The sequence below is a fragment of the Schistocerca nitens genome, chromosome 10 (genome assembly GCF_023898315.1).
Source record: "Schistocerca nitens isolate TAMUIC-IGC-003100 chromosome 10, iqSchNite1.1, whole genome shotgun sequence".
NCBI classification, from domain to species: domain Eukaryota; kingdom Metazoa; phylum Arthropoda; class Insecta; order Orthoptera; family Acrididae; genus Schistocerca; species Schistocerca nitens.
The window spans coordinates 22,919,650-22,991,738 of NC_064623.1; the positions used below are offsets into that span (position 1 = coordinate 22,919,650).

Below are 72,089 nucleotides of genomic sequence, written 5' to 3' on the forward strand. Positions count from 1 at the left end.
GCCAACATATACTGAATTATGTGCAATCTCATAAGAGTCAAGGAATGTAAGTCACTCTATTATAATTTTGTCATTCTGGTACTCCATTTTCATCATTCTAATAGAAAATATTGTTAAAACATACTTCTTGTAACTGCCATGAGACTTCTATTTATCTTTTGAATCTGTATTCGCATGTCTATTTTCCATAAGAAAGCAACATTTAGGGTTTTCGAGTAATAGGAGACAGCAATAAAAACGTCAGCCTGGGGACCTTAACAATTAAATACATTGAATAACAGCTATTGAAATGTATTGGCTCAAGAAACATAGTTCTTCATTGTTGTTACTATATGCCTTTCCAACGCTTTAAATAAAATAGTTTTCAAGGGTAACTAGAAGATGAAAATTTAGGTGAGGTAACATTTGTTCAGTTCCAGCACTTCTCAAAACAAGAATGAAGCTTTGAAGTAAATGTATTTTTTAACAGAACTGGTAATCGGATGGTTTGTCATGGAACAGTCCTCTTAACATTTATAAGGCAGGGTAGGTAGTACTGTACCTTGTTGCTGACAAGTGGTTAAAAAATAGTTTTGCATCAGTCACATATGTTATATAGCACCATTGAAAGTGAATTGCCTTTGAGAATCCCACACTCACATGAGTGAGCCCAGTTAATGTTTAAGTTGTAGGACAGTTCTTTCTACCAATTTAATATTTGCATGTCGTGTGAAGTGTTGAGCATCAAATGTTGACCTGCAATGGATGTAGTGGCAGTAGACTGGCTATGAAGAATGTCACACAAATCTTGGATGGAATGGGTACTATAAATTGAGAGAAAAGTTAATCATTCTCCTACTAACCTCGAGGGAATTACATGGATTGAAAATGTAGTTAAAATGATATATGTGAAAGATTAAGATGTAGGGCTGCTGCACCTTTACAAAACCACCAGGAGGTATTTGCCTTCTATGTATTGTCATCCACATGGAAAGAGTTGCTATTCTGCAGTACCAGGTATGGGTTCACAATCTCAACATCTCAAACATGTACTCATGAGTGCACCACTGTAGTGTATATTTCAGAGTAGATGTGTGAAATTTCGGTACTCGAGCTAATTTTATTGCATCCTGTCTAAGACAAAAATGTAAAATAAGGGAAAAGCAATTGGCTTAAAATACTTCATATAGTTAAATACAGTGCCATCCCTACAGACAACTGACATGACACCGAATGTAGATTTACTTGCAGGAACCAAATGTTTGTATTTAAAGCCGTGTTTGGGCATTTCAGTAGCCTTGGGATTGTACTGGTATGTTAATGCTGAAAATTTACCTACTTCTGTTGTGAGATGTATAAATTTTACAGTAACTTTTCCCTCATGTGTTACTGATTTGTTATTGCACTAAACGTATCAAAAAGATGTAAACCTATTATGATCCCACACACACACACACACACACACACACACACACACACACACACACACATTAATAGATGTCTAACACATTTATATACTTTTGATCTTCTTTACCTGTTTTACAGCTAAGTTCAGAAACGGATACCAGGACTGATTTGGATTAGTACCAATTTGGAGAGTGAATACATTACAATGTTGTAAAATCGAAAATGTGGACCACAGACCAAGAGTCGACTTATCACAAATGTGCTGCTAGTGTCCCTGTGTGCTATGAACAGCTTTGTTGTTATTGTCATTATGCAGAGTAAGCACTGTGAAGCCCAGAAACTGCAACTGGCTATTCATATTCTACTTTAGCAATGAATGTAGCCATGTGGCGAGTTAACAATGACACTTAAGAAAAAATGCAAATCTTACTCTATAATATTAATGTAGATAGTGTCATCTCTAGCCATAAACAAATATGTGAAGCATTCAATAACCATCACTGCAACAGCCCCCTACTCCATTGATCAGACATAAAGTTATCACCAGGGACACTTGCTCGATCCAGTCTCACTAGCTGATATCTTCAGTATTATAAAACTGAAAACAAATTCTCATATGGTTTTGATGGCAAATGATAATCTGTCCAGAGAAGTGGATCAAAACACCAAAATGCTTTGCACATTCACACTCATATTTCATTCAATTTTGAGGCATCTCAGATCAAGAAATGATCTGTATATAAAGAACAGAGCAGTGTAAGGCACATGGTAGTTTTACATAACCAAGTGTCGAAAAACAAGGGGACAGACAAAAATTCAGAGAAAGTAAAAAGCTTCAAGAAATTCTATATAGCTAAATAATTAGTGAATGAGTAAAATGAGTGTCCTGTAAGTGCTTCTTACAGTAGTGTATTATTTATTAACATAAAATTAAGAACGACATTCAGATTCCAACAACTGTGGTACAACAGCTGTTCACTACATTCTTTGTAAAGAAAATCAATGAAAGTGCTTGGGCTTCCGTGGCCAGCCAGTCAACATAAAAGCTTTCTGGGTACGATACGGCGTCATAATGTATAAAATTACTGCTGCTGGAGAATAACCAACGTGTTGGCCATGGTTGCAGCAGCCTTCTTATGATGCTGTACCATATCCAGAAAACTTATGTCTAATACCAATGAAAGTTTACTGAAGCATTTCTTTTCAGGCATTGATAATTTATGAATCACTAAGTTTCATCTGAATGCAAACCCACCAAAATTACGAGTCTTCAGTTATGTAAGCAACAAGCCTTTCTCTAGAGATTGCATCACAATGATGAAGGATTTTACATCGTAATACAATGAATGCTCAACATATACATTCAGATTATATAAGGTTTATTTGCACAAAGACATTACAATTATACAGTGAAATACAGATTAATCTGCCAATGAACTTTACAAACAATGATCAGGATTTCTCATAATACAGTGAAGGACAGCGTAAAATATATAGACATTACAATCACACTGAAATATGAATCTGTCAGACAGTGAATTCCATAAAATACACTTCCTTTACATCATCTGAATTATTTGTACTCTTTACATGATCATCACAACAGCAGTGCATTAAATGATATGAAATTATCTGAATAACGAGTAATTATACTAGTTTATGAAAAAGATGACATTTGTGAAACTGGCAGCAATGCCAATAAATATCGCAGAAAAGTCTGGTACTTATGCACAGTCAGTGCATTTTTTAGTTCTAGTATGACTGTCAAACATCGTTCATGTTTTACAACTGTAGAATGTTTGTGTTCCAAATCAACATTATATAATGGACAGCATAGTATATCAGTTGCATAGTTTCCTTTCCTTTTGGGAATATGAGCGTAATAGCAGTAATGAGTTCTACAGTGCTTGGTGATTGACCATGAAGTCTTCTCGTTCGCTCGGCAAAGATCAGATGTAGAAGGGTAGTTGGTTGCTGTTGTCTTGAATTCGCCTGCCAAAGGTTGATATCAGCAAAATGTTCTTCAGGAATGACCAGCAACATCTTGGAACAGCCCATCTAGTACATGAAACATTTTTAAATATATGAACACCACACAAAATCTGAATATACCTGAAAAATTGATGTCGTTAGTAGAGACAGGGGTACTTTTTTATGAAGTCAATGTTCTAACCAAATTAAAATCCTGCTGGACCAGGAGAGCAGAGGATGGAGGGGGGGGGGGTGATAGGAGATTTGCAGATCACTGTGTGCATATCAACAACTCAACACTTCTGCTTTACAGTATTACTGGTCTTCTTTCATCCTTAAGCGTTTACATTCTACAACAACTTTCCTATGACATTTATATATTCCAGAATTCAAAACCAGAACAGCTGTTGGCATGAGTGACAAAAGTAGATAATTTAAGGTGTTGCGTAACAACTCAAATCACTTAAAGGCAAGTCTTCGGGTCCAGGTGGTATACCAGTCATGTTCCTTTCCGAGTATGCAGATACAATAGCACCTTTCTTAGAAATCATATACAACCTCTCACTTGACGGAAGGTCTGTTCCTAAAGACTGGAAAGCAGCACAGGTCACACCAATATTCAAGAAAGAAAATAGGAGTAACTCATTGAATTACAGACCCATATCACTGAACTAAATTTGCAGTTGGATTTTGGAGCATATACTGTACTATAACATGAATCACCTTGCGGAAAATGACAGATACATAACCAACACGGATTCAGAAAACATTCTTCTGCAACACAGGTAGCTCTTTATTCCCATGAAATAATGAGTGCTCTCAACAAGGGATATCAGATAGGTAGGACAGAATGAAGTCAAGTGCTGAGAGAAATAAAGATTGAAACAAACCTTCAGTTTCAGAAAGAAATCTAACGGCAAAATCCTGCCACATTACAGGAATCAGCATAATTTTTTTTCCACCCAATTTCATCACAGTAAATGTGAAATGCCAGCTATCTTCAGTGCATCAAAATATTCGAGGGCTTAGAAGTAAAATTAATGAACTACTTATGTGCATTGATGGATTAGAGTCATTGAACCTAGTTGATATAAACTACCTCTCTGAACATCATGTGACCACTGGTATAGTAGACATGTGAAACCTTACAGAATTGAAGTTAGCCTCTTACTTCTGTAGACAAAATATGGAGAAAGGAGGAGTTGCGACAGTTTTAAATTTAAGAATCTTGACATTAATAAATTTTTCTTAGAGTAGCACTTAGAAGCATGTGCAACAGAGATACAATTTCGTAGTAGGTCCTTTATAAAGTAACCCTACACAGAGCACCTTCAGGAAATTTCTACCTGTTTTTAAATGGTCTTCAAGCTTTATTATCTCATCTAAAAAAAAAAAAAAAAATAATAATAAAATGAATTTTACGAGCCATATTCAGGCAGAAAATCGTAGGCAAAATTGTCCAAAAATTCAGAGTTTTACTTTTAATAACTCAGCGACTGAAGGTATGATGAATGTGAAACTTGGTATCTCGTAGCCTAACAATGTAAGGTTCTCAAATATACAGTTTCATTTACGTATCATTTTTCCAATGCTGAATAAATTAAGTGAAAAGTTGAAGATTTTGTAAGGTGGTCAGAATGTAATGTTTTGGACCTGAATTTGCAAAAAACTGTGTTCTATAAAACTTATTTCATTATCCAATGTGGGCTATCAATGCTAGATAAATTAAATCAAAGTTGGACACAGGAAATGCAATGTGAAAAAAATGTAAACTTCGGATTCTTATATCTCCGAGTACACACATGTTGAACATGAAAATTAATACACAATATATCACTAGCAACATTTCATTCATCTACTACTTTCCAATGGTCTGAAAATAGGACTCATTTGACACTTCTTTTACCAACACAGTTTTTATTAAAGCTACAAAACTAGTCTCATTCTAGACATGTTTGAAGGAGCCCCCTCCCCTGATTCATGGGTTTAATTTCAAATATGTGATAACAATGCTACACAAATTTGGGGCAAAGTAACTGGAAAAATCGCACTATGAATAAAGTCTTAACTTCGGTTTTTGATATTTTGTTGATTAACGGCTGGATAAACATGAAGCTGCGGACAACAACAACTTGTGAACGTAAAGTTTTCCAATATAAAATGTCATTCATGTAATACTACCCACAATTCTACAAAACCAATTCAAACTTAATTTTTGTAAAAATTACAAAAATATATCACATTCAATTAGCTTCCAGAAAATTTGTTTTCCACACCGGTTTTCGAACTAATCACAGTCAGAAAGAGCATGCTTTCAAGCAGCCAGAAAATCATGCTCGATTTTTCAGTGTATGCTAACAATACCTGAAAATGAGCAACAAATTTGAGAGTTGTACGTCGTTTTTATTTTTAAGTTGATAAGTAACAGCTCACAATATAGCGCTGGTCCATGGTGAGGCTTTCACTACCATTTCAGGAATATGAATCAGCAAACTCATCACCATAGGGGTCAGGCCCAATAGCTGTGCAGTACCAGCCATGGGTGTGTTTCTTCATCCACATTCCCAAGCCTGTAATCTGCTTTCTTAATTTAGGTTCCAAAGCCGTATGGTACCTGCCTATTTACAAAGCCATTTGCTGAGTACCTGAAATCCTCTGTTCATTGTCTCAAGACTACTGATTATTTGCTTCAGCCATTTCCATGCTAGACAGCATGTGAGATATGATCACGGCATTATCTCTAAACAATGTCATCACGGACCAATGCAATACAGTGAGATATCACTCGTCAATGAGACACAGCAGAACATGGTCAACAGGTTGTTGAAATCTAGCCTGTTATTTGGGTTCATTCCCTCAAATTTGTCCAGAATTTTCTAAAAGCAAGTTGAATGTGACTTATTTTAATTTTTAGAAAAATTAAGTTTGAACTATAGTCATGGGTGATTGGAATTCGAGAGTAGGAAAAGGGAGAGAAGGAAACATAGTACGTGAATATGGATTGGGGCTAAGAATTGAAAGAGGAAGCCGCCTGGTAGAATTTTGCGCAGAGCATAACTTAATCACAGCTAACACTTGGTTCAAAATTCATGAAAGAAGGTTGTATACATGGAAGAACCCTGGAGATACTAGAAGATATCAGATAGATTATATAATGGTAAGACAGAGATTTAGGAACCAGGTTTTAAATTGTAAGACATTTCCAGGGGCAGATGTGGACTCTTAATCTACAGTTCATAACCAATAGATTGTGGTCAAACTCAAGAAACTACAAAAAGGTGGGATTTGAGGAGATGGGACCTGGATAAACCGACTAAACCAGAGGTTGTAGAGAGTTTCAGGAAGAGCATAAAGGAACAATTGACAATAATGGGGGAAAGATAAACGGTACAAGAAGAATGGATAGCTTTGAGGGATGAAGTGGTGAAGGCAGCAGAGGATCAAATAGGTAAAAAGACGAGGGCTAGTAGAAATCCTCGGGTGACAGAAGAAATATTGAATTTCATTGATGAAAGGAGAAAATATAAAAATGCAGTAAATGAAGCAGGCAAAAAGGAATACAAACGTCTCAAAAATGAGATCGACAGGTAACATAGCTACTGCCTACAGGAAAATTAAGGAGACCTTTGGAGAAAAGAGAACCACTTGTATGAATATCAAGGGCTCAGATGAAAACCCAGTTCTAAGCAAAGAAGGGAAAGCAGAAAGGTGGAAGGACTATATAGAGGGACTATACAAGGGCGATGTTGAGGACAATATTATGGAAAAAGAAGAGGATGTAGATGAAGATGAAATGGGAGATAAGATACTGCGTCAAGACATTGACAGAGCACTGAAAGACCTAAGTCGAAACAAGGCCCCGGGAGTAGACAACATTCCATTAGCACTACTGACAGGCTTGGGAGAGCCAGTCCTGACAAAACTCTACCATCTGGTGAACAAAATGTATGAGACAGGCAAAATACCCTCAGACGTCTAGAAGAATATAATAATTCCCATCCCAAAGAAATCAGGTGTTGACAGATGTGAAAATTACCAAACTGTCAGTTTAATAAGTCACGGCTGCAAAATACTGACACGAATTCTGTACAGACGACAAATGGAAAAACTGGTAAGGAAGATCAGTTTGGATTCTGTAGAAATATGGGAACACGTGAGGCAATACTGACCCTATGACTTATCTTAGAAGCTAGATTAAAAAAAGCCAAACCTACGTTCCTAGCATTTGTAGACAGAGAAAGGTTTTGACAATGTTGACTGGAATAATCTCTTTCAAATTGTGAAGGTGGCAGGGGTAAAATACAGGGAGCGAAAGGCTTTTTACAATTTGTAAAGAAACCAGGTGGAAGTTATGAGGCGAGGGACATGAAAGGGAAGCAGTGGTTGGGAAGGGAGTGAGACAGGGTTGTAGCCTCTCCCCGTGTTATTCAATCTGTATATTGAGGAAGCAGTAAAGGAAACAAAATAAAAATTCGGAGTAGGTATTAAAATCCATGGAGAAGAAATAAAAACTTTAAGGTTCGCCGATGACATTGTAGTTCTGTCAGAGACAGCAAAGGACTTGGAAGAGCAGCTGAACGGAATGGACAGTGTCTTGAAAGGAGGGTATAAGATGAACATCAACAAAAGCAAAACGAGGATAATGGAATGTAGTCTAATTAAGTCAGGCGATGCTGAGGGAATTAGATTAGGAAATGAGACACTTAAAGTAGTAAAGGAGTTTTGCTATTTGGGGAGCAAAATAACTGATGATGGTCGAAGTAGAGAGGATATAAAATGTAGACTGGCAATGGCAAGGAAAGCGTTTCTGAAGAAGAGAAATTTGTTAACATCGAGTATAGATTTAAATGTCAGGAAGTCGTTTCTGAAAGTATTTGTATGGAGTGTAGCCATGTATGGAAGTGAAACATGGAGGATGTGGGCTGCAGTACGTATTGGGAGATGAAGAAGCTTGCACAGGGTAGAGTAGCATGGAGAGCTGCATCAAACCCTTCTCTGGACTGAAGACCACAACATCAAGTTTGAACTGATGTTTTAGAAATTTCGAAAGAAGTATGTGAATGATATTTTATACTGGGTAACCTTATATTGCAAAGTTGTTGAGTCTAAAGTTTCATGTTTTATGATTACTTTAATCAGTAAGCTATAAGAAGCCAAAGATAAAACTTTATTCGCAGCATGGTTTTTCTGGCTACTTTGCCTCAATTTACGGAGCAGTATTAGGCCTGGATGAAAATTAATCCCACTGTCTGGGGGCAGGGGGAGCTTAAAAGACATTGGTTAGAAGGACATTAGTTATGACACTTTAATAGAAAATTGTATTTATAAATGAAGTGTGGAATGTATCCCATTTTAATCATTTCATAAAGATCATCATCTTGTGGATGAATTTGTACATCATTAGACAAAAGTAACTGAAATTTTGTATCCCAAATCATCCTGATTCTGATCTATTGGATGTTAAGTTTCATGATCAGCACGTGTTTACTCTATGAGATGTAAAAATTCAAAGTTTATATTTCTTCCGTGCCACAATTTGCATGTCCATGATTCAAATTATTTAGCATTGATAGCTCACATTGGGTAAGCAAAAACTTTTTTGGTCTTTTTTTTGTTAAAACAATGGTGTTTTAATGAGTCCAGTTTGGAAAGAGTAATAGAACAGTTCTTTTGCAAAATCAGGTCAAAAAGACCACATTTTTCACCTACTTACCAAATCTACTTTCCATTTAATTTATTCCATACTGGAAAGTGGTACAAAAACAAAACTTTATACCTGACAACCTTGTGTTATTGGATTACATACCAAGTTTCATGTTCATCATACCATTAGTCCCTGAGATATATATATATATAAAGCCAAACTCTGAAATTTTCTGGGCAATTTTGTGGCTGAATATGATTTGTAAAATTCTTTTCATTATTGTTCTTATGAGAATGCATAAAGTGGTACAAGATGGCCTAATTTCATTTCATCAACAAAATTTTGCCCAAGGTAACATCTCAAATTCACCATAAATTTACATTCACTCTGCACATGGAGTAAAGCGAGCGGCTGTATCTCTGCCACTATTGCTGCAACAAATGTTAAACTTTATCAGTGTTCATGGGAGACGTGTGAATGTTCAATAAAATTTCAGTGAAATCTGTGATAGACAAGCAGGAAAAGTTTCTGAAATTAATGGACTGACCTACTATATAGTAGTTTATTGTAAAGTTGAAGCAGAGACAGACATTGTTCTTATTACTGACAGTTAATGTGCACATCCAAACGCAACATCATTTGCTCTTTCCCTTGCAAACTGCCCGAGTCACCTATACTTCTGGACCTCAGCATAATTCACCCCATGAAAGCAAGAGTATGGCTGCTGTGCAGAGATCCATTTCATTCCTCAAAAGACAGACAGACCTGAAAAATTAACATTATACAGACCACACACGTTACTGCGTGGAATGCTTTGACTCAACAAAGACTACATGTCCAATAAGTTCTGCTGTAACCGTGCATGGACTTGATACTGTTACCAGCTATTTTTACTTATTTCAGTCAGTTTTTTCAGCATTACGTGAGTACATAGACTATAGCTCTGAAAAATGATTTGTCCAAAAGCCAGAAAAGTTCTCTTGTTAATATGCTTTACATGTCTCAGCATGTGTAATACTATGACTTACCTTGACTCCTTAATTCATTTTCATTCAAGTGCGAATGTCATTTAGCAGGTGTGGTATCTAGAGTTTGGTTTGGTACAAGTTGCTGTCTGATCAGTTACACTCCTTGTATGGTCCAAACAAGTTGCACACTACTTTTGAGAAAATGTTTAACTGATTGTCAAACCAGGAAAACAAATGCAAATAGGCATTTAACATTGATTTGTAAAATATACTGATTATAAGCATAAAATGAGGTCACTGAGTGGTGGTAAATGACAGGAATTAAAAAAGCTGAGTCATTTTTTTAACACTTTAATTGTTCCAATATTATAAATAAGCATACAAAGGGTATTGGAACAACTGCCATGGACTTAGGGACCCATCCTGGCATTCGCCTGACACTATCTGGGGAAACCATGGAAGACCCAGATCAGGATGGCAGAGGAGGGTGGGATGTTACAATATACAATTAAAATTTATAATATACTCAAATGCACAGTTCACAATTACAATTTAACTACAAACACAAAGACAAGTCACAATTACACTGAAACTATTATCACCAAATGCACAGTTCAAAATTACAGTTTATAATCACTACTCCTCCGTTGCCCTTCACAGATGCGACATCTGATGCCCTCAGCTTCAACCTGTAAAAACAATGAGCCAACACCCTAACATTTGCATGACAAGATGTTGAGCTCATAAGGACTTTAGTAAGGAAACAGGACAAAGCATGCAATTTGAAGAAATGATTAACACAATACGGCATATGTGGTTCGTAAAATCATTTATAATAAACTCAAACAACTACTGCATCAACTAATTTTGGTGTGAGTAAATGTAAATCCATAACATTGTGTAATTACGTCATGTAAGTTAGTTTATGGGTGACATGTCCTAGTGTGAGACCCAGGCACTCTTCCTAACATTGTAGCTAATGATCACACATCTAAAAAAAAACTCACAAAGAACTAGTGGTTGCTGGTGATTTTAATATACATGTCCTGAAAAACACTGAAATCAGTTACATTGACATTCAATTTAATTTCTACTGTAAATTTCCCAACTAGGGTATACAAATGTGCTAAGACAGCCACTGACAATATATTTATAGCCAATTCTAGGCAAGTAAGCCACATTACAAAACCAGTAGTAAATGGGTTATTAGCCTTACAGCTCATTACAATATTTACTGCAAAACATTGAAGAAGGTTATCCAGAAATCTAAACACCAGCATTAAGAAAAGAAGATAAATACATTCAGCAATAAAATAAAAACAATATGGGATACAGTTAAATCAGAGACAGGTAGGACGAGAAGTGGAGGAGGAACAAGTAGCTCAAAAAGTAAATGAAACCCTGATAAACAATGGAATATCCGAGACCAGTGTACACAAGCAATCTCAGTGAAATGAAATTTACACTTCACCCAAAGAAATAGAATCAACGTCCTTGAAATCAAACCATTCTAGTGCTTACAATAACACATCAACAAAGTTAATAAACGAGTGTTCATGTGAGCTTAGTCATATCTAAAGTTATTTGTGTAATCAATCACTTATTACAGGAACATTCCCGGGCTGGCTTAAATATGCTGAAGTTATACCTCTCCACAAGAAACAGAAATGCTGTCAAATTACCGACCAATCTCACTTGGTAAGAAACAAATGCAATTAAAGCTCAAAAACTAATATGGTCTATATTAAAAATAAAAAACTTCCCTTTATATGCCTCAGCTGTTGATTATTCTTGGACAGCCCTTTATTCTTCCTCCATGGCCTGCAGTTGACTTCCTTCACCTTGATCTCCTGCTTGTAGTCCGTGACAATACATCCTAACATCCACATCACTGGTATGATCTGGAGGGGAAAAGTAATAAACATCAAATGTACTGCTACCTCAGTAAAGTATGTGTTATGCTTTTGTCAGTCAGGGAACTGATGAGTATAAATATCCTAACATCAGTTTACCATGCTCTTGCACTAAATCCTAACATATGGCCTCATATTCTGTGGCCACAGTTCTGAGTCCAATAAAATATTTAAGCTCCAAAATAAAGCTGTCAGGATGGTGTTATTTAAAAAGCAGGGAGACTCATGTAAACAAGTATTCCAAAAACTAGATATTCTTATACTTCCATGCCAGTATAGATTGGAGATACTAAGCTTTACCAAGCTAAATATTGGCAGCCTGAAGCAGAATCTGGACTACCACCAGCAAGACACTAGAGGGAAATACTTGCTGACACAGTTTACCCTTTCCTTTCAGCATATAGCTGATAGTGTAAAATGTATGGGGATTAAACTTTATTATCATCTACCACTAAACACAAAAACCCAGCACATTTTAAAATAAGGCTTGTCAGTATTATTAAAATACTGTTTTTGTAACATGACTATTTTGAATGCTATTTTTTTATGTAATGTATTTGCACACTTATCTTTCTCTACTATAATTTACCTTCAAAATGTAAATTTCAATATGGCCTAAACAACTGTCAAAGTTCATCTATTTGTATGTACTTATATTTATCCAGCAAATCATAACTACTGTATACATTGTGTAATGCTTATCTGTACTGAATTTGATTTTAAATTTATACACAAATTTTAATTAGGCCTTTTTGACCTTAATTTCAAACAACTTTTGAATGTACTAATACTGTATCCTGTAATCTATAATTCTCATACAATTGTGTAAGTGTGGGTGTATTTCTTTGGTGTTGTGTATTTTTTAAATGCTTCAGAAGTATGACTTGTGCCATATCATGTAGTACTCTCTGAACACAACATTTGTTGATCAATAAAGAATGAATGAATGACATTCTTAGACACTGAACATCAAACCGTCAAATTTGTAGTAACTAAAGCTGTTAATCAGAAGATATAATTTTATCCGATATGGTTTCACTTACATTTGTTGTAGTATGTTGGTGATGGGGCATCTGGTGCTGCTTTTACATTTGCAACTGTGCTGCAATCATATTTCTCTTTGCAATGCCACTTCTGTCATCCCTGTTGTAGAAGCCGACTACTCGTTCTTCAGCCGGTGCATCATCTTCTTCACCTGTGAGGATCATATATGTAAATACACACAAAAGAATTAGAAGTTATTTGTATATTCAGCTTATGTCGGTAGCGTTTACAAAATTATTGAAAATGTAGTAAAACAATGAAATGATACAGTTATTGCTGTATGGACCTTCGTTATCTTCTAACTCCAAGTTATCTTCCACGGCGAGATTGTGTAGCACACAGCACGCTCGGATGAAGTGCGCCATCTCTCTAGCACTCCTCAATTTCAGATGATACAACTGTCTGAAACGCTGCTTCAGCAGGCCAAAGCAATGTTCCACAACGCACCTGTTTTTTGAGAGTGCCCTATTGAATTCACATTGCACTCTGGACATATTCCCTGTATTTCTAAAGGGTGTTAACAAATTTCTGGTGCAGGGATAGGCACTGTCACCCAGAATATGAAAATCTCCACACTTTTCTTCGATTGTGTGGTAGAGTGTGGACGTCCTGAAAACCCTCCCGTCGTGTACAGAGCCCGGATAGCCGACGAATAAGTCCCTAATCCGTCGATTTTGATCACAAACTACTTGAAGCTGAATAGAAAAATAATTCTTCCTATTCATATAGGACTGGGGATCTTTCCGAGGTCTATCAATCCTAATGTGGGAACCGTCGATTGCCCCAATCGCACCAGGCAATCCATTTCCCCGGAAATGGGCCTCAATCGCTCCTCTTTCTTCGGCGGACGGCCACTTTATAACCTCTCTTCCCAAATCACTAATAAAGTTTGTAACTCTCCGAATAACGCATCGCAGAGAAGAAATACAAATGTTAAATCTATCTGCTACATCCCTGAAACCTGCAGCTTTGTGGCCAGCGAACCACAAAAAGATCAATATATGCTGCAGTGGGAGCAGTTTCCCATTTCCCCCTGCCCGATAATTGTAGAATCTGGAATTCCTAAACCTTTCGCAAAGGTCATCTGCCACGTGACGCCGCACCCGAAAATGCTCTACAAATTCCCTGTCATTATATTGTGGCACCACATCCTCCACATAATTTTCAATCCTCTGTCTTTTTTGAGGTTGTAACATTTCCAGCTCCTCGTCGCTCCACAGAAAATCTGTCTCAGATTCGCTGGACATCTGGAATAAACAGTATCAATAAATTTCACGTTCAGTCAAGTCCTTCACACTCCTAATAAAGGTGACTTCATATGAGAATAAATAAATAAAATGCTTACCTTACAATTCACGACGATGAAGTGCAAACAGCAAGAGAGCAGACCTGTCGCCACAACAGCATGCAAGGGAATGGACAGTGAACACGCACGCACGTGGAGTCTGCCCCCACTCCAACTCACACAGCTCTGCGCATGCGCGAATCTGGCAGCTTGGCTGCGCCAGAAACATTTTTCCGGGTAGCGTCTGGCAGCTTGCTGCTACTGCTCGTACACCAAACAGCCCTACTTCGAGTAGCCAGAAAGCGGGAGAAAGCGCTGCTCATACACGAATTCAGCTCTGCGCATGCGCACGAGTCCGCTGGCAACTGCTCATACGAACCTATTGGCTCTTACCGCCAACCAATGAGATATCGGTGCCAGTTGCAATAGCTGCGTATAATAGTGATGGGCTAAACTGCGATTTTCCGATATCAGTGATTTCTGTGAATGCTACTTTTCTGTATCTGTTATTCTTAACTGTGATTTGTCGCAGTTAAGGAACATAGGTAGTGTATCCCTCCGCCACTGCTATTTCTGTGATTTCTGCTACTTCCGCGATTTCTGCTACTTCTGCGATTTCTGTGACTTCTGCTACTTCTGCGATTTCTGTGATTCCTGCGATTCCTGCGACTTAACACCGTATGAAAAAGTTACATCAGTCAACACAGAAAATTGCATCTCAACAAACCTGTCATTGGCAAGTGTGTTTTACGTTTTTTCTTCTGTTGGCTTTAATTTTGTATTAAAGAAACAACTGTGAAAATATTAATAGTGTAATTAATATGTAAGTAGCCGTACAGTACCGTAATAGTTCGTATTTACAAAATGAATTCTAACATATTGTTATGTTCACAGGTACCTGAACTACATTTCAGTCACTCAGACAAGTGATAACTCAAAATATCATTGTCAACAGATCTGAAGAAATTGCCACTGCGTCTTTAGACCGTTTTAGTCAGACAAGAGGTTAGTTTCTAAGCGTTTCGATGGACTTAATTACTTCAGTGAGATCGTTCTTGTGAATGTGATATTCATTATAGCAAATATTAGCAATCTACTCTGTCAATTATATTGCTAGTAATTAATGACAGCAAAAATTGTTTAATAATCCTTGTGTTTTTGCAGACACAGTTCTGACTATGATTACTGGTTGCTGTACGTATCTATCCACATCAAGGCTGTTGAGAGAGACTCGTGAAGATTCAAGACAGCAGTTTAAAAGTGAAATAATTGTGAAATAAGTGTGTGAATGATTAAACTGTGTTTTATTGAAGTTGTTGTGCGATTTTAAAGGAATAATAAATGTCAAATACAGTGAGTGAATAATAAAAATCTCATTTTCCACATGTTTAAGCCGTCCTATACCCATAATTTTCCGCCACTTACTTATTGGTAAACACTTGTTGGAGAGTGACATGCCGCGCGCCCCCCCCCCCCCCCCCCCCCCTTTCTCCACAATCTTGGTGTGACACTGACCTGTAACATATCCCGAAGTCTACAATATGCATTTTGAGGCTGTTGATATGAAAGTGGGAAGTACAGATCTTCCAGTTAAATCAGGAATAGCTGAAGTGCATTACTTGAAAGTAACACAGGAAAAGCTTACTTATGTAGGTGGTAGTAGTGTCGGCAAAAAGTTCTTGTGTGTGAAGTTGCCATGTAGAACACCAGGTGTAAAACTTTTCTCCCGAGTCTTGAACTGTGTCGGAACAAAAGTGAGGCATTCATATGACTGTTTTCATTTCTCTACACTTATACAGATGTCTGAGTTCTGCTGTGTTAACATTGCAAAGTCCTGTAGGCATGTGGAGTATTAACCAAAACTGTCATATTGGAAGCAGAATCAAACACATTTGTTACGTTACTTGATATTTTCAGGAGAAAAAGGCAATGTTGCTTGTTATTAATATAATACATTCAGAGTCACAGCAGTATTTGACCAACCATAACTGATGCTGAATGTGCATGTCGTACAACTATTGAAATAAGCCCTTCATATTATATGACAAGTCCATTACCTACACTTTTCTGTCTATAATGCTTCTGAAATTAGTGATCCAAACAAACATAAATAAAGGTTCATCTCTAGCAAGAAGCCATATGCTTGAATATTTCTGGTATCTCAACTGCAGATTTTTCAGCGCTCATTTAACTTTACGACTCTGTATCTCAAAATGAACAAAAATGGACTTGTACCACTATTGAAATAAGCCCTTCATATGCACACACAGCACATTGATCTCGTGAGGCACAAGGCTCTCATAACGAAGTACGTACGTCGGTCAACAGATGACACTAGGAAAAGTATGTTAACTGCGCTTTTTAGTTGCTACTTGCGACTAAAGATTCTCAAAGGATTTATTTATGAATCTTGCTGACAGGACAAAAATTTATGGGTTGCACGTAATGATACACCCATTTCTTAAATGTGATTTGAGACTTTCTCGGCGTATTCCATTCGTGAAATCTTCTCGGGTGATCATTTCTTATTAAGTTAAAGTTCGCCAACTTCGCGAGGTGAGTGTATTGGTACCCCTTATCACACCAAAGACGAATACTTTCCGTAGTTGCACGATATTTGAAATTGTTATTCAGTTACCCAAGTGTGAAGTGAGCAATTAGCCAATTATCACCTGAGTGACAGTGGCACGGATTGTGGTGAAGGTTAGAAGCGTCTCGCGGGCCCCGAGGAATCATGACGTCACATCAAGACATGACGTCGTTTCTCACGCTAGCCAATATCGCTGGTAGTTTTCGAAACGCGGATATTCTTTGAACATGACATGCTAATGCATTGTGGGTGTGTGTGTGTGTTTATAATGGCGGGTTTTGTGATTTGTGTGCATTAAAGCTTTTCAATCACGGAAAAAAATTGATAATACTTGTGTGTGTGTATATAATGGCGGGTTTTGTGATTTGTGTGCGTTAAAGCTTTTCAATGACGGAAAAAAATTGATAATACTTTCTGCAAAAGCAGATGTTTGCAGAGGAGAAAGGATAGTTTATATTCCAGATAATGGACAGTAAGTAACTTCCGTTAGTAATCTTATAATGCTCAAGAAAAGTAAAGTGTATGGTAAATCTACAGAAATTTCATTCTTTGTGCCTATAGTATTCTGATGCGCATTATGTTACCCAGTAAAGTTTCTTTCAATGCATCTATGTGGATTATTTGTGGTAATGGCGTATTATCATAACAAATGGCTTCGGTATTTAAGTTACAATCATCGTAACTTTTTCCTGATCAAAAAGTGTGTAGTAAGTGTATTCTAACGTCAGAAACCTGCACATTTGAAAACTTTTGAATGTTCTAAATTACATCATTCATCATAGTCAGTATTTTTTTACAGTAAAATAGGTATGAATTGCAAAGACTGAATCCAGATTTGTGAGTGATGTAATCTGTTTTTGTAATGGATGTTTCAGTTTCTGAAGTGAAAATCCAAAGAAGAGAAGACAGCGAGAAGTAGCCTTTTGTCTGTTTCATGGTTTATAGGCCTACTGGGGAAACTCGCCATGTAAAAAAACGAGTAACGCATCAAGCTTGGTACCTCTATGGTGATGTGGAAATCCGAGCGTTGTTAATAAAGAAATTAATTCAGTGTGTGTGTGTGTGTGTTTCTTTTGATTCCTTTATCATGTTGCTTATAGTAGACCAAATTTAATTAAAATACCCAGGTGATAATTTCAACATAAATTGGACTATGTGCATAGCTGTTTCTAATGGCTTTGCTGCTTGTCAGAGGCAAAGTATGAATATTTACCATCCTCTGGCATGTGCGTTCACTAGTCATTTATGGCAAAAGAAATCACTGACTGAAAGCATAATTTGCTTGGTAGACATAATTGAAAATGACCTTTTTAGTTATAATTTTACGTTTCTAGATTATAGTACTCCCTGAGAGATTATCTTCTGCATTTCTTGACCCTGACATGACTAGTAATGGATGTTTCACCACCAGGTTAGGCATACAGCATTAAGGGGTCGACAGAAGCGTCCGATCCCACGCGTCGGCTTTGACCCGTGACGTAAGGGTGTTGTATGTGACGTCATGACGGCGCGGAGTTAGGTTTGAGTGTGGCTGTCTCCAGTTCTGTTTTATTTTATCTTATTTTATTTACTTTTCTGATCTGTTCGTTCTATCTCGTAAGACCTTTTTTTTAATTTAAAAACACTTATTACTTATTTTAATTATGTTTCCTCCAATTTCTGTTTTAGTTTATTATATTTATATTTCTGATCTGTTTGTTCTATCCCGTGAGATTTTTTTTTTTTTAAAGACAAAAAATACTAATCAGCTACTGAAGCATCTTTATCTTCAATGGGTTGCAGGGGTTCCGACCCCTGGGGAGGTGGGTGGGTATTCATGCATGGCTGTCTTCACTTACACGTTGTAGCTACGCAAGGCGTCTAAATTTGTTTACATTTAGTTTGCCCCCCACCCAAAACACCCCATTTCCCACGCTTGTCCCGTTAGTTTCATTAGGCTTCTTGTGGAAAGTGTGTGTGTGTGTGTTTTTGTTTCCGCCATATTTGTGACGTCATGGGTCAAAGCAGACGGGCGGGATCGGACGCTTCCGTATTTCCGCATTAAGTGTCCTGCTCTGCTGTGAGCAGCATGGTAGTCAATGTGTTAAGCAGGCATTTAGGAACTTTGAATGTGAAGTATATGCATCTGTACAGTTGTGGCTAAAAGAACAGCTAGAATGCTGATTACTGTTTCAGGAATTATCCTTTACACAGTTAAATATGTGTCTAAAAATGAATTCATGAATAACTTTGTAGTCATTTAATCGTTTGGTTTTGTAAGACATTTAAATAAAAATACTGCACACCCAAAAATAGTCTGGAAATGGCAAATATAAGTAAATATTTTTCCTCAGTAAGATAAAAGTGTAAAATTGCTGATACCTGTTTGTTACCATATCCGCTGGCTCCAGCAGAGCAGTCTGCTGTGACCACCGGCACATTCATGCCAGCCAACGGGTTAATACACAAAACAGGGCAGTACAAGACTTGGTCCGTAATTCTCATTGGTTGAAGCAACTAAAATCAAATTTCTGAGGTGTGCTGGAACTGTGTTATTGGTATATTCCCCAGCATGATTCAAAATTTTTGCATTGAAATGGCACTGACAGTGCGTAATATATTTTGCAACTGAGAATAGACACTAAAAAAATTATGTGGGAATATATTTCAAGAAACCCTTTCATACCAAACCTGACAATTATATTGACACACAAGTAAACCACCTGAATGGCACACTGGGTTATACAAACATTAGCTGTAGGTGTAGGTGTAGAATAGGTAATTTACACAGAAAACTTTTCATACAAATTTTATTGTAAAGCACACTAAAGTTAAGGGAAAGGTGCTATGCCTAGATGAGATAAACTTGGACACACAAGAACTGGTTTTGCTCAGATATATGGAAAATTAACTGTAGTATTATATGACATACAACACATCTGAAGTGAAAATTTGTGGAGAGGAGAGATTGCATTTAACCTGTTGTGTATGGTGCACATTTTGTTACAGTGCTGGGATGATGTCATCCAGATTTCAAAATTAGTGGTCTAGTAATGAAACTCTCATCAGTTTTAATATTTAAAATAAACATGCCTGAAAAAGGAAGCTGAATTAGGACTTTCAATTAAATTGCAAAAATGTTCTTGTTTTGCACATTCACTGTGGATGATACTTAAAAGCATGGTGTTAGTAGCTCTTATTGACCTTTGTGTCAGCCACAGTGAACATGTTGAAGGTTTTAAAGTAACAAAGTAGTTGTTGACATTGAGGTATTAATGGATGATGGGGCCGGCTGGAGTGGCCGCGCGGTTAAGGGCGCTACAGTCTGGAACCGCACGACCGCTACGGCCGCAGGTTCGAATCCTGCCTCGGGCATGGATGTGTGTGATGTCCTTAGGTTAGTTAGTTCTAAGTTCTAGGGGACTTATGACCACAGCAGTTGAGTCCCATAGTGCTCAGAGCCATTTGAACCATATTAATGGATGACAGCAGGAAACAGCAATGAAATAATGTGAATTACTTAAACCAGGAATTAAACAAGTCTACATGGCTTTGAACACAGCCAAAAAATGGTTGGTTCAAATGGCTCTGAGCACTACGGGATTTAACTTCTGAGGTCACGTCCCCTAGAACTTAGAACTACGTAAACCTAACTAACCTAAGGACATCACACACATCCGTGCCCAAGTCGGGATTCGAACCTGTGACCGTAGTGGTCGCGCGGTTCCAGACTGTAGCGCCTAGAACTGCTCGGCCACCCCGGCCGGCGAACACAGTCATTTCACACTTCTTATTCACTGCATATTTGTGTGCTATAACTAATACAGCAACCTTTTATTTTCTCATCTTTGATCTGGAACACGTGTCACATCTTACTTGTTTTCCTAGAGCAACTCTAGGTTTACAAGATCCACATTTCAGAATTCTGGTAATTGCTAGTCCTACCTCATGCTGAAAGTGTGGGATGATAGCTGTCTCTTCAGATATGATCTCATCAACTGCCATTTCAGAAACTTGAAGCAAAAATGTGATTATTCAATTTTCTGTCAGTGATGAATATATCACTAATGTATAAGTATATTCATGATGGTATAGAACAGTGCAGGGCCATCTTCTGCTGGGTAGACTAAACTGTGCACTTCACATCCAGTGCATGAATTTCTTCACAGGTAGTATCATAGTACACTACTATCTCAGACTTGATTGTTGTGATGCTCAATGAAACAGCATTATGCCTTGAAGACACTAAACTAACAGCCTTCTTAAGTTTTTGAATGAAGGATATAAGAAGTAATATATCCAAAAACAATTACGTTTTACATTTTGCTGTCAGGAACTCTTGGAATCTTTCCTTTTATTATTATTTTGTACATGTGTTGGCTTTTTGTTCACAGTTTAATAAAACCTTATCTAACACAAATCAGTTTTCACTCATAAGGATGGCGAGTGGCACACACAGATCTAACATTACTGATAGGTAATACAGGGTACCCAGGACTTTGTACTGGGATACTTTCTTTTGTTGATTTGTGTAAATGACAAAATACTGCTCCTCAAATTCAAGGATAGTTCTGTATGCTGATGCTACACCCGTTGCATGGAAGTGTAAGGATCGTGAGCAACTACAAAAACTATGAAACTGTATTACAAATGAAATAACTCAGTATTTCTATGAAAGTCATCTCATTGTCAGCACAAGATAGCAGCAGTAATGGATTTTCACCCCACAAGACAGATTTTTAAATTCAGTTGTGCACTGGAACTGATATTGGCACCAAAGAAAACTACTGCTTGGTTACAGTTAAACTTTATATATTTAACATGTTATAACATGGAAATAAACAGTCCTTATCAGAGCCAACTTTAACTATCATATCTATAAATATTGAAGGCATATCATCAGCCAAAGAACATCTGTTATCCAACCTATGCCGTGACAAAATATGCAACGTCCTCTGTATACAAGAGACGCATAGAGATGAGCGACAGAGACGACCAAAACTACCGGGCATGAAACTAGCTGCGGAAACACCGCACTCTCAGTATGGAAGTGCTATATTTGTAAGACCAGGACTTCAGATAATCAGTGCTCACTGCACCGTAGAAAATAACATCGAAGTCATTTCAGTGGAGCTGAGTAACTGCTTGGCTACCTCTGTGTATAAGCCCCGTTTGGCTGCATTTTCCTTCACACCACCCAGGAACTTCCATAACAGCAAGACGTCTGTAGTAATCGGTGACTTTAACAGCCATAGTCATTTGTGGGGATACTCTGAAGATGACGAAAATGGGGAGGCAGTCCTCTCCTGGGCTGAATTCTGCCAGTTGTCTCTTATTCATGACAGCAAGCTACCCCCCTTCCTTCAACAGTGGCAGGCGGCAACGTGGATTTAACCCTGACCTCCTCTTTGTGAGTGAAGACATCACACAGCTTTGCTCCAAATCAGTGTGCTCGCCCATACCAAAGACGCAACACAGGCCACTACTATGTCAAGTTCTTCCAGCAATAAGGCCACAGGAGGTGAATTTCAAACGGAGATACAATTTCAAGAAAGCTGATTGGAAAAAATTTGCTAAGATGTTGGACAAGGAGATTAAGTCTGTGTGACCTATTCCTGAAGAGTATGACAGCTTTGTTCAAACTGTCAAACATTGCTCCCGGGCATCAATTCCAAGAGGGTGTAGGACAATGTATCTGCAGGGTGTGACACCTGAAACAGCTGCTCTGCTGGACGGATACTATCGACTATATGAAGAAAACCCTTATAGCGAGGAGACTTATCTGGCTGCGCAAAATACTCTCTCCTCAATCTCTGAGGCGAAGAGAGAGCAGTGGATTAAACTGATGACAGAATGTGAGATGAGTAGAGGTAGTCAAAAGGCCTGGAGATTGTTACGACACCTTAACAATGATCCCTCCCAACCAAATACGCATACAAATGTGGAGGCAGACCAGATCGCATACCAGCTGTTGAAAAATGGTAAACCTGATCATACCTGTAAAATCGGGAGACAAACCCTGGAAAGGGAGCCTGAACAAGAGGGAAACACTCTGTCTCGACCACTCAGTTTGAATGAGCTCGACTCAGCTCTAAATAAGTGCAAAGTCAGAAAAGCAGCAGGGGTAGATGACATAAGAAGTGAACAGATCAAGAACTTTGGTCCAGGCGCAAAGTGCTGGCTACTCGAGCTAATGAATAATTGTGTCAAGAGCGGCAAGATACCAAAATCTTGGCGGAAAGCAAAAATTATAGCTATACATAAACCAGGGAAAGACCGGGTTGACCCCAAAAGCTATGCCACCTGTATAAGGTATTGGAAAGGTTGATCCTCCAAAGAATTACAGATATGATAGAACCATTACTGATCCCTCAACAGGCAGGATTCAGACAAGGGAAGAGCTGTACAGCACAGGTGTTGAATTTGACACAGCATATAGAGGACGGCTTCCAAAGGTGGCAGATAACAGGAGCGGTGTTTATAGATCTTTCAGCCGCCTACAACACTGTCAACCACAGACTCTTGTTGTTGAAGCTATACAACCTCACCAAGGACTACAAACTAACCTGTCTAATTAGAAATCTTATGCAGAACCGAAGATATTTTGTGGAATATCAAGGACAAAGAAGCAGATGGAGGCAGCAGAAAAATGGGTTGCCACAGGGCAGTGTACTGGCACCCACCCTCTTCAATATATACACTAATGACCAGCCGTTACCAGAAGGAACACAAAGCTTCATATATGCAGATGACCGAGCAATCACAGGACAAGATCACAACTTTGAGAGGGTGGAGCGGAAGCTAACTGATGCTCTGAAAGAATTAACTGCCTATTACAGGGACAATCAATTGAAACCAAATCCTTCTAAGACCCAGACCTGTGCTTTCCACCTCCAAAACAGACAGGCTAGTAGAACCTTGCAGATAGATTGGGAAGGAACCTCTTTAGAACACTGCAAGACTCCAAAATACCTCGGAGTCACTCTGGACCGTGCTCTTACATATAAGGAACACTGGTTAAAAACAAAGCAAAAAGTGGCTGCCAGGAACAATGTGGTTAGGAAGCTGACTGGAACAACATAGGGAGCACAGCCAGACACAGTGCGCACATCCGCATTAGCCCTCTGCTACTCTGCAGCTGAGTATGCTTGCCCAGTATGGTGCAGATCTACACATACAAAGAAAGTTGATGTTGCTCTGAATGAGACATGTATCACTACGGGTTGTCTAAGAGCCACACCTGTGGAAAAACTGTACTGCTTATCCGGCATAGCCCCCCCGGACATCCGAAGAGATACAGCAGCACGGAGTGAAATGAAGAAGGCATTAACATCCAAAGCCCACCCACTACATGGCCACCAATTGGCACAGCAAAGACTTGTGACTAGAAAGAGCTTCCTTCACAGTACAGAACCACTCGCTGACACTCCACATCAACACCGGGAGAAGAGATGGCAGGTCAGATGCCAGCATCTGGAGGAGTGGCTGATCCTGCAAGAAGTATTTCCCCCAGGCCACACAGAGAAATGGTCCACTTGGAAATCACTCAACCGCCTGCGTTCTTCTGTCACAAGATCCAAGAGTAATCTGGAGGGGTGGGGCTTCCAGGTGGACTCTCTCCAGTGTGACTGCGGAGCTGCCGTGCAGACATCAACACATCTACTACAATGCACATTACCTCCAACTGTGTGCACCATGGAGGACCTCGTAAACGCTACACAAAGTGCACTGGACGTTGCAAATTTTTGGGCATCCACTGTATAGATTAAAATTACCTTATGTTTGACAACACAATCTGTGTCTAATCATTTATTTCATTCTTAACTAGTTTAATTTATAAACCATAACGTATGTATGTAGTAAGGTATCTAATATTGTTTTTGTTTTAGTTTACTTCTGACACGATAAATAAATAAAATAACATGGAAACTAATTACGGAAATACGGAAGCGTCCGATCCCGCCCGTCTGCTTTGACCCATGACGTCACAAATATGGCGGAAACAAAAACAAACACACACACTTTCCACAAGAAGCCTAATGACACTAACGGGACAAGCGCGGGAAATGGGGTGTTTTGGGCGGGGGGGGGGGGGGGCAAACTAAATATAAACAAATTTAGATGCCTTGTGTAGCTACAACGTGTAAGTGAAGACAGCCATGCATGAATACCCACCCACCTCCCCAGGGGTCGTAACCCCTGCAACCCATAGAAGATAAAGATGCTTCAGCAGCTGATCAGTGTTTTTTGTCTTTTTTTAAAAAAAAATCTCACGGGATAGAACGAACAGATCAGAAAGATAAATATAATGAACTAAAACAGAAACTGGAGGAAACAGATAATTAAAATAAATAATAAGTGTTTTTAAATTTAAAAAAAAATTTCACGAGATAGAACGAACAGATCAGAAAAGTAAATAAAATAAGATAAAACAGAACTGGAGACAGCCACACTCAAACCAAACTCCGCGCCGTCATGACGTCACACACGACAACGACAACACCCTTACGTCACAGGTCAAAGCCGACGCGTGGGATCGGACGCTTCTGTCGACCCACTAATTACCGTACAGGAACATAACTTGGTAGCATTAATGTCAAGGACATGGGGAAGAGAGATAATGCAGAATCAATTCAATTGAAACACTTTTAATGTGCTGCTACAGTACACCATACCATTACATACCACACCTGTCACTGGTGACGGTGATGGAGGCTGTTATGAAAAGCTTGCGATATTATTCAAATCTGATATGGCAAGTTAACAGAACTTTTGATCCATGTGAGTAAAATTATTGTGTAAAATCGATAGTGCAGCTTCTTACAGAAGTCTCTTCAGGGCCTTCGGAGTCTTTCACTTACATGTCAACATATTTACTCCCTAATAGTATTTGTTGTCCATAATAGGGGTAATTTTACTCTGTTCAGTGAAACGAGCTTGCAAAATACTGGAAGGAAATGGAATTTCACATTCTGATTGAAAGTCTTTAAGAGGTTGCTGCAAGACATCAGGCAGAAAACTGAAAATCTTAAGATATAAATAAAATACAAAGTAAAAAAAAAATATTTTATTAGCCTCTCCTTCTATAATTATAATTAAATGTAATGTTCTTACTCAAGGATGCATATGATAGTTAACACTAAGGTTCAAATTAACAGGGTTTTAATGTTACCATTATATGTAGGGCTGCCAGTACGCATTGTAAAATTCTGAAATGCTTTGTACAAAGTATGAGAGAAACAGCACTTGAATAAAAAACCATTTCTAGCTTTCAGGGTCATTACTTCCTTCCTCTGGGAAGTTGAATATGTTTTGTGACTGGAAATGAGGGGAAGATCACTTAGACCACCTGTATCGAACACTTATGTGACACATTCATGAGTACTGCTCCAAAGTTTGAGATCCATGTCAGATTTAAGCAACACATTGAAGCAACTCAAAGGCTGGATGCTATATAGGTTACCAGTAGTTTCAAACTATGTGCGAGTATTATTTTGTATAACACTATTGAGAAAATTTAGAAGGCATGAGAAATCAGGGCTCGGGTGATAGACAGCCTTTCTTCCCTCTCTCTATTTGCGAATGGAACGATACCATTTGGTTGCTTGTGTAGTATGTATATACATAAAAATACGGAAGAAAATTGTGACTGCCTACTACATTAAGAAGTAATAGTTCAACTAACCTAAAGCTTCGTGATTTACTTGAAATGTTTTGTCCCACTGACACACTCTGACAATCAGTGACTTCCATCTATAGCAGTCTTACAATTTGGAGATGTCAGTATTGCTTCGATCTATTAATATTCCCTCATTGAGCTCTTTTTATTTTAAGATCACATAAACTGGATTTTTGAGAAACTACATACAGGAAGATGTGATTGGCATATAGCTGTTTGTTTACAGAAAATCAACGATCAAAATTTAAGCATATCGGTAACACACACAGGGCAAGAGCACATATCTGGGCAAGAGCACTATACTGGATTTCGCCCCCTTTTCCCCAGAAACCTTGACTGGAGTAATAACTTTATTTGTAGCATAGTCTGAGGTCTACATTAGGTTGAAAAGCGATAATTTCGTTGACAGTTGTGGAACACAGCGAATGAGAAATAAAGGTTGTGGTAACAGACAGATGTGTGGCTTTGCCTAATATTTGTTTGCGGCGTATTTAAATGCACTTTCCCACATTTAACGCATTTCTCATAATAAAAAAAAACCTACTAGGTCATCCCCAAAAAACATATATTAGAAAATGAACAAGCATCCGACGTGTTTTGATGCATATTACGTACAGATATCGTACACAAACTGGAAAAATGCAATGGGCGGTCCACTACGCATCCTTTACCATATTTGATTCGTTTTTCCGCATTTGCTACTGCTGGTATGGGTGCTGCAAACGTCTCAGTGGTAGTTAGCCTACATTAGTAAGCAGCAGTTAATGCGTTAAAAACATTTAGACACACTGTCCGCAATGCGTAATATGTGTTATGCTATAAATCACTCTGCCTTTCGACCTATAATTTGTAATGAGTTGGTTTCAATCAATCACGTACGGCTCTAATATGTAACCTTGACTACGCTGCGGATTTATCATGTCACCCTAATACAGATTATTCGCATTGAAACCTTCTTTCTACATTTTATTCTGTTAAGGGAAGCTTCATTCAAACAATCTGGCTTGATTTGACATTCCAAAACAACAGCTGAAGGCGAGTCTGTATAAACACTGTAGCCAACGTGTGACGTCACATACGTCAACAGAGTCTAGTCACCAGGCAGCGCTGTCACGCTTTCAGCCTTTTTGATGACGTCATGAAGCGATTCCTCGGGGCCCGCGAGACGCACGTGTGAAGGTTTATTTGTATTTCTATATAACTTAGATTTATATTGACTGTTTGAAATGTATTGGTAAAATTAAAATGGGAGTACAGATTTCTGTTGTATGACATTATAAGACTTTATTGCTGCGCATCATGTTTTCAATGTTAGAAATTGATCTGCAATTCGCATTTCAAAAAAAAAAAAAGTGGACCTTTGGTTACCAACTGACCATCTCCAGCCACGATGAAATTTTGCACAATGCCCTTTACGGAATAAAATCAACCTGGCAAAAGACAGAAAAAAAAAGCAATGGAACAGGGCTGTAAAATATTCTGTAAGCGAGTGGTTGGAAGCGTGTGATTCCACCTGTATGCTTTGACCCGTGATGTAATGGTGTGATGCCACTGTGGTACAGTGTTTTAGTGTTTGTTCGTGTTTGTAGATGTGTTTTATGGCACTCCCTGGTGGTGGATGTTGACTTGCTGAGTCTGTGTACTCTTGGGTTCATTTGAGTGTTGGTTACTTACTACTTGGTGTTACAGCCCATGTAGGGCCTTGGCCTCTCTGATGATCACAGCCCAAACATGCTTGTTTCCTTCATCTCCTGACTCCAATTTTTCTCAAATCATTGTTCACATCCTGCAGCCATCGTTTCTGCTCCTTTTGCCACCTAGATAAACCTTTTCAACAGCTCGATCCTCAGACATTCGCTCTACATGGCCCAGCCGTCTCAATCTGTTGTACACTTAATTTCAGTCACCAAGTCAGGATTTCTATACAGTTCTTCCAATTCCTTCTTTCTCCTTATCCTCCACTGCCCCACCTCATACATGGTTCCAAAAATCTTTCTCAATATTTCCCTCTCCCATCTTCTCAAGAGCTGCCCTTCTGCTTCACTCATTTTCCATGTTTCTGACCATATATTACCACCTGTCTTATGACTGTTGGATAGACAGTCACCGATTTTCTGCTCAGGCTTTGTGACTGAAGGATCTTGATCAGGGCCCAGTAAGCCCTGTTTCCTGCAGCAATCCTAGATTTTATTTCTTCTCTTAATCTGCTATCCTCCATAACTAGCACTCCCAGGTATTGGAACTTCTCACATCTCTCATAATTGCCTCTGTTCAATGTAATATATTTCTCTTTAACAATAGCATTTTTCCTGGAAGCAAAGAGATACTGTGTTTTCGTGTTGTTTACTGTAAGTCCCAACTATTCTGCCTCCTTTTCCAGTCTGCCAAATCCTTCTTCCATTTCTTTCAAACTTCTATACAGCATACGCACATCATCGGCATAAGCTAGATTTTGGTGCGTACGGTTAAACAGAGTGCCACCTTGGCTATCAGTCTCTACCCTTCGCATCACTCTCTCTAACACTATGTTGAAGAGTAGTGTGGATAATACATCACCCTGTCTTAACCCTTGGTTGACATAAAATTGTTTAGAAAGTTTTCTTTCTTCTTTTACCTGGCATTTTGTGCTGGTGCCATTTGTACCAGCCTGATAAGTTTACTTGGGAATTCAGTCTCCATTAAGGTGTCATATAGCCTTTTCCTTTTTATCATAGGCCTGTTTAAAGTCTACAAAAAGCTGGTGTACATCCACATTATATTCATAACACTTTTCTATTACTTGCCTAATAATGAAGATCTGGTCAGTTGTTGATCTGCCCTGTCAAAAACCACACTGTTAGTCTCTGAGTATTCCTTCTATAATTGGTGCAAGTCTCATAGCAATGACTTCGGCCAATACTTTGTACACCACGCTGACTAAAGCAATACTGCAATAATTTTCACAGTTTGCTTTGTCCTACCTATAAATTGTGCATCTAATGGCCATGTTCCACTGGTCTGGCATCTCTTCCTTTTCCCAAATTTCCCCTATAAGCTGATGTGCCAATCTTGTTAGCTGTTCACCTCCACCCTTAATCATCACTGCAGAAATGCTGCCGTTACCTGGAGCCTTATTATTCCTTAGGCTTTTAATTACCTTTGTAATTTCCTCTAGTATTGGTATAGGTACAGCTCTTTCATCCTGACTAACATTCGGCCACAGTTGGTCACCTTCTGTTTCAATTTCTTCTAGAACTTCTCTTTGTATAGTGACATTCAGCACTTCACTGAAATATTTAGCCCATTGACCTAGAACCTGTTCTTCTCTCCTCCTATAAAATTTCCTTCGTTACCTCTGCAGAATACCATACATGGTTGGAAGCCTTTCTTCAGTTCCTGAACTTTTACAGTTTTCTTACTTCTTGGTCATTACACTCTTCTTCTAGCTCTATAATCCATTTCCTCTCTAATTCTCTCTTTCTTCTTTTCTTCATGAATTCTTCTGTATTAGATCTTGTTGTCCTGTTTATCATTTTCTTCCTTGCCTCATTTCTCTCTTCCACTGCCTTTTTACAATCTTCATTGTTCCATCTTGCCCTTTTCACCCTTTCTTCTAAACCTAAAACTACTTCTGCAGTTTCTTGCAGAGCCTCTTTAATCACACTCCACTTCCCTTCATTGCTTTTCAGAGCTTGGCTTTGTTTAGCCTCTCACTTCTTCTGCAGTTCTGTTTCATACTTTTCGGATACTCCCTTCTCTTTCAATTTAGAAAAATTTTATCTTTGTGGAGCTTTTCTCTTCCCTCTGGATCTATAGACGGCTAAGTGTTGTCTGTATTTCTCTCTTACCATATAATGATCCGAATTGCAGGCAGCCCCCCAGCAGCTATCAACTTCAAGGATAGTAGTGTCATCTGACGAGAGACATGTGGTTTCCCTTATGTTCTTTCTCTGGAGCCATGCACTCTTCACTATCATTGCATTGCCCATGGCAAAGTCTTAAAGTCTTTGTCCATTTTGTATTCATCATCTCATGCAGGCTTTCATTTTCTACTGTTTCTCTAAAGGCTTCTTCTTTTCCCACTTTCACATTGAAGTCACCCATCAGTATCTTTACATCATTCCTTGATATGCCTTCTAATTCCTGTTCTATACGACCATAAAACTCATCTTTCACTTCGTCCTCATCATCTTCTGTGTGTGCATTCACACATACTAGTGTGGTGATGAAGAAGTGGGCTGTCATTCTCAAAGTACACCTCCTTTCATTTAAAGGGTTAAAATTTATGACTGCTGCTTTATACTTATTGTCTACAAGAAAGCCAGTACCGCCTACTATACCACTGTCTCCTCCACTATACATAATTGTGTAATTACCGCTTCTTATGATACCATCTCCTTTCCATCTGACCTCTTGAATTGCTGCTGCTACTCCTCTACGGTATTTCTCCATCTCTTGTTGGAGTCCATGTAGAGCCCCTGGTTTGTTCAAAGTTCTTACATTCCAAGTAGCAAAGTATGTATAAATTTTCTGTTTATGACATCCTTTTCCTTGCATGGGTCGTTCATCAATCCGGCTGTTCCTATTTTTTAGTTTCGTAACAATATGTTTTTCCGATATGGGGTTATTAGCACCACGATCGACCCCCAACCTGGAGGGCCTGGATTTGTCGGGTTTACCCCCTTAGGGAGACTGGCTTCACCACACCTCTAGAGCCCTCCCTGCCCTGTGTTATAGGAAATTGAAAATGATAAGGAAAATGGAGGGCTAGGGAGAGGACAGGAGACAGGTTATCGATAGAACACTGTGGGACACACTCCTCCCCGTTGGCCTGTCCGGCATGGGTGACCCTGCTGGTAGCTACGCTACCGGCTGCATAGCCCTCGTGTTTTGATTGATGTAATAAGTATGGGGGATTTTGGATTTTTGATTGTTGTTTTGTTTCTGTGGTGTTTTGGGAGTTATGTAGGTGTGTGAAGTTTGTGGTTTGCCAGTAGGTGTTAAGAGCTGCATTTGAGCTATATAGGCCAAGAGAAATGTTTGACACCTACAATTCCGGAAAGTGGAATCTGTTTTCTGGTATTGTGGGCTCCGTTTGAACTATATAGGTCAAGGGAAATGCCCGATTCCACTTCTTGAAATTGCAGGTTTTGGTTTTTTGGTGTCATGGGCTTCATTTGAGTTATGTAGGTGGGGTGAAGTGAGAGATTCCTGTTGGTTCTGTGGCTGTAGCATAATGCTGTAAGTTAAGGGATTTTTTATGTGTTTTGGGATGGTGCAGTGTTTTGTATTGTTATATAATTAGCTGATCCCCACCCTAAACCCCCTATTTCCTGTGGTTGTCTCATTAATTTAATTTGATTGTTAGAATGAGATATTCTTGTCGTGTCTTTTTGTTTGCATTTGTTGGCATAAGTATGTAGTGACATCACCATTTCCTATCAGCTAGAAGTAGGTGTTTCCGTCATGTTGATTACATCGTGGGCCAAAGCAGAAGGGTGGAATGGAAAAATTCCCTAATACCCTGTAAACTGAAACTAGTAGTAATTCAAAGGAGGTGTTTGGATAACATGTAAGACAATTTTTGATGAATACACTATTGAAATTTCAAAGCTGAGTCATTCACCATTTTTATGCTGCATGAAGTCATATTTGTTAAAAAATCAGCAGGAGAGTTTTCAACCTTTTGTTATTGCAATAATGTTTTAATGATAAATGTGCCCTGAGTGATCTTTAGAAACTATGTAGAAGTTACGTGTCATTTCTACCAAAATACTGCAGTTACTTGCTTTATGAAAGTTACTGATATGTGAACAAGCACTTACCTGCAGAAGGTGAAATGTTCAGTACTGGTGATACACATGTGTACTATCCTAGCTTTCAGAATTGTTAGTTCATTCCTTAGGAAGGATAGGGGTAAGTTGTGGGAGGTTAAAGAAGGAAGGGCAGGTCACTCAGACCCTAGAATTTAATTGACCCATCCGTGTAAGGATGAGAGCAGACAAAAAACTTGTGTTTATTATAGGCTTAACAGCTGTGCTGACACAGTTGCTGAGTGTGTCCTTGGACCCAAATGACCTTTTTTCCCATTAATCATTACTGAGAAAAAGCTGATGCACATGCACTAACTTACTTCTAAACACATACAGTCATTTCCAGTAGCACACTGGCTGAGACTTGCTGTGCCCTTCTTGGTGACAGCCACCAACAATTAAAACACAGTGTGCACTAACAAGTGTGTATCTACATGCCTTGTAGTTGAATTGTACTACCCTCTGTAAGTAATTGGGGACTACTGGAGACTGGGAGACCACCGTTCTCCTTTGACCAAGGATGTAATCACCATGCTGGAAACCTGTATTGCGAGCTTACCCAACATGCCACCAAAACATCAGGTATAATACCCATAATACCCGCAAAAATACAAATAACATGTGAACCAATTCAGTGATTAAACAGAGTGGCATAATCTGTATCACTTTAGGCAGGTGGGTTACCTTCAGTCTCGGATGTTATTGAATTAAGCATATGTTAAAATTCAGAAGTAAGACACTCATATATTTTTGTTTTCTCCAAAAAAATTCCTCCCCCAATATACAGGCCTCCAAAGATGACACTGCAAATACTATTTTGAAGATGTGAATTTCAAAAAAAAAAAAAATTTAAAATGCTGCATGTCTTTAACAGTTCTAGATATCAAGGTTTTTTTTTTTTATTTCAAAGATAATTGCTTTGTGATTACAGTGGTATCCTCTGTTTGGACATATTTGTCAAAGTTCTTTACTGCTGCCTTTTGAATTTTTTTATAGTTTACAGAATTTTTTTTCCAAAAATGTCAATCCAAAAAAATTAGATTTTTTTCTGCTGATTAGTACCATGTAGTACTATATTCACTGTAAAAGAGAGCTTCCACTTTTAAGTTGGACTGGTTTTATTTTAAAAAATCATTTTTTGTAACTTTCAAGAGTAGTGTATGTCTTCACTGAAGCTGTTTCTTACTAATTTATTAGTTCCAATGGTCATTTCTATTGTCTTTGTTGCAGTTACTTCGTATCATTTTCTTTGTTGCAGTTATTTCTTACATTTTGTCGTCAGTTTTGTTGTTGTTTGCAGGTTTCTGTATTGTAGTTGTTCAGTGCAATTTTGTTTACTGAACAGGCTTCTAAGAAATTTGAGACCATCCAGTTAGTTCTGTGTTTTTTTTGTGAGGAATTAGCCAATCTACACAGCTGCAGTACAGTTTTGTGAAAAGGACTGTTTGAAATTTCTTCTGACTGGGGCCATAAGAGAGTGAAGTGTGCTAACTATTTGCATATCCATAAGAGAGTGATATATAAGACAATAAACAAACTTTGTTCAGGTTGGGAATAAGTGTTCTAATTTGAAGACTGTTTCAAAGTGAAGATGTTTCCAGTGACGACTATTTGTGTTCTAAATGTTTTGACAGAATAACAACGATAGTATCTGAACAAGGTGAAGCCTCCCATGGTGCAGATGATGCAGATTTTGCATCAATATAGAAAGAATTAAACAACCTGAATCAGTCAACTACGGAGGTAGGTATTAGTCCTGTTAAGAAACCGTGGTCAGTGAAGTCGAGTCATAAGCTCAGTGCATCAAGAAAGTGCAGAGAAATTACTAAAGCTATGTATGTATAAGCTGCAGCAAAACTGACCACATTCTTCAGAGTAGGAATTCCATCTTCAGAAGAAAATGAACCAAAGCGCTCTTGCACCTCTTGCAAGGAATTTTTCATAAATATAAATTCAGCTGTTCTATATTGTGCATCCTACAGTGAAAAGGTGCTAGTTGTAACTATTATTCCAGAGACATTTTCAAAGAAAACAATTTTGAATCGCGTTCCATCACCAAAAGTACATGATAGACAAATCAAGAAATGTGAGGTCTGTGAAAGGAGTCTTCAGAAGACCAGATCCCTATTGTGGTTATCCTGTAGAAGCAGCTAAAGTTCAAATAGTGCAGTCATTTTATCTGGAAGATAAATGGGACAGTTCTTGCCAGAGTGTCAACAAAAAAGACACTAAGACTGTAACAGTTGAAGGTCAAAAAGTTGTGAAAGTGAAAAGGTACATGACTTAGAGTATTAAAGAAACTTTTGCAGTTTAGAGCAACTATACAATTTCACATATTTAAAGATGAAAATTTTATTTACTAAACCTTAGTGGGTAGTTCCACACCCACCTAGAGATGACTGTTTATGTGTGTACTGCATGAATTTTGAACTTTGTGTGGTAACTTTGTCATTGAAGAACTTAATGGAGCACGTGACATGACACCTTGGTTGGATGTGTGAAGTCATTAGTATTCTGTGACGTAAAGCGAGAGACTTGTTTGTTTCAAGAATTTGATGACTACACTGTAAAGGGAGGACGGTCTTAACAGACACTTGGCCTGGAAGGCGTAGCAGATAACTCTGCAGAAATTACATATGCAACATGGGAGAAAAATAAGCTAATTAAGAAAACAATTGCCTTTGAAAGCTTCATTGATGAACTTGGTAAATGGTCAGTGAAAGCAGTAACACACCCGCATCTGAAGAAATTGTACCAACACCACATTGCAGAAGTGGAAGGGTGTGTACAGGCTGAAGAACTGTGTTTAGTGCTTCGCTGTGATTTTGCTGAGAACTGGTGTGGAATTCTCCCACAAGAAGGACAAGGGTATCATTGGAGTAATGACCAGGTTTCAATTTTTGCAGGAGAGACATATTTTCAAAACGGGACCACAGGTGTTGCAGTTATAAGTGATGACACAGAACATGCCTCAGCACATGCTTTGCTACCGATGCTCAAAATTCAACGGCAAACAGGGGCAGAGAAGATCATTATTATTTCTGATAGTGCTCCTAGTCATTTTTAAAATCTTTACCAGCTGTTTGAATTAAGTGAGCCTAAGTCACTTGTGTCAGCTGACTGGCCACACACTGCTACTGGTTATGGGAAGGGACCATGTGATGGTGTAGGAGGCCTGCTGAAGCACCATGCTACAAAACATGAGCTTTCCAGACCAAATACAGCTGCAATTCAGAATGGTGAGGATTTTAATAGAGTCGTGAAATCTTACACATTCACAGCCCTCATTCTTTTGTCCAAAGAGGAAGTCAAAGAATTCCGTGAGCAGAAAAAAGAATGGTCCAAACTAACTACTCCTGTGAAAGGAATTCAGAAGATACATTTTTGGACTCAGTGATGGGCGAACTCATATTGCACTGACATCTGTAAGTGCTCCAGTTCCTATTGGTTGAAGAGGAAGGCTTCACTCTATATCAAAGGAAGATACTAAAGCAGCGGGACACATTTTTAGTTCATTGACTGGCTAATTTCAGTACAAAACAGAGTGAACAGAATTTGTATAAATTGAAACCTGTAAATCTTCGGACCTTTCACATACGTTTCAGAACCATTTAAAATGCTTGAAAAATGAGTCTTTCCATGGAATGTAGAACTATGTGGTACTAATTAACAGAAAAAAAATCCAAATTTTATGGATGGGCTTTCTGGAAAAAAATTATAAAAAAGTTCAGAATACTATAGTAAAAGAACTTTGACAGTCCAAATGGAGGATTTCCTTGTAATCATAAAGCAATTATCTTTCAAATAAAAAAACAAGGAAATACCTAGAACTGTTCCAGGGATACAGCATTTTAAAATTTTTTCCAAAATTTGCATCTTCGAAATGGTATGTGCAGTATCTTCTTTGGAGGGCTGTATCTCAGATCAGAAATTTTTTTGGAGAAAACAAAAAAAAAAAGGTCCTTACTTAGTCCTTCACGCCATAAGATCACAGTATCCCAAACTGGAGTTAACTTATATAGCTCAACCCTAGACCAGGATACCAGTAACATAAACTGCTAGCACCCACCACCTCTTCATAAACAACGCGCTCTACAACAGCATTTCACTCCCATTCCAAAAACACACACACACACACACACACACACACACACACACACACACACACACACACACACACACACACACACACACACGACCCTGGTGCTTCTGTAATATAGTTTATAAAAGTTAGTGTGGCCCTAGCTTTAAGTGATTTGTCAAGGAACTCTTGCCATCGTAATATATAAATAAAAAAAGTGTGGAAATTGATCCATGGAATGTGGTAAATTTTAACATTCAAAGGATAATTTTCAGACATCTGTTTGCTGGGCTATTTAAAAGACTGATATGAAAACCAACTATGGTGATTTAAGACAAATTTTATGCTGTGAAAATTGTGTTTTTCATTTGAAAATCATGAAACAATGAGCATTTAAATGTATGAACCTGTTAAACAATTAATGGGAACTCCAGGACACAATATCAGTAATATAAGGAAAAGGGTTGCAACTAATTGTAAAGATGACATGTTGAGTTCCAGACAGGCACAACGAAAATACTGTTACACATTTAGTTTTTGGCCAAAGCCTTCTTCACAAAAGGAGACATACATTCCCTCACACAAGCAAGCACACCTCACCTGCAAGACCACCATCTCCTGCAGTTTGGAGCAGAATGCAATTGCAAGGGATACAGCAGTCTGAAAGGGCAGGGAAGGGGAAGGGATAGCAAGGTATGGGTTGGAAGAGAAGAGTACTGTCTGATGGAGTGTGCAGGGACCAGGAGGCGTGATAAGACTATCAAAGGGTGCAACATCAGGAGGCTGTGGGGCATGAAGGTGGGGAGGAGATTATAGAAAACGGGGAGTGCAAAAGGTGAAGAGCAGGGAAGGGGGGAAATCTGGGCATGTGTGATGGCATAGGGCGGCATATGGAGGGAGAGGGAACGTGAATAGAGAGGAGATGACAGGACGAGGGGTGGGGGGCTGAAAACTGGGCTGTGCAATTCATCAAAGCTGGTGTTGAAGGGGAGGATCCAGATGGGGTGGGTTGTGAAGCAGCCATTGAAATCGAGCATGTTATGTTCACCTGCATGTTGTGCCAGAAGGTGGTCTACTTTGCTCTTGGCCACAGTTTGGCTGTGGCTGTTCATTCTGGTGAACTGCTGATCCATAGTCATACCAGAATAAAAAGCTGTGCAATGATTGCAACAGAGCTGGTATATGATACGTTTGCTTTCCAAGGTGGCCCATCCCTGATGGGGGAGGATATATCTGTGACAGAAGAGGAATAGTTTTATTACATTTTCTGAACCACTCCTGCTGTGAGCATAAAAGGAAAATCATGTATTTTGGAATACATGAAAGTGCTCGAGGAAGATTGCTGTAACAAAAAAGTTGTGCATCAGTCACTACATTTGGATCTGTGTTTTTAGTGTTCATATTTACGAGGGCGGTTCAGAAAGTAACCTCCGATCGGTCACAGTGCGGGTTGTGGGGGGAGTAGTGACGCCATCTGTGCGTTCACGCACTCAACAGGTCAGTCGGCATCAAGCCGTGGTCAAGTGAACGTCGTACCTGCGCTAGTTTAGTTTTTGTGGCAGTTTGAAATGTGTGCTGCAATAGAAAACCCCGCCAAACGTGAAGTGCGTGCTGTCTTAAGGTTTTTTACAGCCAAAGGATATTCTGCAGCAGCTATTCATTGTGAGCTTTGTGCCGTGTACGGACCAAGAGTTATGAGTGAAGGAGTTGTCCATGAATGGGTACGTTTATTTAAAAGTGGACGAGAAAACGTTCATGATGAAGAGAGGAGTGGTAGACCATCATTGGTGACTGACGAACTCGTTCAGACAGTTGATGCAAAAGTTCGTGAAAATCGACGTTTCTCAATGTCGGATTTGTCTACTGGTTTTCCACAGATTTCTAAGACTCTCTTGTACGAGATAGTGACAGCAAGATTGGGTTACCGTAAGTTCTGTGCACGATGGGTGCCCAAAATTCTTACCGACCACCACAAAACTCAAAGAATGGCCTCTGCATTAGACTTTCTGTCACGTTATGAGGACGAAGGAGAACCATTGTTAAACAGAATCGTGACCGGTGACGAAACCTGGATTAAGTACGTGTACCCTGAGACAAAAGAAGAATCAAAGATGTGGGCACATTCAAATTCGCCTACCAAACCAAGAAAAGCCTCGCAAGATTTTTCTGCCAGAAAACTGTTGGCAACAGTGTTTTGGGATGCCAAAGGGGTGTTGTTTGGTTGAATTCATGGAACGTGGTACGACCATTAATCAAGACGTGTACTGTGAAACAATAAAAAAGTTACGACGGGCTATACAGAACAAACGCCGTGGTATGCTGACTTCCGGTATCGTTTTTTTTTGCACGATAACGCCCGTCCTCACTCTGCTCGCAGAACAATGGCCCTTCTTGAGTCCTTAAAGTGGGACGTTATCAACCATCCACCTTACAGCCCAGACCTGGCGCCAAGTGATTATCACCTCTTCATGCATTTGAAGAAATGGCTCGGGTCACAGCGGTTTGATGACGACGAAGAGCTCAAAGATGCGGTCACAGGCTGGCTCCAGGCACAAGTGGGTGATTTTTATGCAGAAGGAATTTCAAAGCTTGTGAAGAGATACGATAAGTGCCTCAATCGCTATGGAGACTATGTAGAAAAATAGTGCAAAGATGTAGTTTTAAGATGTATATATTAAAATATTTTTATTTAACTTTGTGTATTTTTTTAAATCAACCGGAGGTTACTTTCTGAACGGCCCTCGTATTTAAGCATACAACGTACAGTGTATTGCACTTTGCACATCTTTCTGCATCATGTTGTTAAGGGGGTTATTCCATCCAAGTCATGCAATCTGAAGTGCTCCAAGCACAACCAACTTGAATTTTACACCTTAGGAACCCGTATGAACTTCTTCCAGTGTGCAGCTTTGTCCATAACTTGATGTCTGTACTACTTCAATTTTGGCAATAATAGAACTAGGATTCTCCAACTTCCCATTGTGAGGTAACCTTTATTGTGGAACACAGTAATAACACAAATGAAAATTGGAAATTAATACCCATGACACAGTCTTGCTTATGACATGAAGTATCATGAGAAACTTTTACCGATTTTAACAAGGGCATTAAAAAGATGACCATTTGTCAGTGAATTGTCTGTGTGTATGTTAGGAATTTAGTGGATTATAAACTTTTGTGTCCCCGTATTCACTATGTTGTCAGCCTCTGAAGTTCCAAAAACACTAAATGTACCAAATTTTGCTTATATTTGATACCACAGATCTTAAAATAGACAACTGCGTTTATGATCTTTCACACTACAGAAAAGACTGCTTCTAAGTGCAGCAGAAACATCTGCTTTCATTCTGATGCATTTTCAGTGAATGTGCAAACATTTTGCTTGCGGTTGGAAGGAAATGGGAAGGCAAAGAAGTTAATCTGTGGGTTGGCTGTATAGCAAAATTACTGGGATCTCATTGCCAGTGGGCCATGCCTAAAAGTGAAGCTAGGTCAGACACAGGTATATATCTTTACTACAAGTTCTAAAGCCTGCATATTAGGTTCCTAATGACTTCTGAAGCCATAAGTCTCTAATTCAGTCCAGTGCTCGAAATTTGTTGCGTTTATCAGTGTTTGTTACTGGCATGTTGTACTGTCACTCCAGTCAGTGTTGCTCTTGGAATTGGAATTACTGTAATATCTTGCTGTTCTGCAAGCCAGCAAACATCTCGTTGCAGGCCAGGATGAGGGTCGAGCACCTCCATGGAGGTGCATGAAATTGATTAGTGCCTTCAATTGAAACTCAAACAGATTTCCAATCCACCAATTCCTACCACACACACAGGAAATGTACTGGTCCAGTAAGGGTTCAACAATGTTGATATATTTGTACGTTGCTTTATTACGCTTATCAACATTGGGCACAAGGAATAGTTAATCATTTGACATCCTGCTAATCTGAAATCATCTTTCATCTGTTAGCACAAAATGATGATCCCTTGTACCAGACACTGTGCATCCATTTTTCTGACTGCTTTTCCTGACTAACTTGTGCTTGTTTAATTATTTTATTTCAAAATGGTACTTACTTAAGACACGCCTCGTAAATGATAAATTAAAGCAATGTTGGTCGACTATTTTCCCAGTGAAATCCTTGAACTGCATGTTGGACAATGAACGGGAGGTTTCTGGTGAAGTCCATCGATATGATCAACAGATCTGGTTTGAGAACTTTGTTAGTCACTTACTAGTGCTTACTTTGATGTTGGCGAAGTAGTGCTAGCTAGGAAGCCAAAATTTTCATTAGTTCTTTAATGAAGTCTTCCACTGTCAGTTTTGTGTTTTAGTGTGTCCAGGCTAGTGTGAATCCATCTCTGAAAATATTGATGCTTTGGATAGAATTCGGTTTAAAATTCATCCACAAGATTTATTTTTCTCTAGAACCTCTGTTCTTAAACATTCTTCACATTGAGGAAGAATACAGCCTTTGATTTCAAAGTATGGGCAGTTTTTGTAAGAAACACTTGCCAATCTTTTAACAACAGGCTGTGTGCCTACATTAGTTTTACACTCTGATACGAGGGCTATCCACAAAGTACATTATGTTTTCGTTTGTGTCCGTTAGGGGCGGGGCTAGCGCGGCCATCTTGGTGTCATGGCATTCCGCTGCTCAGTCGGCATACTGCCGTGCTAGTGAGAGGTGCGTGCTGTACTCCGTTGAGTTACTGTGACAGTTTGAAATGTCAGCGTTAATTGAAAATGCTGCGAAGTGTGAAGTGCATGCTGTAATAAGGTTTCTGACTGCAAAAAACTGTACACCGATAGAAATCTATCGGCAGCTTTGTGAAGTGTATGGGGACAACATAATTACTGAAGGTGGAGTGTGTCAATGGGTCATAAAATTTAAAAATGGCCGAACTAACATTCACGACGAAGAGCGAAGTGGAAGACCCAGCATAGTGACTGCCGAACTTGTGGAAAAAGTCGATGCCGCGGTCCGTGAAAACCGTAATTTCACAATAACGGAACTCTCTATGAGTTTTCCACAAATTTCACGAAATTTGTTGCACGAAATCATTACCGAAAAGCTTGGTTACCACAAGTTTTGTGCAAGATTGATACCAAAAATCTTGATAGAGATTCACAAAAATCAGCGAATGGCTGCAGCGTTAATGTTTTCGGACGCTTATGAGAAAGATGGCGACTCATTACTCGATCGCATCGTTACTGGTGACGAAACATGGGTTGAAAGAGGCACCACAATAAACTCTCAAAGGTATTGCCAAACTGTGCACAACCTCAGAAGAGCAATACAAAACAAGCGCAGGGGAAAGTTGGGTTCAAAGATCTTGCTGACTCACGACAACGCCTGGGCCCACACGACAAATGCCAATCGTGAAGTTCTCGAATCTTTTAAGTGGGAGTTGTTTCCTCATCCGCCGTATAGTCCCGACCTGGCACCGAGCGACTTCCACTTATTCCCAGCAATGAAGAAGTGGTTGGCTATGCAGCGTTTTGATGATGATGCACAGCTTCAAGAAGAGGTAACCACGTGGTTGAAGGCACAGGCGACCAATTTTTACGACGAAGGAATTTCCAAGCTCATCCATCACTATGATAAGTGCCTTAATTTAAATGGCAACTATGTGGAAAAGTAGTATTTAAGTGTGGCATTCATCTGTATATAATAAAAAAAATTTCCAATACTTTAAGTTTTGGAATTAAAAATAAATAATGTACTATGTGGATAGCCCTCGTATATTGTGTATTTACAGCCTGAGTGTGATAATCACATCCAGTGATACAGCATTTGAGTGTTTGCGAGATACTTTGAGTTAGACTTAGTATCAAGGGGAGGCGAATACAAACTTACAATTGCATCCTTCTATCGAACCCCAGATAAAACTAAGAGGGTTGAATGAAAAGTAATGCCTCCACATTCGTTAATTGGGTTTGGATGGGAATATTGTAATAAATCAAACACAGAAATAATCCTTAGAATACTGGCAATTAAAGATCACATTCTTTTTTCCACACAATCACCATCCAACTGGATACATATCTGCCAACAATGAAAAAGTTTTCTGAAGTCAACACTCTGCTTCCGCAACCAGTCTCACAGTTCTCTCAGCGTCTTCGTCAGTAGCATAATGATGTCCCCGCAGATTGTCTTTCGTTATCGGGAACAGATGGAAGTCAGACGGTGGTAAATCTAGACTGTATGGAGGATACCGTACAGTGGTGAGATTCAGTCTCTGAAGTTCTGCTGTGGTGGCACGTGAAGGGTGTGGTTTGGCATTGTCATGCTGCAGAAAAACATTTCCCTTTTCCTTTCGGACCCTTGTTACCTGTCGTTTTAGAGTTTGCATTGTTGTCATGTAACACCACCTGGTGGTCAAGGTTTTTCCAGCTGAGGGTGGCGTCTGGAATTTCTTTTTCTGGGACGAGTCTTTGTGTCGATGTTCCATAGAATGACATTTCGTCTCTGGGTCGTAATGGTGTACCCACATTTTGTCTCCTGTCACAGTTGAATGGAGAAAGGCGTCACCTTCATTCTCGTAATGTAAGAGGAGTTCCTGGCAAAATTCAAGTCTGTGGGCTTTAATTTCAGGAGTCACCATCTGGGGGTACCCTTGTGCACAGGTTTTCCGACTGTCAAGCAAAGCAATAATATGACCCACACATTGTTGTGAAATGCCAATTGTGCTTGCAATTGCTCTGTGAGTGATAAAAGGATCGATGGCTGCTGTCACAGGACGTCCAACTCTGTTTGTTTCACAGGTCAGATGTTCCCACGTCAACATCTTTAAACTTATTTGCCCAATGTCGCACAGTACTCGTATCAACACAATCGCCTTAAACTGCTTTCATTCTCTGATGAATCTCCTTTGGGGTGACACCTTCTGCTGTCAAGAATTCAATGACTGCACATTGCTTAAATTGCATTGACTGACCATCTGCGCAGGGTTCCGCACTTTACACTGTAACAACACAACCGTTCAATACTAAGGCTTCCTGCTAATTGTAGCTGTAGAAAAGAGGCTACGGAACAAGCCAGTACCTGCCGCATACCAATGCTGCCAACTGCTGAAGAGCTATGAAGGTGACTTTTCAGTCAACCCTCATATATTTTGGCCATAAAAGTTGAGTAGATCTCCTGGTGTCAATATATTTGTTGCAATATTGTGGTATATTACTTGTGAATATACAATAAAAATACATGTAACAGACCTCGTTGAAATGTAGCACATTGACATGGTATGTCCCCTAAAAATCTGTCAGTTATTTTCAGTAATTGTGACCACACATTGGAAAATTGAACATGACTTTTTGGATGTTTGAAAACATGCTCTTTCTAACTGTGATTAGTTTGCAAACAATTACTGAAAACATTTTCTAAAAGCAAATGGAATGTGGTCTATTTTTGTTATTTTTATGAACATAAAGTTTTATCTGCTTATTTGTTTATCAAGTCTTTAATCAACAAAATATAAGAAGCCAGTGTTGAAACTGTATCCACAGTGTAATTTTTCCAGCTACTTTGCCCTAGTTTATGTAACGTTCTTAGCTCTGTTGGAAATAACCCACTGTTCACGGGGGGCTTCAAACACGCTTATCCAAATAGTACAGGTTTTGGAGCATCAACAGAAAATGATGCTTGAAAAAGAAGTGTCGAATATACCCTATTTTCATTTTTACTCAAAAATCACCATCTTATTGACAAATTTGTAGGTTACTGGAAAATAGTAGATGAAGGAAATTTTGTATTCCACATCCTCGTGCTGCCAAGCTATTGTGTATTATATTTCACATTCAGCATGCATTTTTGTCTCAATTTTCATGCCAAATTTGGATTCAAATTATCTGCATTAGTATCTTGTGTGGGATATTTTCTTGCAGTTAAAATCATGGACTTTCTAATGAGCCCAGTTTGGAAAGTTTCATAGAATAGTGTTTTGCAAAACCATGTCAAAATGGCACACATTTAACCTTTTTACAAACTCTTCAAATTTTCTCTAATTTATTCAGTATTGGAAAGTGGTAGATGAATGAAGCTGTGTATTCGAGAACTTTGTGTTGTTAAGTTGCAACATACCAAGTTTTACAGTTGTCATATCTTTAGTCCCTGAAATACAAAGACGCCAAATATTGGCAGTCATTAGGGACATTTGGGAATGTTGAGATACAATTCTGTCGAAATCCACAATGATGGAGCAAGAAAATGTTCTGAAATCAGACAATGTGATATGGAATAATCCATTAAGGAATTATGTAATGTGACTGGATACAAAAGAGCTACTCGTCAAGGGGTGGCAGGAGAATGCATGTTTAAAAAAGGTCGAAATTTGCGAGCTTTTGGAGCCAGTGGCTCCTCCTTGTGGCAGAAGGGTTGAAAAGGAAGGAAAAGTGTGGAAGGAAAAGGACTGGTGATGTTTAGGAAATGGATAGAGTTTGGAAAAGTCACTGAGGAACCCAGGTCTGGGGGGAGTTACTGGACTGAGAGCTTAATGCAGAAGATATGGTTATATGCAAGATGGAGATTACTGGCTAAACATGCTGCATAAGTTAATAGCAGTGGAAAGTGTACAAGCCTTCAAAGATTTCCTAAATCCTGCATTGCTTCACAACACTTCCTCCGGTCCCTACAACATGACCCTAACTTCTCTTCTGCAGAACTTGAGGCTCTTCATTCTTTAAAAACTGATGACTCCATCATTATCCTCCCAGCAGACAAGGACTCTACCATGGTGGTACTTGATTGACATGAGTTCGTAAGCAAGGGTCTATGCTAGCTGTCTGACACCTAAGTACAGCATCTGCCATTAAGATCCCATCCTCATGATACAAACTGACCTACAGTTCCTCCTCAAAACCTCTGGCCCCTCACAAGGACAAATGCTTCAATCCATAGAACTTCTTACCCCCATCCAAATCATGCATCCCCACTTTTTACCTTCTTTCCAAGATCTCCAAACCCTGGCCGTCCTATAGTTGCTGACTTCAAAGCACATACTGGAAGTACATCTGCCCTAGTTGATCAACATGTGCATCCTATATTACAAAGACTCCCCTCATTTATTAGAGACACCAACTGTTGCCTACATTGTGTGAAAATGTGCCCATCCTATTCCCACCACACACCTTGCTTGTCACTGTTGATGCCATCTCCCTCTATATCAATGTCCCCATGTACGTGGTCTCTATGCTACTGAACATTACCTTAACAAGTACATACCTGATTCCAAACCTGTGAGGTCATTCTCACCTTAATCAGCTGTGTACTTACCAACAATTACTTTGCCTTTGAGGGGCAGATATAAAAGCAGATCAAGGGCACGGCCATAGAAACCAAAATGGCTCCTTCCTGTGCCAACCTTTCCATGGGTCACTGTGAGAGGGCTTTTCTGGAATCCATGTCGTCAACCTCTGATTTGGTTTAGATACATTGATGAAATCTTTGTCATATGGGCTCCTGGTGAGGCTGACCTGTCAGAATTCTTGGAGTCCCTAAATTTATTCTCCCAGATAAATTCCAAGTGGTCCTGTTTCGAATCCCATGGCAATTTCCTTGACGTTGATCTCATCCTCACCGAGGGTCAGCTCACACACTTCTCTTCGCATTAGACCTGCTAACAAGCAACAGTACTACTCTACCGTATCTTCCTTCGCCGTCGGCGTTGTCGTTGTTACCGTGAGACACCGTTATACCAAGAGGAAAGGCGCGTCGATCTTTGAGCATGAGATATGATGACCTTAAGCCATTGACAACACACAACGGTCACGGTAGCACCTGATTCCAGAATAGCTGCAGTAGTTAAGATCTACGAACTATTCCCTCTTGACCAGGTCCCCAAAACTTAACTCGTAACGAGATCCCTTCAAAGCAAATTGTCATAACGATCGTCTATAAAGGCTTCGTACAACGAGAAGAAATGTTACAGTTTATGGAATAATAACAGATACGACCAAACTGTCTTGTCTCTTCTGCTTTATTTAACATAACTTCATTCACAGTTTCATTTCGCATTCACCACTCATTCACCGAAATCCTTTGATGAACCGTTTTGGTGGCTTAACACCAACAGTCAATGATAATGATACAGCTTTTCTTGTTTTTATAAATTGAATCCCGCTCTCCGCGATATAATTTAAAAAAAAAACCGGTCTCAATACCGCGTCCCTCGTGAGATGCGAATACACTTATCCCGGAATTGACCGCCCTGTAGGTGTACTCAATTTAATGACCACACTTCGCTGTCCGCTATTTCGCGTAACTGAATGTCCATTTGTTAGTCTGATTATACACTGTAGCTATTTAAAATCCGCCCCTATATTTTTCACAACGCACAATTAGCACTTCGTTACTTGTTTTCTTTTTTCTTCTTCTAAGAGTAAACAAAAAAAAAGACGCCGTATCATCGGCTTAGTCGATATAAATCAAAACACCTTAATATGCCCAATTTTACCTCTTCTTATAGGATCGGCTACCTTACTCATTAATTTATTACATATTATTTCCAATAACGCTAAACATGTATCGCCGTTATATTTTAATTGTATTCAAAAGCATGTTACTACTATTATGACCGACCAAATCGTAACAAATCGCGCGGCGTGCGTTTTTAACGATAACTTTACGCTATTCAAGTTCCGTTACAGCTGTCTTGACTCTTAATGTTACACTACCATTTTGACAGTTGCCATCCTTTCCATGTCAAAAGTTCCCTCTGGTACAGCCTTGAGACTTGAGACAAACATATTAGTTCAGATGCAGACGCTTTACATCAATACACCACCATTCTCACCTCAGCCTTCACTGGACGTAATTACCTCACCAGCATGGTTCAAAAGCAGATTTTGCGGGCCATCACATTCAGTCCTGGTACTGCTGACCTCTCTAAAAAACAACTTAGGAGTACACCTCTTGTCATTCAGTATTATCCTCATCTTGAATGCATTAATCACCTACTTCAACAAGGCTATGACTTCTAAAATCATGCCCCAAAAAGATGTCCATTCTGTCAGACATTTTCCCCACCACACCTAGTATAACTTTTTGTCATTCTCCACAATATTCTTGTCAGACCCTACGCTGTTTCTGTGTACATTTTACTACCCTATGGCTCCTACCCCTGTGACCATCCTTTCAGGAAGACATGTCCTATGCACGCTCGTGCCCACAACCTATGCCAGCTCTGTAACTGGCAAATGAGTACTATCAAAAGGCAGAGCCACTTGTGTAACATGTCATATACCAGCAGTTATATGAACATTGTTTGCCCTTTTATGTTGGCATGACTACCGTGAAGTAATCAGTTAGGATGAATGGGCATATACAGGAGTATACTGGCAACACACAATATCCTCTTGCAGAGCACGTTCTACGGCACACCAGTCGTGACTTCGATGCTTGTTTCACCACACGTACCATCTGGATTTTTCGCCCAGACACCAGTTTCTCAGAACTGCGCAGGTGGATGCTGGCATTACAACCCTTGTTTCTTGACACCCTTCTGGTCTTAATTTACATTAATTTCTTCCATCTCAGCATTTCTTCACAGTAACTATTCATTTCTTCTTTCCCTTTTAGTTTTATATAGATTTTATTTTCTGGCCTGTCAATTCCACGCACCCATTCACTTATACCACATAAATGCACTTAGCTTTTCGCTCTTATTAACTCGTGCACAGTGTTTAGTCAGTAATCTGTTTTGCATATTATCCTATCTTCCACCTTTAAGCTCTAAGGTTTTCAAATATCATCCAATGCAGTCCACAACAATCAATTTTTCTTTCTCAACACGTGTGGTAGTTCTCCCCTGACAAGGGGTTCTTGGTGACTTTTCCAAACTCTACTCCTTTGCCTAAACCTCACCAGTCCTTTTATCTTTAGTGAAGCACAGTCTTGGAAAAGCTGCACAACTATTAACTTGGATCATGATGAGATTTCAAAGTGGTGTGTAGACTGTACCTTGTTTTAATTGTTCATAAATGTAAAATCTTGCACTTCGCAAAACTAAAAAGTGTCCTAAGACTACAGTTTGTCACAATAGCAGTCAGTCTACTCATACAAAAATCTGGGTCTACCGTATTTACTCGAATCTAAGCTGCACTTTAATGTAAGCTGCACCTGAAACATGATACTCGAAATCAAGGAAAACAAATTTTCCCAAATCTAAGTCGCACCCGAAATTTGAGACTCAAAATTCGAGGGGAGAGAAAAGTTTTAGACCGCACCTCCAAATCGAAACAAAGTTGGTCCATTGTAAGATGAGAGACAATTTAGGTCGAACGGATGAAGATACAGCTACAGTAGTTTGGTTCGAGTCGCAAGCTTAACAGTTAAGCTTTACCAAGAAGCCATTGCTGTGTGTCAAACACGAAAGAATACAAGGCATAATGTTTACATTCTGCTACCATTTCTTTTAATTTATTTACTGACGCAGAAGTTTTGGCGCCAGTATTTATCTTTGTGCCTGAAAAGCGTGCCTGTGTAGCGCTACATATATTCGACGGCAGAAGTTAGTTGGGGTGGCACCTACCAACATTTTTCAGAACGTCCGCTTACTTTGCACTCTATTTTAAGCCACAGGCGGTTTTTTGGATTACAAAAACCGGGAAAGAAGTGCGGCTTAAATTCGAGTAAATACAGTAGTCATTTGCAGGTATGTGAAATTGTGCGAGGACTGTATGCAGTTTAAAGGAGAAGAAGCCATAATAACTGGTAGTGGGAGGTAGCCTCTGCCATGTACTTCGTTGTTTGTTTGCTGGATATGGATGTAGGTAGTTCACCGACTGTTGCAATATTCTTTGTCTTTGCCCTGGCACATCGTTTTTTCCTTGCATAGCTTTTATCTCTTTAATCATTATTTTGGAATTTTGATGTCGGCATTCCGAGAGCTCTTAAGCTTATCTTCATCAAAACTGATGTAATCTGCGCCATCTGATACAGATGGGCTGAACACATGGATTTTTCTGTAAGGAAAAATCTTTTTTGCGTGATGGCCTATTTTAACCTGGATCTGTATCAGATTTTGTTGTGTATTTTAGCTGATTTGTCATTTCCAATTTAATTAATGGCAATTAGTTTCATTTTTCTAAAATAGTTGCAAAATGTTCTACGTAAAAATGCATACTTGACTGAGGACAGTGCTTGATGATGAAAGCATTGCAAGCAAAGACTACTTGGACCAAACAGCTGTTATTGTAAAGAAAAATATTTTTGAGACTTGGAGCCTTTATGGACAGAATCGTAAACATTTTCAAAGTTGCATGGATTTAAGTGATCTTTTTTCACTTTTGGGCCACACATTTGATCCTGATAAAAGTGGTGAGTGGGGTGCTCAACAATGTGGGGTAATGTATTGTTTGAAATTCTGTGCTCATTGTTTAGTGCAATTCACTACAACCTATAAGTCAGCTATGATTCAGAGACAATTCATAAAGGAAACAAAGAACAAATTTTTGGTCACTAAGTTAAAGCAGTGTTTAAACCTACCAATAAAATAGGAAAATAAACACCAGTGTTTTACACCTTAAATTCAGTACTTGAGAATTACATACTTCAGGATTAAAGGAGATCATTTACCAAAAAGCAGAAGCGTTGGGTTGTCGATAGGCGCACACACAAAAGAAGAAGAAAGAAAAACTTTCTAGATTTGGGAGTTGTCCTTTGATGAGCTACACACACACACACACACACACACACACACACACACACACACACACACACACACACACACACACACTTACCTACCTACCTGTGCCCCTGCTTGGTGTCTGCTAGACTCATGCCCATGCAGTGGCATATATTTTGTGTGTGTGTGTGTGTGTGTGTGTGTGTGTGTGTGTGTGTGTGTGTGTGTGTGTGTGTTTTTCTTACTGTAGCTTGTCAAAGCGTAAACTCCAAAAGCTAACTTCTTTTTACCTATCAACATCTCAATGCTTCCACTTTTTGGTGAGTGGTCTCCTTTAACCCTGAAGTATTTGCATTCTACAGGAATTTTCCTACAACTTTTACACCTTAATTTAACAATATGAATATGAAAGTAGGCAATACACTACATTAAAATACACTGTTTTCAGTGGTTGAACAAAACATCAGGTGTCAAGTATAGGCAACTCATCGGGGCCCACAGCTCATTTGTGAGTGCATGCTCGACTACCACGGGCCGCCAGCCTTTGCAGCACTAGTTCCCTTCCTGTGCTTGTGCTCCAAGTCTGTACTTCCACTATCCATTTCCCCCTCCGTCTTTCCATCGAATTTTGTTTCTGGTGCACGCCATGCTTGGACCTGGTACGTGGTTTAGGACCCTAGTTTTCATTTCACTTTCAGCCTTCTCTACACCTTTTCATTAATAAATACATGGCCCTCATTGTTGTGTTTGACCTGCCACCACTTTTCCAAATCTTTCAAAGTGTACATTGTGCAGGTACCATTGCCCAGTGTGGTGTATGTTCCACCTTTGTGGCTTTCCACCTTAGCAATGTTCCCGTCCAGTAAGGTAGTACGCCCAGAACTCAGCACTGTAGCCATCCTGTTGAGGGGGGTGCGACAGGGACTTAAGCACCTGCAAGATAGTAGCCCCCTGACCAAGCAGAGATTGCCTTGTCTGTGCTTGAGCTAAAACCTCCCCATATATGCCAAGGAGTATGTGCCCATCGTGATTGGGGCACAGGGTCTCCAAATGACGGATAACTGGCTAGATAGCCAATGGTGAGTCGGGTTACACCTGTGGGGAGAGTCCCTCTGGTGTAGTTGACACCTTGGCAGATGAATAACATATGGTGCAGGTGAAGTTTCCTTCTGTTGGTGGTTGTTAGGACCCCACGAGTCTCCTCAGAAGCAAAGAACTCACTCATGTCAGAGAGATGATTAGAGAATGTTTCCTTCCCTGGCAGTATCGTGGGAGGAACGTAAGGCTAAATGACAGTTTCGATTAAAACATCCCGTGCCCAGTCGTGGGCATCGCTTGCTTGTGACAAGCTGGGTGACATTTTGGTGACTATGCTCCCCACGATACTCTAAACAGGGTTCGAGGCATAAGTTTCCATTGTGACCCCTTGCAGTCTGACGATGAACTGCAAGCCGTCTTGGAGCGATGCAGGGTGCATTTCGTCCATTGTGTCCGTAGGGGGCCAAAGGACAATAGGGTCACTACTGGGACCTTCATCTTAATCTTAGAGAGGCTTTGTTGCCTGAAAATGTCAAGGTGACGTTATACTGATGTGACACAAAGCCATAGACAGACTAGTCTGTAGGGATTGCATGCGAATGTTCCTTGTGCTCCACACATCTGCATCAGCTATGGAGAGCGCAATTCTCCTTGCTCTCACCAGGCTGCACAGTCTTTAAAAAAAAAGTGAATGTAAGACTCTTGACTGACATACCGAGAGGCAAGAAAAAGTATCTTGCACGCACGACAGTGTCGTCCACTACAGCCACGATATCGCCCTCTCTGTCAGTGGTACTCTCCCTCACTACACATCCTATAGTGAGCCCTCAGGTTCACTTGACCATGCCTGCCTTATAATTGGAGACTTTCCTCCTGCTGTCCACTTTGGGAGCAATATCTCCTCACCCATCAGCAATGCTGGTCCCCATCCCCCAGCCAGAGAACATAACATTTCACCCATTGGACTACATATGCCTCCTCCTCAGGTTTGGGCAAAGATCGGATGCCTCTGTGGTACCAGTCCTATGCAGGTGCACGTGGCATTTCCTTGTACGGTGCTGTTCTCACTGACCCAGATGCCGTAACCGACACGGTGCTCTGCGTCAGATAATTATCGATGTGGCTTTCGTGTCCCTAAACAGTGGGTGGAGTGATTGCACTTACCTTTCACTATGCGCCTCCTGGAGCCCTATAATGCTCCATTCAATGAGTGGGAATTCTTTGCCCTCATACAGCTCCAGGGCCAGACTGCATCAACAACCAAATTTTCAAACATCTACCGTATTTACTCGAATCTAAGTCGCACTTTTTTTCCAGTTTTTGTAATCCAAAAAACCGCCTGCGGCTTAGAATCGAGTGCAAAGCAAGAGGAAGTTCTGAAAAATGTTGGTAGGTGCCGCCACAACTAACTTCTGCCGTCGAATATGTGGTGTCACCGCCAGACACCACACTTGCTAGGTGGTAGCTTAAATCGGCCGCGGTCCATTAGTACATGTCGGACCCGCGTGTCGCCACTGTCAGGATCGCAGACCGAGCGCCACCACACGGCAGGTCTCGAGAGACTGACTAGCACTCGGCCCAGTTGTACGACGACTTTGCTAGCGACTACACTGACGAAGCCTTTCTCTCATTTGCCAAGAGACAGAATAGCCTTCAGCTAAGTCCATGGTTACGACCTAGCAAGGCGCCATTAGTAACATTGCATGTATCTAAAGAGTCTCACTTGTATCGCCACAATTTCCAGATTTACCACAAGGATGGATTAAAGTTAAGTATTGAAGAAGCTACGTACTTTTCTTTATAGCTTTCATTACATATCCTGTTTCAGACCTCACGCCATCCTGCTTTAGCTTAGCGCGTGCCTTTCGGCTACCTCCGTGTGGCGTAGCTGTCTTGTTACGCCACAACAGAATATATGTAGCGCTACGCAGGCATGCTTTGTAGGCACAAAGATAAATACTGGCGCCAAAACCTCTGCGTCAGTAAATAAATTTTAAAAAAAGGGTGGAAGACGAGCTTTTTTTTCTCCGCCCCGAGTTTAGACCACTGCATTTTCATACATTATCCAACGAAGTAAGTACAAATTCCGTAGTGTTCATCTTCGAATGTAGCAGAATTTCAATGTACTACGAAAATCCGACTGGCAAGACTGTTAGGGATGTTTGTCAATATGGCCAACTCTACGTTCTGAACCTGTGAGAAGATATGGTTACTAATAGGAACCTGATGAAATGTGAATCACATGCAGTATTCTCTTCACCATAAGAATAATATGAATATAAACATTTTGCCATGTATTCTTTCGTGTTTGCTGCTATCTCATTTAAATCCTGTCTGCCCAATAAACTACGAAACCAGAGTGAGACAACAGCAAACGCGGAAGAATATACGTATCGTGTCATGTTTATATTCGTATTATTCTTATGCCTAATAGTGATACAGTCAGAAATGAAGCACGGCAACTGACTAGATTTTTTAAATCTAAGATGACTAATTTCTGTGCAGACTTTGATGTACTAAAGAAGCGGCCGCAAAGATTTTCAAAGGAGAAAAATTTTCGCCTAACTCTCATTCAGAACATGTTTTATCATACACAGTCTATTATTTGGTTCTTGTTTATCATTATCAAAGAAAGCAGCAGTGTAAGTAACAACAATAGCAGTCTCTTGCCATTGTTTCGCTAATGAGACGATTCCTCTCTTTTTTTTTATTTGTAAGCGGCGGTAGTGCGCACAAAAGCAAGCCGTGCCGCGAGCAGCGACAGGCCGTAAACACGCACTATCAGAATGCGACATACAATGCATGACAGTACAGTAATGCATTTTCAGCTTAGAGTGACGTAAACACCTATAACAAAGAGAACGGCAATTATCAGATCAAAGAAAAATAAGCAATAGATTCAAACCAGGCGAAGCACGTGAAAAAGGAAGGATACCCGTATAAATATGGACGGAGCGCCTGACGCATAGCAATGGCTATCTGGTAAAGCTGAACTGATAAGCTTACAACTCGAACCAAACAACTGCAGCTGTATCGTCTTTCATTCGACCTAAATTGTGTCTCCTATTACAATGGACGAACTTTGTTTCGATTTGGAGGTGCGGCCTAAAACTTTTCTCTCCCCTTGAATTTCGAGTCTCAAATTTCGGGTGCGGCTTAGATTCGGGATTTTTTTTTTTTTTTCCCCTCCTTGATTTAGAGTCTCATTTTTCAGGTGCGGCTTAGATCCGAGTAAATACAGTATCTGTGGATTGTCAGCATCATCTCCTTACAATCTTCAACTGTATCTGGAGCAAGAGTGAGTTCCAATCTCAGTGGCGAGGAAGCATCATCAACCCGATACTGAAACTGGTTGGCATTCCAATAGAAGTGGACAGCTTTCATCCAATTACTCTCGATGTTCTCTGGAAGTTGGTAGAATGCCTGGGTAGCGGCAGCTGTATTGGCTCCTTGAGCCTAGAGGCCTTCTCGCTCTGTCCCAAGCATGGGAACGTGTTCACATCGATTTTGCGGGCCCGTTTCTCAATGGCTTTTGGCTCGTTGTCATTGATGCTTATTCCCGATTCCCATATGTGGTTTGCTGCTCCTTCAGAAGTTGCAATCCAGGCACTAGCAAAAATCTTTTCTGTGGAAGGTCTGCCAATCACCCTGGTCTCGGACAATGGACCGCAGTTTATTTCGCAGACCTTCGAGGATTTTTGTAGGCGCTTCGGTATTCAGCACGTTTCCTCTCCCCCCTTCCATCCACAATCGAATGGGGAAGCCGAGGGCATGGTGCACACATTTAAGACACAGATGAGAAATTATGTGCACGATTTTCCTGCGGAGGAAGCATTGACGTTTTTCCTGACGGCATACCGGACCACACCAATGGGAGAACGCAGCCCCGCAAAGCTCCTCCATGGGTGTCAACCTAGGACTCTGCTGCACCTCCTCCGACCTGGTCCTTGCCAGTCTTCGCAAAACGGAGTACCTGGCTTTCCACTGGGTATGTCGGTCTGGGCCCGTGGGTTTGGTCGCAATACACGTTGGATACCGGCGGTGGTCCTGCGCCGAAATGGCCGCCGGCTCTATACCTTGCAGGCGGGGGACCTGGTGGCACGTCGTCACCAAAATCAGCTACGTCCACGTTTGGGCACCCACACTCCGACCTCTCGGGCACCGGCTTCCCCATTGCCGGCACCTGTGTTGGTTTCGCAGGGGACGTTACCACCCCTCCCCGCTGTGACTCTGCCGCACTGCGCTGGTTCTCAGCCTTGGCAGCCTCCAGTAGCTCCAGCACCGGCATCACCATCGTTCGAGATGCCCCAGCGACAGCCGGCCCCCCTCGCAGGCCCGGTTTCTCAGGAGGCTGGTTCACCTGTGGTCGTCCCTTCCCCATCGTCCCCGCCACTGGGTCTTGCCCCTCCTGAGGTGGAACAGGATCCTATCAAAAGTTCTCATGAATAGATTAGAAGAACAAGCTGACCCACAAATAGGAGAATACCAGGCTGGTTTTCGCAAGGGACGATCATACATAGAGCAGATCTGGAATCTGAAAATGATTCTTCAGATGAGAAACACCCGAAACACAGTGGTTACTTTTGTAGATTTTAAAAAGGCCTACGACTCAATAGACAGAGTAGTGCTCTGCAAGACGCTGGAAGAATTCAGCATTGACAGAAAGACAAGAGCAATCATTCAGGAAACATTAACTGACACAGTCTCCAAGGTTAAATTTATGGGGGATATCTCGGAACCATTTGTAATCCAAACTGGAGTGCGACAGGGTGACGGACTTTCACCATTACTCTTTAATATCATTCTTGAAAAAATCATCAGGACATGGGAAAAAGAAGTCAAAGGAATCCAAATTGGCATTAGAAAAGACAATAGATTCAATGTGAAGTGTTTAGCTTTTGCAGATGACCTTGCAATCCTCACAAATAATAGAAAAGAAGCAACTAACGCCATAGAGAAGTTACACGAAATTGCACAAAGAACTGGCCTGCAAATCTCATATGAGAAAACCCAGTACATAGAAAGAGCTTAAACACCACCTCGATCAGCATAGAAGACGCAATAAACTCACGACCCGTCATTCAAGGAGAGAGTGACACTGCACTGACGCCAGCCCACTTTCAAAATGGTGGGAAATTAGTAACAATTCCATGTGGGCCAACTAGAAAGGACCTTGCCAAGGAGTTCCGACTCAGACAAAAGGTCAGTGACGACATCTGGCGCAGGCGGAAGACAGAATATCTCCTGCTGCTAAGACAATATCATGAGGTGAAGGGATACCCTTCGCAGAGGAAACCGAGAATTGGAGAGGTTGTTCTGCTCCAAGAAGACAGCAAACCACGGCACTTGTGGAAGAGGGCTGTGGTAGAAGAAGTGCGGCATGGCAGAGACAGTAAAATACGGTGCATCATCCTCCGCCAGCCAGATGGTATGAAGATCTGTCGACCGGTCCAGCTGGTCATCCCCCTCGAGATGGACCAGGGTGGGGAGGATGTCGGGGAATGAAGACTCCTACGCCATCTGTTGGTGTTCTGTCAAGTCTGTACATTGTGCTGCCCTCTGCAGCGGATATATTTCAACGGTAACTGTAAAATGGACGTGTGAGAATAAAGGTGTGTGTGAGCAGAAGTTTTACTGTGTCCTTGATTTCACTAGTGTGTAGCAACATTTTGGTGCCGAAACCCGGGAGAACATGAAGAGATAGAGTGCTACTACACATTAAAGAGGACTCGACGCCGGCGGAGAAGGTTTTGAGCGACTTCAATCTCAAAATCCGGTCACGTCACGCCACGTTCAGCTCACACAGATAAGTTGCGGTATTGCTCTGAAACTGTAGCAAAGGACACTGCGGGGCGATTGATTTGTATGTGATGTTACTTGGTGCATGTTTGTTGGTGGCAGAGCAATAGAGGGCAGTTGGCGTATTATTTGCAAGGCACAAAGGGGACTTGCTAAAGTATTGGTAGACTGCAGCGCCATCTGTTAGCAACAGCGACCACTACTAAAGGTCGCGGAAGTTGAAAACTGCACGGTCGCGCCATCTGTTGAGAACTACAAACACCACTAGGGGGCTGCTAACGGTTCACACTCCACGACAGCGCCATCCCTTAGCGATAGCATCCAACTGACGTCTTGTCCTTGAACGCACTCTCGCGACAGAAAGCAAAACCACCAACTCACCATGGCAGAAGCAGTAGCTACGAACTTGGGGAGGCTGCGCCGGAAGCGGACGACCTTGCGATCGAATGCGACGCGTTTCGTCAGCCAGATAAACGCCTTCAATGGTTCTACAGCTGCAGAAGAAGTAGAACACTTCCAGGAATGCCTACAAGAAACATTAGAAGAATTGACCCGACTCAACGATACAATTCAGGACTTGCTGGATGACTCTGAATACGAAGCCGACACGGAAGCTTGTGAGGAATATACTGATAAATGCAAACGCGCCCTCCGAAAGGCGAAAGGCCTTCTAGGAGGAGCGCGCTCAGGAGACAGAAACGCGACGTCAGCGGCTCAACAACATGCCTGTATGGACATAAAATTGCCTACTATCACACTGCACGCGTTCTCAGGGGATATAGAAGCTTGGCCTCGATTTTGGGAGCAATTCACAGCTTCCATAGACGAGAATCCGATGGTGTCAACAATGAACAAGCATGTATTCCTCCGTGGTTACCTTGATGGGGAACCTAAGGACTTGGTCGATGGGATTGCTGTTACAGCCGATACATATGAGCAGACTAAGCAAATTTTGAAATCCAAATATGGGGATAAGAACAGAATTATCCAAAGTCACCTGGATTTCTTGGAGAATCTTAACACTTCGACTTCCGGCAGTCCAGAGGCTCTCAATTCCACCTACATTGAGTGCCATAAGCGCATCCAAGCACTACGAGCTCTAGGAGAAAATGTGGACTCTTATGGGAGAGTGCTTGCACCCAAACTTCTTCGAGCCTTTCCTGAAGAAATTTGCAAAAATTTGCTAGCTCATGCCCGAAGGCAAAAGATTGAAGAAGGGAACCTCACCCACCTTATGGAGTTCTTAAATGAAGAGGTGGAAGGAGCTATCAACACACGCAAAATTCGTGGAGATACTGTACCACACGAAAATTACGTACCAACAGCATCTGCCTTCCATGTAAAGGTTAAAACGAAGAGGGACAAGAAGAAACAACAGAATTCAGAGCCCTTCTGTGTGTATTGCGGCGAAAGAGGGCACTGGGGCCAAGACTGCCAAAAGATTGCAAGCTTGCAGGCAAGAATCGACGCCCTCAAGACAATGAACCGTTGCTTTCTATGCCTGAGACGTGGCCACAACAGAAATCAGTGTTTCAAACGGGGAAAGGCGTCCTGTGCGAAATGTAAGGGGGAGCATCACATTTCTATCTGTAGTAGCCATAACACAACAGTAAATAAAATTGAAACTATGACTTCTAACTTCACATACCTGCAGACTGCTCGTGTGAGTATCACAGGACCCACCGGTAAGAGCAAACAGACACGTGCCATCCTGGACACAGGGAGTCAATCGAGTTTCATTCACCATTCACTGATCGAATCTCTCCAACTAAGTGTCATTGGAAGCACTACTCTCGAGATAACTACTTTCGAATCCAGTTACAGTTCATCACTCTCAAGGAAGAAGGTGCAGTTTAATATGATGGGATGCTCCACTAATTCCCGCATATCAGTAACAGCCTTTGAAACCACAAATAATTTTTCACAGCAACCAACAGTGCCACAAGATGTAGGAGATATGGTCTTGAGGGGTGGTACACCACTCGCAGATCCTAAAGGAGACACTGAAGATCTACCTATTGAGATCCTGATTGGAGCTGATTACTACTGGAGAATCGTGACTTTGGAACAACCAATCAAGGTATCACCGTCATTGGTTCTTCTCCCAACAATCTTTGGCTATGTTCTCAGTGGAAACAGATCTAGCACTACCGTCAACAGAGCAACTGTCAACTTTATTCAGGGCAGCTGCAGTGATATATCTGACGAGTCAGTGCGCCGATTTTGGGACCTGGAGACAATCGGGATAACAGGAAATCAAGAGCGAGCATTAAAACCCAAGGACCACCCTATTCATCAGGAATTCCGAGAATCATACAGTGTGGAATATGGTCGCAGAGTTGTATCTCTGCCTCGAAAGAAGGATATGCCTCTCTCCTGCAGCCGCACAACTGCTGAAGCGCGTCTTCGCGCCTTACGACAAGCTGTTAGGAGAGTTCTTCACTCTTGCCTACCGTGCAAGATAATACACAGTCGCCGGTATGAAGAGATGAAGGCCCCACTACCACTGGACAGAGTTCAGCCTTCAAGACCATTTGCAGTAACAGGCATCGATTTTGCCGGACCATTATATGTCAAATCTGGACATCAAACAAAAAAGTCCTATTCACATGTGCAACAACACGGGCCATTCATATTGAACTTGCAACTGACATGTACACTGACAGATTTTTGATGGCCGTGCAACGCTTTGCAGGACGTAGGAGCCTACCAGTCACTGTCTACTCAGACAATGCTACAACATTCCATGCAGCCAACTCAGAACTGGCGGAGCTTTTCAAAACCATGCAGGATACTGACATACAGCTCTACTGTGCCCGCCATGGAATCACTTGGAAATTCATACCACCACGTGCGACTTGGTGGGGAGGCTGGTGGGAACGCATGATAGGCTCAGTCAAGCGCTGCCTGAGGAAAGTTCTTGGTCGCTCCCAGGTGGATGAAGAGAGCTTAAACACCACCTTGATCAGCATAGAAGACTCAATAAACTCACGACCCATCACTCAAGGAGAGAGTGACACTGCACTGACGCCAGCCCACTTTCAAAATGGTGGGAAATTAGTAACAATTCCATGTGGGCCAACTAGAAAGGACCTTGCCAAGGAGTTCCGACTCAGACAAAAGGTCAGTGACGACATCTGGCGCAGGCGGAAGACAGAATATCTCCTGCTGCTAAGACAATATCATGAGGTGAAGGGATACCCTTCGCAGAGGAAACCGAGAATTGGAGAGGTTGTTCTGCTCCAAGAAGACAGCAAACCACGGCACTTGTGGAAGAGGGCTGTGGTAGAAGAAGTGCGGCATGGCAGAGACAGTAAAATACGGTGCATCATCCTCCGCCAGCCAGATGGTATGAAGATCTGTCGACCGGTCCAGCTGGTCATCCCCCTCGAGATGGACCAGGGTGGGGAGGATGTCGGGGAATGAAGACTCCTACGCCATCTGTTGGTGTTCTGTTAAGTCTGTACATTGTGCTGCCCTCTGCAGCGGATATATTTCAACGGTAACTAAAATGGACGTGTGAGAATAAAGGTGTGTGTGAGCAGAAGTTTTACTGTGTCCTTGATTTCACTAGTGTGTAGCAACATTTTGGTGCCGAAACCCGGGAGAACATGAAGAGAGAGTGATAATTTTAATATGGGATTTTTTAGTGGTGTGCTCTGAAAACTCAAGTCAGGGGGCCACGACATGGGCTGTACATTGAATGATTCAAAATCGAAATTTAAATCAGCTGAAGTAGCTTCACTCCACGGTTGTTCATTAAAATCTGTATTTAAATCTCTCTTCGTGAGGTAAAATCCTGGATGGGTTTTAACTTCATCAGAACATTTTCTCTGGGTGATAACTTTATCAAAATGTACTGAAGCTGTTGGTGGATCCACTTTTAAACTATCATAAAATTTTTCAGAGCATGAAGAGCCACTTTTTCTAGGGGTACTGGCAAACGAAAAACTATATTCTTTCAGCTTTGTAGATTTTGTAAAGGAAAATGTAGAATCATTCCCATTGTACCATTCCCTGGTGGTGGTTGTTTTTGTCGTCGTCGGCGTCACCGTGTTCTTGCACATTGAGAAGTCTTTTCTCTTGCCTGGAGGAACAAAATTTTGATTAAACCCATGAGATACAGGTTTTTTAAGGTTAAAATCTGGGGTGGAACAGAAATTCTTAAGTTTTATATCAAATGAAGGTGAAACTGAAGTATTTGACTTAAATACATCATCTGTTAGTACAGAATGTAATGGAGATAGACACAAATCGTTTGTGGAACCCAGTCTAACTCCAGATTTTGGAACTTTCACTCTGGAGGGTAACTTAAATTTATCTTCATAAAGTACATTCTCCTTTCCCTCATTGTTTTTCATATTTTTCAGTACATATGTATCTCTTCGTGGTGTCCTTACACCTGAAAACTGAGGCACTTCAGTAGAGCTGAAATTGAAGCTTTGTGCAGGTTTAAACTTATTTTGTTTCGATGCCGTATTTTGTTCAGATCTTATTTACGTGATCTTCATATCTCCTATGAGTAATGGAAACCCAAGGTTTTTCTACTTTTTTGGATATAACTGTCGACTGGTTATGATCTCTTAATGGTTTGTATGCATTCTTCTTCTGTAAAGATAAATAGTGCTTTCATAGTGAACCATCTTACAGAATAAACTCTACATGCAAAGCAGTGATTCAAATTTAATACCTGTATTTTTGCAGAGCTGCAGACAATTCTAAGGCTGTAGCTGCCGTTTTTGTCAGTTACTACTTTCACTGTGTGATGCCATGAACCATGTTCAATTGGAGCCCAGGAAATATTGACACAGATTTCTTCTCCCTCGCTGGGGGTTGAATTTCCAAAAACACGGAAAAACATTTTATTTCTAATCAAGGAGCCCAAATTCAAATTTTTATAGATTTAACTTTAAAAATGCTTTCATAATGAAAGTTTCATACATCATTTCGAAAAATCCATTCTTAAACACACCTACAGTGTGACATCACCACACTCTGAAAATTTCAAGTTTCTATCTTCAACGTTTCGTTCGGGATGGTCAATGATGAGTGAGTGAGTGAGTGAGTGAGCCAGGACACTGGCGTTTATATATAAGGATAACTGGACAGACAAAAAGAATCTACTCACCAAGTGGCTGAAGGACGAATCGCACATATAGGTTAAGAAAATGTGCAAGGTTTTGGAGGCAGTAGCTTGTTCTGACAGAAGGGCTGAAGGGGAAGGATAATGGATGAAGGAAAGACACGTGAAGTTTAGGAGATGGAAAGAGTTATGGAGAAGTGGCCCGGAGCACGGGTCATGGAGTCTCACAGAACAGTATAAGAAGGAAACTCTTCCCTTTCCTTCTCATTCTATCTGATAAGATTCCCCAGACCAGGAGTTCTGGGTGACTTCTCCATAATTCTCCCCATTTCCTAAACCTCACCAGTCCTTTTCCTTCATCCCTGTTCCTTCCCCTTCAACCCAGGAGAAGGAGCTGTAGGCTCTGAAAGCTTGCACAACTTTTAAGTTACGTATGTGTTTTCTCCTGGTACCGCTTAGTGAGAGACTTTATCAATCTAATTATATTATATTTTCATAAATTATTTAATTATTTTTGTTGATATAAATTTGCACTTTGTTTTAAATTAATAATGAACAGGACTTTCTCAGGCTACGGGACACTATAAAACAGTTTCTTTATTCATTTGAGAAACAACCAGGAGGGTACTCATTCTTTATAAAGTTAAAACTATCACAACTTCAGAATCCCACTGCCAAAGAAGGCACTAAATGGTACGTATAGTCAGATGTATAATAAATTTACTTGTACGACCTCCAAGACAATGGAAGTCACCCACGCTGGCTGGAGATCAGAAATAGGATGTGGATTATTACATCTAAAAAGGGGACCACACAGACATTGGATTTTTGTAATTTTTTTATACTTATGATATGGGAAGCTCAGCCCTCAAATATTGATCACCCAAAGCTGTTTGGTGCAACTCTCGAGAATGGAAGAAAATCAACTTTTGAAGTTTCCCGAGCACCTTCAATTTCCAAAATATAGGACGAGTTATTGGTGGGCCACGTGGCTCTGTGATAGAATGATCGCCTGCCACATGGGTGGCCAATGTTTGGTTCCCAGCTGCTGGAAATTTTTACAAAAGGTGCATATTCTATGAGCATTTGCGTGAAGTCTAAAATACGTTAAGATGAAATAAAACAATTATTAATGTTGTTTTAATTTAGATGGTCTTTATTAACTACCTTTTACAAAAGATAGGCAGTAACAAATTTATATTTAAAACGAAATCTGGAATTTTGTTAGTGATATGTAATCAGAAATAAGATGAGACACAGTTTCCATGGAGAGTAACAATTAGATATGTGTTGATTACAATATATTTGATGAAATTTATATTTAAATGACAGGTACTCAAACTACATCAAAACAAAAAATTAGTGACCAAAACAAGGCTCAAGCTAGCATTTACCATTCTTGAGTGCTACTGTGTCCCACACACCATGCTGCACTCCGGTAACTGTTAGGGATGCTACAGCCCTTGCCCAGTTTCCATAATGGAATTCATATTGCCTTCTTCCAAGGCATGGAGTACTACCCATCAAACAAGATCTGACTGAAATAAGAGAGAAGCTGTCCTTTTGCTTCATGGCACAGATGAAGGAGCATGGCATAATGAACCTCAATCACATCTTGGAGCAGAGTGTCTGGCTCCAGACAGAGCTGATTCCAGTTCCTACATGGAAAATGGAAAGTTGTAGCCTTCCTCATATAGTGAAAGGAAATGGGGCTTCCTCATCTCCATGGTCGTATGCAGGAGCTTTTCTGGATGACACAGTGACTGCAAAAAAGGGTTCAGCTAAAACCTGAGCCATGTCTTTAAACGCATCCATCAAGCCCCATTTCTCGACAGGTCCATAAGGAGATGTGTACTGCCCTTACCTGAAATCCACCCTACTGATTCCCAAACACAAAACTTTTATCACTTGCCTTGAATGTGCTCTTGCAGATATGAAGGCATGTAGGTTTTCTGTAATTGGTTGGTGTTTGAAGTTCCACAGAGCTGTTCGTCTGGCTCTGACTGCCAAGCGACAGTCACCATTCCACCAAGGTACAGGCAGACCAGGGGATGGACTTTTGCAGCAGCCCATTGGATCCCAGAACGATATGGGCCACCGTCTACTGCGCACAATCCTTTTGTTCAGAAATAGTCAGTCGACTGTACTGCAACCAAGTTGCCCTTTGAATCATCCATCTTCTTGGGCTCCTGTCGACCATCACCCAAGTCAGTACACGGGATCCACACTGTGAAGTTGTCACTAGAACGTGAATATCTGTAGCCACTTCCCACTGTACTGAGTCTGCAATAGCCGGGGAGCAAACACTGAGTCAGTTGATAATTGGACTCCTGCAGCAAGTAGTAGCTGAGCCCCATGGCACATTGTGTGCACTGAAGTCCCCCGCAAGGAGGAATGGGTGTGGGAGTGCCTGGAAGAGTTCTGTCAGTGCGTCTGCATACAAAGGACAATGAGTTGGAAGATTTAATTTAACATCACTGTGCTTTCTTTATAAGATCTTACCTTATGTCATAAAAGAAACAAGACATCAAAGGATACTTCAAGAGCATCAGGATTTCGGGAACCATACTAAAATGCATAATTCGGCTTAAAATGCACATCCGTATGTACATTTTCTTGGAGTACCAGTACTCGTGCTTGGTTCTTGATTGTAGCATTATGCCATATGTGCACTTGAAATGCAGTGAACAGTTGAAACTAGCCAATAGCGTGAAATTAAACACTTCGTTTCAAATAAATTGACTGCCTCAGTAGAAAGGATTAATAAAAGCCGAATCTCTTTAGCAAACCGGCAAAAATAACTTCATTGTTCTGTAAGGCGATTAATGCTCGACTGTCAAAGGTGGAAATAAAATCTGAAACTATTAACATATTTTAGCCTGCCGTAATTATGCCAACGTATTTTAATTCATTTGATAGCTCCCGGCCACAAAAATCCGTTTAGTTATCATTTAACATGAGAGCAATAAACAAAGAGGAAACAACAAAATCACTGAACGTAAACACAGGTCACATGGAGACGACCCACCTCCCCACCACAACTCTGACTGCTCTGTGCATCAGCCCCGGATCTACGATATTTCCGAACAGGGGCAATAGTAAGTAGTGGCATGCAGCCACACTTCCTTAACTAGAAGCGGGAGGAGGTACTAGTCATACGCAACTCAACTGCGCATGCGCAAGAGCCTCCCCGCAACCGCTCAAACGAATCTAATTTAAACAGTTGTCACGTCACGCTCATTGGAGGCTATTTGTTGTTATAAAGCATTGTATAGTGTTCCTAAAGATTTTGACACACTTTACTGTTGGCAGACGCTTGTATGAGCACTGTTTTGTTGTATACGGCGCATTTCCTTTACAACTTAAGTTTTATTTCCATTTTATATTCTTTTTTTTTTTCCCGTTCATGTTTTGTTGCTGCAGTATTATTCAGCAGTAGCAGGATACAATAATATCCTTTGTTAGAGTATTGGTTCTCACCAGTCAAAATCACAAAAATTTAACTGAAAACTAGGACAATGAAAAATTCCCAGAATTCTAAACAATTCCCGGGTTTTTCCCGGTTGAAAAAATTCCCGGGTTTTTCCTGGATCTCCCGGTTTGTCCCGGGTCGTATACACCCTGCACGAGATGCTAGGGAAACAGACAGACAGAGCCCTGGATGGCTGAGCAAACCTTTACACCTGCGGCATGGCAGTTGCCCCAGAGACTGTTTATATCAACGGCCATTCACCTTATGTACGCAGCACACTTTGAGGTGTGTACGTTCCTCACGGTCCAGGTAGTGATGCCAAGGCCCCCATTCTCTGAAACACGTAACATTCCACCACTGCGCCACACGGTGGTCACTGAAGTATGACCAGAGGTTACTGTAACAGAAAACTGGCAGCGCTTACCAGTCTCCAGCTCAGAAACCCAGTGCCGCCAAGACCATACCCAACAAACGAATGCTGAGCCCCTGGGGAGAAATGAGAGAAGATGTGATATTTATCTTCTGCTGGACTGGCTCTGGAGTCTAGTGGCAGCCAAGGGGATGCAGCTCACACAAGAATTTGAGCCATAACTCAAAGCAGTGGTCCATAAACAAAATTATCATTACGCTACGAAAATCATTCGGCGATAGGTACTTACTATTGCCCACGCAAAGCCGAGGTGGGTTGTTAACAGAAGTTTTCAGGGAGGTGCTGTCTGGATTTTTTTTAAGGGACTTCCACGAGTACAGCACAAGATAACCGCAAAACTAAATGTATACTGCCAAGTCACTGTATTTGGGTATTTATTTGACAATTATGAAACAATGAGCATTAAAAGGTACAGAGCTTTACGTGTAAGTAATATTTCGTAGCCACAATTTAATGTTTCTAAATTTTAAAGAGCACTGTGATATTTTTGAGATTCATGTAGAGTTGTTTCACAGTACGTGCCAAATTCTATACTGCATTATAGTAATGTCTAGTCATTCTGCTGAGCTCAACATCTCACTCATCCTGGAGAGAGGGGGGATGCTGACTCAATTTCAGGTGGACTGAGTATGAGATGAAGATGTGCACAGGGCATAGTTGCATGTTCACGGGTCTAGTATTGTATTAAGTTTTCTGAACAGAATGGAGTTGGTGCAAGTGGCAATGCATCATGTCCAGGATCCAGGAGCCAACATCAGATGCCCTCAGAGCGTGCATCTATGAATTGTTGAATTATGTTATATATTATTTTGTAATTTTTTTATTTGCAGCAAATTGTGTCTCAATCTAAGAACACTCTACAACATGAGCCAAACAAATGAGGCAGTGCAGTTGTTAAGACACTGATTTCATATTCAGGAGGATGGTAACTGGTCTGTCAAACTATCCTGATTTAAGTTTTCTTATATCATTTCAGGCAAATGGCAAAACCATTCCTTCACTAAGGCCATGGCTGACCACCTGTCCTATTCTCATACAAGCATACTTACATATTTTGTGCCCAAGTGTATTTTGAGTTATTTATTTTCAGCATTTTACCGTCACAAATCATTCATCACTGTGAGGAAATCCCCAGATTCAGTGCATCAAAAGAAAAACTATTTTGAAACAACTTCCACTAGTTCTTTCAACAACACTCAATATATACCCTATCCTTGCCACTTTAAAACATCTCATTTCAACTTAAATCAGATCTTTCACTTGTTTTCAATCTATCTAGGTAGAAACTCATCTCATTAAGATTGGGACATCTTTAATACGAAGTAAGTGTCTCTCTCTCTCTCTCTCTCTCTCTCTCTGCTTTGAATAAATCAAAGTTTATCTTGCAGTATTAACCACAATATGCTGTCTTTAAATTACCCCAAAGCATATGAAAACACTTAGTTTTTCAAAATTCTCTTCTCTGCCACAATAACGTCTGGAAAAGTGATGTAGACTGATAACTCTGCAAGAAAATTATGTACATTTGATGTACTGGTACGCTGAAAAATTAATTTACAATTTGTTGAAATAAAAAGTTTTGGGTTTTTCCTAAACAAATGCTGCTTTAAACATACAGGGTGTTACAAAAAGGTAAGGCCAAACTTTCAAGAAACATTCCTCACACACAAAGAAAAGATGTTAAGTGGACATGTGTCCGGAAACGCTTAATTTCCATGTTAGAGTTCATTTTAGTTTCGTCAGTATGTACTGTACTTCCTTCAATTGGGCCAACTGGCAGTGAATTGAGGAAGGTAATGTTGACTTCGGTGCTTGTGTTGACATGCGACTCATTGCTCTACAGTACTAGCATCAAGCACATCAGTACGTAGCACCAACAGGTTAGTGTTCATCACAAACATGCTTTTGCAGTCAGTACAATGTTTACAAATGCGGAGTTGGCAAATGCCCATTTGATGTATGGATTAGCACGGGGCAATAGCCGTGGTGTGGTACGTTTGTATCAAGACAGATTTCCAGAACGAAGGTGTCCCAAAAGGAAGACGTTCGAAGCAATTGATCGGCATCTTAGGGAGCACGGAACATTCCAGCCTATGACTCGCGACTGGGGAAGACCTAGAACGACGAGGACACCTGCAACGGACGAGGCAATTCTTGGTGCAGTTGACAATAACCCTAATGTCAGCGTCAGAGAAGTTGCTGCTGTACAAGGTAACGTTGACCACGTCACTGTATGGAGAGTGCTACGGGAGAACCAGTTGTTTCCGTACCATGTACAGCTTGTGCAGGCACTATCAGCAGCTGATTGGTCTCCATGGGTACACTTCTGTGAATGGTTCATCCAGCAATGTATCAATTCTCATTTCAGTGCAAATGTTCTCTTTACGGATGAGGATTCATTCCAACATGATCAAATTGTAAATTTTCACAATCAACATGTGTGGGCTGACGAGAATCCGCATGCAATTGTGCAATCACGTCATCAACACGGATTTTCTGTGAACGTTTGGGCAGGCATTGTTATCTTGATTGGGCCCCATGTCCTTCCACTTACGCTCAATGGAGCACGTTATACTTTACCTGTGCTGCTAGAACATGTGCCTTTACAAGTACGACATGTGGTTCATGCACGATGGAGCTCCTGCACATTTCAGTCAAAGTGTTCGTATGCTTTTCAACAACAGATTCGGTGACCAATGGATTGACAGAGGCGGACCAATTCCAGGGCCTCCACGCTCTCCTGACCTCAACCCTCTTGACTTTCATTTATGGGGGCATTTGAAAGGTCTTGTCTACGCAACCCCGTTACCAAATGTAGAGACTCTTCGTGCTCTTATTGTGGACGGCTGTGATACAATACGCCATTCTCCAGGGCTGCATCAGCGCATCAGGGATTCCATGCGACGGAGGGTGGATGCATGTATCCTCGCTAATGGAGGACATTTTGAACATTTCCTGTAACAAAGTGTTTGAAGTCACACTGGTACGTTCTGTTGCTGTGTGTTTCCGTTCCATGATTAATGTGATTTGAAGAGAAGTAATAAAATGAGCTCTAACATGGAAAGTAAGCGTTTCCGGACACATGTCCACATAACATATTTTCATTCTTTGTGTGTGAGGAATGTTTCCTGAAAGTTTGGCTGTACCTTTTTGTAACACCCTGTATACGAAAACAATCAGAATCAAAATACATGTAACTATATGAAAAGGACTGTTCTAATAGAAAATAAAATTTGTTTGACAGAAATTCAGATTCCTACAGGAATTTGGAGGCCGTCTGTTAATTACCCAAAATTTAAATGTCTGATAATTATCTCAGGCTACCCCAAATATGGAAAAACTGATAGATGCCGGCCTCAGGGAAGATCAGTTTGGATTCTGTAGAAATTTTGGTACATGTGAGGCAATACTGACCCAACGACTTATCTAAGAATATAGATTAAGGGAAAGGAAACCTACGTTTCTAGCACTTGTAGACTTAGAGTAAGCTTTTGACGATGTTGACTCTAATACTCTTTCAAATTCTGAAGATGGGAGGGACAAAATACAGTGAGCAAAATGCTGTTTCCAATTTGTACAGAAACCAGATGGCAGTTATAAGAGTTGAGAGGCATGAACGGGAAGCAGTGGTTGAGAAAGATGTGACACAGGGTTGTGAACTATCACCAAAGTTATTTAATCTATATATTGAGCAAGCAGTAAAGGAAACATAAGAAAAATTTAGAGTAAGAATTAAAACCCATGGATAAGAAATAAAAACTTTGAGGTTTGCCAGTGACTAATTCTGTCGGAGTCAGCAAAGTACCTGGAAGAGCAGCTGAACGGAATGGACAGTGTCTTGAAAGAAAGATATAAGATGAACATCAACAAAAGCAAACGAGGATAATGGAATGTAGTTGAATTAAATCAGGTAATGCTGAGGAGTAAATGAGACACTTAAAGTAGTAAATGAGTTTTGCTATTTAGGAAGCAAAATAACTGATGATGGTCGAAGTAGGGAGGATATGAAATGTAGACTGGCTATGGCAAGGAAAGCATTTCTGAAGAAGAGAAATTTGTTAACATGAAGTACAGACGTAAATACCAGGAAGTCTTTTCTGAAAGTATTTGTATGGGGTGGAGCCATGTATGGAAGTGAAACATGGACGATAACTAGTTTAGGCAAGAAGAGAACAAGCTTTCAAAATGTGGTGCTACAGAGGAATGATTAAGATTAGATGGGTAGATCACATAATTAATGAGAAAGTACTGAACAGAATTGGGGAGGAGTTTGTGGCATAACTTGACTAGAAGAAGGGATCAGTCGCTAGAACACGTTCTGAGGCACCAAGGGATCACCAATTGAGTACTGGAGGGAAGTGTGGAGGGTAAAAAATCATAGAGGGAGACCAAGAGATGAATGCACTAAGCAGATTCAGAATGATGTAGGTTGCAGCAGTCACTTGGAGGTGAAGAGGCTTGCATGGGATAGAGTAGCATGGAGAGCTGCGTCAGTCTCAGAACTGAAGACCGCCACAACAAAAACAAAAACAACAACAACAACAACAACAACCCTAAATATTAACAATGAGATATATTCTGAGAATAAACTTACTAGCAAGCTTCATTGACAAAACATCCATAACAGTGTAAATCAATAGAGATGTGAACCAGAGATAACTAGTACTGATTTTGACTTTAGTCCTTTTGCAGGTACACTGTCATTCATATGCCACAACCACATATTTCTCATTTAATTGGCACTATATCCTAATTTACCTGGCAGTGCTGCACATTACCCATCTCTATTGGTACACTGTTTCTCATAGAAGAGTAACTAAAGTTTTTATTGCATTATGTTGTTTAACAACTACTATTACTACACATTATGTTCAAAGGAAACGCATTGGTCATTTGTAATGAAAAATTACTGTACTACTGGTAAGCCTCTTCTGAAAGTCTCAAAACTGGTTTGGAATTTCCAAAGTTCAACTAAATTTTGGGAGGAACATGGAACACTAAATATTTTACAAACAAATATTTGCTAAAACATAGTCCAAACATGTACTGAATGGAAGATGAAACTGTCAGTAAACAGAAGCTATAACACAGGAAATTCAGCAACCTCTGGCAAAACCCAAAAACAAACCGGACAACTTTAAACAGTGAGTTTAATAGCCCATTCAATCCAAAGGTGCACAACAGTGTGGAGATGGGGGACGGGTGGTGGTGGAATGTCCCATGGCTCCGAAACAGATCAAATGTGCCACAGTAATGAAACAGGTTAGACATCTGCTTAAATTATGCAATATCTCTTCTAAGAGCAGAAATTTACATCCACCATTCCATCTGTACCAACGCTCACAATAAAATGTTTCCCCACAAGTGAGGAAGGGTGGGACAAGGTTTTCTATTTACTCAATCATACATTTGAAGTTCCAAGTATGTTTACCTAATAGATAACAAAAATTTTCATGTTTATCAAATCAAGGAACCAGTTATATATGTGAAAACATGGATATAAGGTTTTCCAGATAAAAACAGGAGAATTATTTTTAACTGCCTTTTCTATTGAAAAAGAAGCATATCAACATGTATCTTATTTGGTGTCCCACTTTTTACTCACTCTGCTGTTGCTTAATATGTGTGTACTCAAATGGCCTACCTATGTTCAGTTCCATTACCAACTAGAGGAAATACCTTGTTTTAGTTTCATTCTCACTGTGTAGTTACTGCAAAATATGATGTATACTTCTCACTAATACTTTCAAATACATTGACATTATGTATTCTGAATACAGATATTCTTCCATAAAGTTGCAGTAAAAAAAAGAAAAAAAGTGAGAACAATGTCATAAATGCTCTAAATAAATGTCCATCCATTACAAAAGTATTTGTACCTATGTCTGTTCATGTTTACATAACATTGCAATTGCACCTGCAACAAGTACTGAGAGAATTGTGAAATTTAACACACACAAGCAATGGATGGCTATTATTTGTCTGTTAAAACTAAGAGCTACTAAGATTCTATATCCTTGGGGGAAAAAAAGGAAACATGCTGACCACAGAACAGGATCAAAAACTGCAATAAAATAAAGCATAGTAGTCTATAATGTTACCTCCAATGAAACATGAGAAGGGTTCACCAATTTAAGAACCCTCACTGCAACAGTACCAAGTTTCACATTATCAAACTGTACTGTCGGGCATTTGTTGAATGGTGCCAGTATGAGACAACTTTCATACGAGTCTTCACTTTTGTCATCATCACTTATTTTGCGCTTCTGCTGCGGAGATATAGTGATCTGTTATTAATGAGAAAAGGAAGCATGTA

The 72,089-nt window shown here is 40.3% G+C and overlaps 2 protein-coding genes across 2 annotated transcripts; one reads left to right on the forward strand and one right to left on the reverse strand.

Moving 5' to 3' along the window:
* Positions 1-10,332: 10,332 nt before the first annotated feature.
* LOC126210115 (putative nuclease HARBI1) lies at positions 10,333-14,438 on the reverse strand. The gene is made up of 4 exons (XM_049939259.1): positions 14,272-14,438; positions 13,213-14,173; positions 12,926-13,077; positions 10,333-11,870 (listed from the first exon to the last, which is right to left on the reverse strand). The coding sequence occupies exons 2-3, from the start codon at positions 14,171-14,173 to the stop codon at positions 12,968-12,970; spliced, it is 1,071 nt and encodes a 356-aa protein (XP_049795216.1). The 5' UTR covers positions 14,272-14,438; the 3' UTR covers positions 10,333-11,870; positions 12,926-12,967.
* Positions 14,439-59,440: 45,002 nt separating this feature from the next.
* On the forward strand, positions 59,441-60,214 carry LOC126209815 (uncharacterized). Its single transcript, XM_049938948.1, has one exon. It carries the CDS (start codon positions 59,441-59,443, stop codon positions 60,212-60,214), a length of 774 nt encoding a protein of 257 aa, XP_049794905.1.
* The last annotated feature ends 11,875 nt before the right edge of the window (positions 60,215-72,089 follow it).

Coding starts and splice junctions, on each gene's coding strand:
- LOC126210115 (XM_049939259.1), bottom strand. CDS start 14,173: ATGTCCAGCGAATCTGAGACAGATTTTCTGTGGAGCGACGAGGAGCTG. Junction 13,078..13,212: donor GGAGTTAGAAGATAACGAAG/GTCCATACAGCA, acceptor TGATCCTCACAG/GTGAAGAAGATGATGCACCG.
- LOC126209815 (XM_049938948.1), top strand. CDS start 59,441: ATGTACACTGACAGATTTTTGATGGCCGTGCAACGCTTTGCAGGACGT.